We start from the raw sequence: 70181 nt of genomic DNA on the forward strand, positions 1-70181 counted from the left end.
AGAAACCGGTCATCATTGTCTTTCGCTCTTTTCAGTTCCACGTTGTTCCTTTTAGTTCTGTTTGTTTAAGATTTTATTTATGTATGAGAGGGAGAGAGAGAGAGAGAGGAGAGAGAGAGAGAGAGAGAGAAGCAGGCTCCATGCAGGGAGCCCGATGCGGGACTCGATCCCAGGACTCCAGGGTCATGCCCTAAGCCCAAGGCAGAGGCTCCACCGCTGAGCCACCCAGGCGTCCCTGGTTTTGTTCTGGGTAAATGCAGCTATTTCACTAGTTCTGGCAATTCATACTGTTGTTCGATGATCTCAGGGTGACCAGAAACTGAGATGTGTCAAAAGTCCTTTGCGTGGTTCTTCTGGAATCTGGGATAAATAAACAACAACTTAAATAAATAAATAAATAAATAAAAGTGTGTGTGTGTGTGTGTGTGTGTGTGTGTGTGTTGTTTGTTTGTATTTGCAAGAGCATCAGAACACCTGTACATGACATGGCGGTCACCGGTGGACGTGGTTAAAGACCCAGGAGAGTTGGCTAGAGGGCAGTCGAGAAGAAAAACGGATTATGATTTGTCACACACAGCATTTTAACAATGTACCAGGGCACGTTACCACTTTACGAATTTATGTCGCTTTTGGAACACCCACAGCATTCACGCAACCAATATAATCTAAGAGGGCTTATGATTCTTTTGTCTGACGCTGCTTCTCACGTGCCTTCACATAGCAGGTAAACGACCTATGTTAGTCAAGAGACTCAACTTAAGGCTAGACTTTTCTGGGATCCGCTGAAACTCCATGAACGGATGAAGGAACCAGCAAACAGCCGGGCAGCCAGCCGACCAGCCAGATACACAAACCATCCATCCATCCATCCATCCATCCATCCATCCATCCATCCAACCAACCAACCAACATCTCAGAAGCTTTCAAGGCCCGGGCCTATAAAGGATCACGGGTCATTACAAAACTGAAAACAACGTCAGTATCTGTTTCCCCAGGGTGGCCCTAGGAGATTCCACAGGAGCTTATAGAGTTGTCCCCAAAACGTAGCTCCTTTACATATTGAGAAGTTTTCACTCTCTCACGGAGGTAATTCGTGGATAAAAAGGAATATAAAAACCTGGCTGGTCTGGAGAGGGAAATAATAATATATATTTTTTCTTCTCTGTTCACAATCCCTTGCCATGATTAGACTACCAACGCAAGGAAATCTCTTCTTTTTAACAGAGACAAGAGCCGAGTCTTAATGCTATACCAGTGTACTAGTAAAGCTCACTTCTCCCAATCTCAGTCTGTCCTGACCATGCATACAATTCCTTTTCAAAAAAATCTGCTTCCGGGACGCCTGGGTGTTTCAGTGGTTGAGCCTCTGCCTTTGGCTCATGGCGTGATCCCGGGGGGCCAGGGATCCAGTCCCACAGCGGGCTCCCTGCGTGGATCCCACTTCTCTCTCCTCCTCCGTGTCTCTGCATCTCTGTCTCTGTCTCTGTGTCTCTCTCTGTGAGTCTCTCATGAATACATAAATAAAAACTTTCAAGAAATTCCCTAGTTGTTTCCTTCAGAAACCCCTTCTACAATGGTCTTCTTTTGTTCAGATTCAGCCTTAAGTGTTCTTTGTCTAAAGAAGCAGGCTCTGGGATGCCTGGTGGCTGGTCGTCGTCTTTGAGCATCTGGCTTTGCTCTGTGACTCCCGGGATCGGGTCCCATACCATATCGGGCTCCTTGCATGGAGCCTTCTTTTCCCTCTCTCTGCCTCCCTCCCTCCCTCCCTCCCTCCCTCCTTCTGAATAAGTAAATAAAATCTTTAAAAAGAAAAAAATAGCCAGGCTCATTTCAGGACAGAATTATTTTCTTTTCCCTCACCAAAACATGTATTCTCACGCCTTGTACGTTTCCTACACGTCTCCTACTTGTCACACACGGAGTTGTTTTCCTTATCGTTCTCCAGTAGTCTCCATTCCATTGGCAGGCTTTTGCAAAATTGTACTATATTGACTTCCTTTCAGAGAGAGAGCACTGTGTGAAGGGGGAAGGGGGAGGAGGAGGGGGGGGAGGGAGAGAGTGCGAGACCGAGCATCTTTCCTTTTTTAAACTATTTTGTTTCTTTATTCCTGTGTGAGAGAGAGAGACAGAGACAGAGACATGGGCAGAAGCAGGTCCCCGCAAGGAGACAGATGCAGGAAAGGATCCCGGACCCGCATGATCCGGCCCTGAGATGAAGGCAGAGGCTTTAACCGCTGATAAACCAGGGGTCCCGAAGAACGAACGAACGAACGAACGAACGAACAGAACTTCATCCCAGATCGTGGGAACTTGTGAAATATTGGCACTCGTCCTTATCTCTCCGAGCTGTCCTGTTCCCGATTTTTACCCGCGCTGGCCTTTGAACTCCTAAGCTACAGTTCGTTTACAAAGGGATGTTAGCAATATAGCATCCGGAGGTGGAGGAAACCTCTCCCTCGTAGAACCCATAGGGACACGCAGACACAGACGAGATGCCAACAAAGTGTATAGCCTTGGTCTCACTCCTGTCTGTGGAGAGGTCACGGAAGACCCGATGTTCCGATCTCCCCGCTGGCTGGGTGACAACAACTCCAGTGGCCAGCGAGCGTGACCGCGTCCGGACCCCATCCATCCTTTGCTTTCCATTTCGAAAGAGGAGAGGCCGGTTTCCTGCAAAGATACCCAGAGCCGCAGCAACAACCCAACCCGAAGAAGACCAGAGCGTCTGTCTCCCCGAGCGAGCCGAGCACTGGTTCCTCACCAACAGTCGGGACATTACTGATGGAACCAGAGGGATTCCTAGCTTAGGTTCTGGTCCCTGGGCTGGCCTCATTGCCAGCTTTCTCTAATCGTGGAGAGCATAGCATTCACGCATGAGCAAAGCACCCCATTCACCCGTTCGGGCCATCTGAGCCTCAGGCTCCCCTTCCACGTGTCCCAGGTCAGTGAGCACTTGCAAGTAAGTATAGGCCCCCTAAGCAGCCCAGGGGTAGCCTGCCGGAGTTTCCTGTGGCTAGCGGGGTGTGTGTGTGTGTGTGTGTGTGTGTGTGTGTGTGTGTGTTGGGGGGGGGTGGGTCGTGTGCTCAACCTTCCCTGCAGGGTTCTCTAGGGTCTGGTGCGGTTCGCCCCGCTTTTCTGCGTGCGCGTGCACGTGCGTGTGCCTGCTCCATCAGGAGCTGGGGCGTCCTCGGGAGGAGGAGGCCGCCGTAGAGAGTGGACAGTTTATTCTCTGATCTTGGTACGGGCAAGGCTGTAGGGCTTGAACTCTATGGGAACCAGGAAGGTTTCCTTCCGTTTTCTCATCGTCAGTTTTGGCAGGTTGCCTTTTAGCGATCGATCGATCCGGTTGAAACAAAGCAAAACAAAACAACTTTTTTTTTTCCATTTTGTAAAGATTCTGTTTATTTTCTCCTGAGACACACTGAGTGAGAGAGTCGGACACACAGGCAGAGGGAGAAGCTGGCTCCATGCTGGGAGTCGGACGTAGGACTCTGATGTCGGGACTCCAGGATCAGGCCCGGGCTGAAGGCGGCGCTCAACCGCCGAGCCACCTGGGCTGCCCACCTTTTTCTTTTCTTTTTTTTTTCTTTTTTTTTTTTTTCTTTTTTCAAAAGATTTTCGGTGTATGCGATGTTTACACCCAGGTTAGGGCTCATCCTCGCAACAGAGAAATATAGAGTCCCACACTCCACCGACAGTGCCAGCCAGCAGCCACGCACCCCTTCATCGATTTCATTTGTTCGTTGATTTGCTTGCTTGCTTGCTTGCTTGCTTCCTGGCTTGCTTATGTATACATTCATTCAGCCGGTCAGTCGGTCAGTCGATCAGTTCAGTCAGTCAGTCAGTCAGTCCTTTTAATGAATCATTCATTCTTTCCTGTTTTAGAGATGTTCTTTATTTATCCATGAGAGACACACAGAGACAGGCATTGACAGATGCAGAGAGAAGCAGGCTCCCCGCGGGGAGCCCCAAGTGGGAGTCGGGGCCCCAGGACCCCAGGATGATGACCTGACCCCAAGGCAGATGCTGAACACGGAGCTACCCAGGCGTCCCCGTTGCTTGACTTTTTAGGGGAGGCAGACAGGCAACGCGCATTCAGTGGCACGGAGACAGAGCCCAACTAGTGCTGAGTTTTCTGTGAGCCCTCTGGCCCTGGGTCAGTGTGAAAGCCAATGGATCAGGGCCCAGAAACGTTCAAGGCTGAGAATTTCCTTCCTCCTTAATCATTTCACAGACGCTTAATTGAAAGTGGTATCTATCGTATGGCAAATGTCTTTCTCTGTTTGGGTTCTAGCAAGACCCAGAGAGTCGAAGCCCCCAACCTCCCGGACTGAAAGTTGCAAGTTGGATGCAGAGATAGGCCGGCAGGCAGGCAGAGCCGGAAAGGCGGGCGCCACCCACCGGTGAGTCCAGGTGTGAGGAATGTGGGATCCCAGGGCAGCCGTAATGGTCAGAAGACCATGGACAAGATCGGCTATAGATGCCAGAGTTTCCAGAGCAATGATTTCATCAGAGGCATGTGAATGCCAAAGGCTTCCAGGGAGCATGTTTGTAGACGCCTCGGCCTGTAGGTCCTTTCAAATGGACAGTGCTCCCATCCGGTCGGTCACGTTAGCATATCTTCTCCAGCTCCCGTGAGCAGTGTGGTCATGCAATTCTACTTTGGGCCTAACGGGGGATGGGACCGTGCCACAGAAAGGGAGACAGCATCGAGTCCTTGAGCCTAAGGCATGTCTAAGACAGTGACTCTCTAAAGTACACGGAGGAGAAGGAGGCCAGCTGGAGGTTTGTCGTGTGGGTTGCGTATCTGTGGCAATGGGGTGGGTGTGGGTGGCTGTTGTTTGTTTTCTGGACGAGGTGAAAGAACCTTTGAGTGCAAGTATTTGCAGAAGTGGTCCGGTGGGATGGGAAGGTGTGGGTCAGTCCATTCACCGAGAAAACTGAGAAAACCGGAGACTCGGCCTTTTTAAGAACTAGGCAACGGGAGGAGTATAGCTTGGCTCATCGCAGCAACTGGCAACTCAGCAGAAACAACAGAACATTCCCAGAATGAATGGAGTTTGCAGGAGCCAACGTGAGCATGCCCCACCACCCTCCGTGGGGGTGTCCGTGTAAACACACACACACACACACACCCGCCTTCCATTCCCAAATCCACCAGAGGACTCAGGGTTGGTAGGGGGCGGGGATGGAGGGTGGCGGGTGGCAGAAGGGAGGTTCAGGGCCATCCATTCCAATGGCCCTCATTCAATCATTTCATTCAAATGCACATGGTCGTCTGTTAAAGTCCGAGCCTGGAACTTCTCTCCTTTGAATGGCTTTCTGCACCTCCCCCAACCCTCAGGCTGTGGCTCCCAAACTGTGGGGGAGGGGACAGAAGAAAAGAGAAGGAAGAGGAGGGGAGGGGAGGGGGAAAGAGAAGGGCAAAGAGGATGTATGAAGAACTCACATTGTTTGGGGTCCAAAAGCGACCCCTCCTGGTTTCCTGACCCAGGAAACCCCAATAAACCCTTTGGGAATCAATCCTGGATGTGGAGGATGCCATCTCACTCTAATGCCTTCCAGGGGTGGGGGTGCGTCTGCGAGGGCGTGGCATGGCGGGGTCTGGTGAATCTGATGGGGAGTTAAACACAGGACCGCGGTGTCTTAGGGTCCAGAGGCCAAACACAGGCATGGAGTGATAAGGGCGAAGGACTAAGGGAGGCCTGGCCAGGGACACTTCTGACTCATCCACCCTGGGTGAGGGCCCAACAAGCACACTCTTTCCTCTAAAGCGACGGCCCAACAGTTTCCTGGTTCCCCATCGACCTGTCCTCCCTCTCGCACCCACTTCCCAAGGGAAATCCTCAGTCTCATTCGAAGTAGTCACCGGCTGTGTCACAAGCCACCTTCGGTCTACTAAAAGGAATAAGGAAGATGGACAAACATGACACAGCCCCACAGATGGTACCTCCGCATGGAGGGGTTGGGGGGTGGGGCCCTCCCCGGACAAAACGTGACTCTGAGCTTGAAAACACGAAAGGGCAGAAGCTCCCCCCCCCCCCCGCCCCCGCAGGCCCGCTCAATCAGAAGAGCACTCAACTTTTGATTGCAGTCAGGGTTGTGAGTTCGAGCCCTACGTTGGGTCTAGAGATGATGCACAACGAAGGAACGAACTCTCAATAACTTAAGTATGTATGGGGCGCCTGGGTGGCTCAGCGGTTGAGCGTCCAGGGATCCCCGGGTGGCTCAGGGGTTTAGCATCTGCCTTCAGCCCAGGGCCTGATCCTGGAGACAACAGGATCGAGTCCCACGTCAGGCTCCCTGCATAGAGTCTGCTTCTCCCTCTGCCTGTGTCTCTGTCTCTGTGTCTCTCATGAATAAATAAATAAAATATTAAAAAAAGAAAAGAAACGACTACAACATTCCATTGTAGGTGACGTCTCTTTTTCTTTTTACCACAACTGGGAAAACAAAACAAACAAAAACAAACAACAAAAACAAAAAGAACCCCCACCCACCCCCCACTCTGTCCTTGGCTCAGAGCAAGGGAATTCCTGGGTCAGGTCGAAAGAAGGGGAGGGGGTGATATCCTGTCGTCCGCAGTGTGGAAAACCAGGGTTCAGCCACCTGGAATTGTTTCTTCTCACCAGGTAGACAGACGTGGTCACTCACCGTCGTCATCCCTGCAAAAGCAAGGCAAGAGGGAAGAACCTCAGCATTTCCAAGCACCTGGTAGGGGCACCTGGGAGGCTCGCTGGGGTTAAGCAGCTGAGTCTCGGTTTCGTCCGCCAGGAGGTGGCGCCCTTGACTCGCCCAGTGAGGCCGTGGCGGCCTCTGGAAGGAAGGTATCAGGCTCAGGGTTTCCGAGGGGTCGGCTGGCTCCGGAGAAGTGGATCTGAGTGTCTCCAGGCTGCCTGATCCTATCTGAGTCTTAGGATGCGATTCCAGGGGCCCCTGGCGCGCTCGGTCAGTAGAGAGCACGACTCTTGACCTCCAGGTCGTGAGTGCGAGCCCTACGTTGGGAGTAGAGATCCCTTTGACAAATGGACCCCGGGGGCCCCGGCGGGGGGGGGGGTGAGGAGAGGGAGGAGGGGAGGCCGGCGTGGGGACCCGGGGAGGTCGAAAGAAAGGAAAGCAGACGCCATTCTACTCAGGGAAGGCCTCGGTGATACAGCGGATCCTTCCAACGGTGTCTGGTTACAAGGAGAACGGATTCCCACCGACCCACCTTCTGAAGAGGAGTTAACAATCGCCAAAGAAAGGGAAGATGCCTCACGGAGAGTTTCTGAACTCTGCTCCGGGTTTCGGGGAACTCGTTCCGTTCCACGTTGTTCCTTTCTGTTCGGTTTCCATGCAGCTTTTTCATTAGTTCTGGCAACTCCTACTGTCTGTAGTTGGACCATCTCAGGGTGACCAGACACCGGGATTCGTCCGGAGTCCTCTCCACGAATCTCCTGAACGGCGGACCGGATTGTTGCAAGACCTTCCGAACAACACCTGCACGGGACGGGGAGGTCACCCACGGAGGGCCGTGCCTAAAGAGCCGGTGAGAATTCACTATAATGCAGTCGAGAGGAAAATCCGACCAGTTTCTGTCACACACACACACACTCACACTCACACACAACGCACGCACGCACGCAGAGCACTTACACAGCTCGAATGTGGAGTGATGGCTCTACCAGGACACGTTACACGTTTAGGAATTTCATTTCGCGTTTGGAACACCGGCAGCCTTCACTCACGCAACATAATCTAAGAGGGCTTAGGATTCTTTGTCTGACAGCGCTGCTCACGTGCCTGCCCATAACAAGTCAACGACCTATAGTAGTAGTCAAGAGACTCCGTTTAGGGTTTGGCATTCTGGGATGCGCTGAGAATCCGCGAACGGATGAAGGAACCGGTAGACAGACAGACAGCCAGGCAGCCAACCAGCCAACCAAAAACATCTCAGAAGTTCTCAAGGCACATGCTACAAAGGATCACGGATCATAACAAAACGGAAATCTTCAGTGTCTCTTTCGCCAAGGTGGCCCCTAGGAGATTCTACAGGTGCTTTTGGAGTTTTCCCCAAAAGGAAGCTCCTTTCGCGTGGACAAGTTTTCACTCTTACGTAGGGGAAGACCGGATAAAAACGAATCCAAAAAATAAAATAAATAAGTAAATAACAAAAAAAGTTAAACAACAACAACAGCCAAAAAAAAAAAAAAGGATTCTAAAAACCTTGCTCTTCTGGGCAGGTAAAGGGAGAAACACACACACACACACACACACAGACACACACACACACACACAAACCCCAAAACCAAACCAAAAAAACCCAACCCAACCAAACCCACCCAACCAACTAAAAAAGCACCTTGTCTTTGTCTTTTCTTCTCTGTTCACACTCTTATCAAGAGTAGACTACCAATGCAAGAGAATCTCGTCATTTTAGCAGAGAGGAGAGCCAAATCTCAGTTGTACAGCAGTGTACTAGGAAAACCCACTTCTCCCAATCTCAGTCCGTCCTGACCACACTTACAATTAGTTTTCAAAGAGTCTGCTTCTGGGCCGCCTTGGGTGGCTGGCTCAGAGGTGGAAGGTCTGCCTTTGTCTGAGGGCCTGATCCCAGGGGTCCTGGGACCCAGACCCACATCGGGGTCCCCACGTGGAGCCTACTTCTTCCCCTGCCTGTGTCTCTGCCTCTCTGTATCTCAAAAGAAAGAAGGAAAGAAGGAAAAAGAAAAGAAGGAAAGAAGGAAAAAGAAAGAAGGAAAGAACCTTAAAAAAAAAAAAACGGCAAACTTGCGGTAACGGCCGGGTGGCCCGGCGGTCAAGCTCCGCCTTCAGCCCAGGGCGTGGTCCTGGAGACGCGGGCTCAGAGTCCCACTTCAGGCGCCCTGGATGGAGCCTGCTTCTCCGTCTCTCCGTCTCTGTCTGTCTGATAAATCAATCGATCAATCGATCAATCAATAGTAAGCAAATGAGCAAATACATACATACATACATACACACAAACATACAAAGAAACAAACCTTCCAAAAAAAAGGGAGAAAAAAGAAAAAGGCAAACTGGTGGCGACCCATGGGTGTCACGGCGGTCGAGCGCCTCCCTTCGGTCCAGGACATGATCCCCGAGTACCGCATCGGGTTTCCCATCCGGTGCGTCTTTCCCCCGGTGCCTAGGTTTCTGCTTCTGTGCGTCTGTCACGAATCGATCCATAAAGGGGGGGAGGGGGGAGGATCAAGGGGGAGACGGGGGAATCGCTGGGTATCAGGCACCGGTCGCGACGGCACCAATCACTCAAGCACCCCACATAGGGAATTAACGCGGGCGCGAGGGAACGGCTCGCTGGTCGACCCGCGGAGGGCCGGAGACACGGGCGCGCCGTGTGGCTGGCGGAGCGGGCGGGGCGGGAGACCGGTAGGATGGTCGCACCGGGAGGGCGAGAGGGAGGCGGGAGGCGCGGCCTCGGGGAGTCCCCGAGGCGAGGCGAGCGAGGCGGCGCCAACGGGGTGCTGCTGGTCGAGCCGGGTGGGCGGCTGCCGTGGGACCGCGGTACCGCTGGTCGACCGGATCCACCAGGAGGGAGGGAAGGAGGCGCCCCCTCCCCCCGCACGTCGCTCCGCCCGCGCCCCGGTCCCGCCCCTCCCCACACCCCGGCCCAGCCCCGCCCCGCCCCGCGCCCCGCGCCCCGCACCCCGGCCCCGCCCCGCGCCCCGTACCCCGGCCCCGCCCCGCCCCTGCCCGCCGCTCAGGTGCAGCACGCACCCGCCGAGCCTCAGTCCCAGCCACCGAGCCCTCTCGCCACGGCACCAGCGTGCACAGGCCATGGCCACGGCGACGCCGACGGCCGCGCCGCGGGGCTGCGGCTGATGCTGCTGCTGCTGCTACTGCCGCTGCTCGGCCAAGGTGAGTCCTGCGGGCGGCCGGGGCGAACTGGCGGCGGGCGGCGGCGGGCGCTGGGAGGCGCCTTCCTCCGGGCGCGGGGGGCACCCGCCGGGCTGAGCGCGGAGCGAGGTGGGGCGGCGCTCCCGCCCCGAGGCCCCGCCGGAACGGGCCGGGCTCCGTGCCCAGGGCGTGAGCCGCAGCCGCGCCTGGGAGCCAAGCGGACGGACGCCGTGGCCGCTCCCCCAGCTGGGGAGCCGCGTCAGAGCCGCGAAAGCCCACGACTCGGCGTGGCCAGCTCCGTGTCTGCACGCTGCTCCGCCCTGGCGTCGTTCCCGCTGCACGTCGGTGCCTTGCTCCTGCGGCTCGGATGCCCCGGCCTTCGGGGGTGCGGGGGAGGCCCGCTCTTGTAGAGGAGGTCGCTTTGCCCCGGGTGCGCTTTTGCCGCCCTAGTCTTTGAAAAACCCAAAAGCCCGTGGCGTCTGGGAGGCTGCCCGCGGGGGCCCGCTCTGCCTGGCCCAGCGCAGCCCGCAGGGCCCGAGTTCCAACAGCAGCTTTACAGTCGCGCGCCAGGGCCACGGAGGGGGAGGCCGTCGGGGCCGGGGCCGGGGGCCGGCTCTTGGCCGCCCTGTGCCGAGCGCCCGGGGCCACCCTAGAGTGGGGCAGGACCCTGCGCTGCCCGCGGCCAGCTCGGCGCTGGAGGCTGGGATGTGGCCTTGCGAAGGCTGCTCACCGCCGCCAGCCCACACTCGGGCGGAATGAAGCTTGCGGCAGTAGAGTCTCCAAGCCCCTTAAGCCCCTTGGCCAGGCCTCTAGTTTCCCTCGAGCCAGCCTTGACTGCATCTCCTCCTTCGGTGCCGAGGTGCGAGCAGGGAAGGCCGCCCTCCCCCACTGCTTACAAAGGGCTTTCTCTCCCTGTGGCCCCCAGGGACAGGGGAAGTGGTGGTCCCCTGCCTCTTGCCCCTGCTCTTGCAGACTCTGGGCTCACAGACCTGCCGCAGGGCTTCGTTTGTGTAACTGGATACTGAGTTTCCCTGGCAGATCCTGAAGCCAGAATCTGTGTTCCCAGCGCATCATGGGGAGGACAGGGGAGAAGCCATTCCCTTGCCTTGAGAAGGAAAGAGGGGGAGAGGGTCTGTTTCCTGTGTTAGAAGTCTGGGGTCACTGGGCTGCTGGGGGAAAACCGCTAGGAGGCTGCAGTCAGAGCAGAAGTAAGCACAAATAGAATGTTCTAAAGGTGTCTTGTGACTCTTAGTTGTAACTTTGTAATTATAGCTGTGTGGTCGGTGTGAGCAGGAGGCCAGAGCTGGCTAGGCAACCCGTGCCAGCTTCTGCACCCTGCAGAGGATTTCCCTGTGCTCTTCCACAGCCATGAGCTGAGCTGGGGTGCCGGGAGGCTTTAAGGACTAGACTGTGGGGCCCAGGCTGCCAGGATCTGCCTGTGGCACTTGGCAGGAAGACAGGTGGCTGTCTCACACCCCTGGCCCACAGAATTTGGTGGCCAAAGACAGGCTCCCTGATCCAGGGAACAGAAGCGTCCCACCCTGCCCACCCTTCCCTTGGAATGACCAAGAAACCCCCATTGGCCGATGCTGAGACTGGAGAAGTGGCCCTGCAGCACCCAGGAGGAGACAGCTGGGGCCCTTGGAGAGGAATATGGGCACCCTTCCCTTGAAGCCACCGTGGAGCTGATGAGGCTGGCTCTCACTGAGCTGAACCAGACCGCCACCGGCGGCCCCCTGCTGCTGCTCCAGGACCCACCCAGGCTGAGAGCCGCGTGGCCTCGGGCGCCCTCGTGTGGACACAGCATCCCAGTGGCCCGGCCTTTCACCCAAGAGATGCTCTGAGACTTTAGGGGAGACCTTCCCCTTTGGCTGACAACTCCCCAAGGCAGGAAGCTCTCTTTTGTGCTGTGGACTGACAGGAGGGGTGTAGGGAGGCAACCCAGATGAAGAGGCAGGGGCCTGGAAGAAGGGGCCCTGCTGCTTCAGAGCCAGCCAGAAAGGTGGGAACAGGGTCACTCACGGCAAGGCCACGGGACGTGAACAGATACCCGCAGCTTGTTCCCTCTGTGTGTGCACGTTGTCATAGTGCGTGAGCACATGTGCCTTTAGAAAGACGTACCGACACAGACTCCTCTCCTACATCATGCTGTCCACGTGTGGGTGGGTTTGTGTGCACATGTGCATACACATGTACACACAGGGTTTCTCTCTCTCTCAGGGTCTCTCTCGTACACACACAGGGTCTCTGTATCTCTCCCTGTCTCTGTCTCTCTGTGTCTCTGTCTCTCTCTGTCTCACACACAAGACACAGTCCTGCTCTTGCTCAAGGATCTGTGATCATGCTGCCTGTGGACACACACACACTCCCACAGTGAGTGAGGCCTGACCACCCTCATACTCCACCTTCACCCAGGGAACCCAGCCCCTTTTCCTGCCATGTACACATACTGGGTTCCCACATATATACATAGGGACCCCTGCCCTTCACCCCCTCATACACTCAAGGACAGAGCCCATCAGCCCCAGCAATCCTAGAACCAGAGCTGGGGAACCTCCATCTAAGACTTGTTCCTAGAAGAGTTTCTGGCATTTTGCTGCTGACACAGAAACAGCCGCCCTTGGGATGTGGATGAGCAGTTTGAGTCCGAGCTCTGGGGCTCTCCCAGGCTGACACCTCACCCAGCACCATTTCCCTGACTCCTGCATTTTCCCAGCAGGCTTCACATCTCTCATCTTCCTGGCCTGGCTTCTTGGGTTCCCTTTTGCTCAGCACCTATGGTTTCAAGGAAGGACCCGCCCTCTCTCCCTACAGGCCTCTAGGACTTTCACTCCCTGGCAGCAAAGAAGGGAAGACTTGCCATGGCTGGGTGCGCTCCCTCTCCCGGATGCCAGGCCCAGCCCTCTGCAGTGTGGCCTGGGTGGGCCACTTATGCCTGAACCAGCAGGTGTCAGAGCAGCCCCTGCTGGGAAGGCTGCCACCTACTTCTCACTTTCCTTGGCCAGGGACCAGAAGACAAGTCCCGGTTTACCAGCTCACCTGGGCTCTTCCCTCTTTCTCCTCCACCCTAGCCTGTGTTCCTACTAAGCCACTCTGACTTCTGGGTGCTGCTGGCGTCCCACGCTGCTGCCCTGGGCCCCCAACATCTCCTAGCCTAACCAGGGACACGGTGGGCTCCTAAGTAAGGGCAGGGCCTGCAAACGGAGAACAAATGGGGAAGTTTATTGAGCCCATTGCTAAATTGCCTTTATTCTGCAGAATTGCTTTAGGGATGGCTAAGTAAATCACTGTTTCCTTGGTGGTGTGAAGAAAATGGGATGCATTCACCTAATGGGGAGCTAATGGCCTTTTAGCCAGGGGAAGAGAAAACTGATTAAAAATGATGGTAACTGTTAAAATGGAGCCCGAGGGTGCCAAGGTGACCGGAGGGCCCGGAAGCTGCCACAGCCCCCTGAGGCCTTACCCCTCTCTGTGACCTGAGAGAGGACTCCTCTGTCCTCTGGTCTTAACTGGATAAGGCTGATGTCAGCAGCAGCCACCCCAAGGGAGCTCACAGCCTGCTGGTGCTCAGCTGAGCACTGCATGTCTGCTAGCTCCCTGTAACCTCCCGGAACCCTGAGGGACATGGCCTTGGTTTCCCATTTCACAGGTGAGGAAACTGTGCCCTACATACAGCTGGTGGAGAAGACTTAGTGATTCTCCGCCCCAGGCCTCTGGCTTTCAGCAGTGCCTTCTCTCTGGGCCAGTGGTGGTGGGGCCCAGGGATGGGGCTGAGAGGGATCCTGGGAAGGGAAGGTAGCCCTGAGCCTGCTCACCCACCTGCTCAGGGCTCCACCAGTCTGGCACGGCGATGGGAATGAAGTGTGGCGCTGCGCTTGAAACAGGAGCTCTTCAGGGTCATGGCTGATTTCTTAGGTCAGACCACTGCTTTAGCTGATGTTTGGGAGTCTTACGGGTTTAGAGACAGCCCCCAGGCATGGCCCTGGCATAGCCAGCCCCAGGAGAGGGACGTGTGTGCTCTTGTGTGACAGGAGGAGATCTCTGTGAGGGTGTACCCTCTGCCTGGGGACCCAGCACCTGACAGAAGCTACTATGCAGTGGGGTGCTGAGCTTCACAGGGCATGGGTGCAGCTGTGTCTCCTTATCCAGGACACAGACCTCCTCCCCAGGGCTCCGGGGCAGACTGGGAGAAGAAAGCGCCCAATCAGTCACCCCGGAAAGAAAGCAGAGTTAGAGAGGCACCCCCGGCCCCCTAATACTGCTTCCTTCCGTCCTGTGGAAGTGGCTGCATTTCTCCTGTGGAATCCCCTCCCTCTTCCTGTGGGAGTAAGGGAGGACACCTCCTGATGTGAGGGTAATGCAGGGGCGCCTAACCTTGGCAGCACTCAGCTCAGGTCCCCATGTCCTCTTCCTTCGCCCCATGTCCTCCCCTTCCTATGTCTGCCTCCTCCTCATGTCTTTCTCCTCCTCCCATGTCCTCTTCTTCCTCCCCACGTCCTCCTCTCCGTGTTCTCCTCCTCTTGCCTGTGTTTTCCTGTTCCCCATGCCCTCTTCTTCCCAGTGTCCTCCTCCTCCTCATACCCTCCTCTCCATGGCCTCCTTTCCATGTCCTCCTCCTCCTCCCTGTGTCCTCTTCCTCCTTCTGCCTGTGCTTTCCTATTCCCCATGTCCTTCTCCCCCTCCCCGTGTCCTCCTCCTCCTCATTTCTGCAATTGTTTCTCTGAATGAGTGATTTAATAATAACAATAACAGTAATAGTGATCCACAAACACTCCCAGAGGGACCAACTGCTGCCTAGAGAGCTTCTCCAGGGCAGGGGATGCCTTCGGGGAGACAACATAAGGGCCTTTGACCTCAGAGCTGTCACTGTTGGCAGGGGGTGGGGGGTAGGCAGTAAAGGAAGCACTAAGCCATCACTTCTCTCGAATACATGTGTGTGATTTCAGAGGAGGTGCTCAGCAGGAAGCAGGCTAAGGGGCAGGGTAGGAAAGGGCCGTGGGCAGCCAGGCAGGCAGGTGACTATCCTGATTGTGGACTGCAATGTGGTAATGACAGCAGGGGGTCATCCAGTCCCCCTGCGCATCTCCCTTCCATGCAGGGGGACTGGATGACCGCCTGAGGAGGTGCAGAAAGTGGGCCTCTGCTGGCCTGGGGAGGGTGCTCCTGGGAGGCTTGAAGAGGTGGGAATGCCCAGGAGGCCTCCTAGAGCCCACCTGGCTTTCCCTTCACCACCCCAGAGTGGCAGTCCAGGCCTGGTGTTGGGGGTTTAACGGAGGCTGTGACTTTGGAGGCAGGGCTCTACCTCACCTCGGAAGACCTTAGCAGATTTTTTCTTTGAGCCAAAGGTCCAAGACACTTGGGAGCCCGTGTAGACTGGGCCTTCTTGTCCTCCCTCCCCATCCGTCTTTCTACTGTCCACCTTTCCTAAACTCTGGGAGCAGACCTGGGCTTCCGTCCATCTCAGGCTTCAAAGCTGTGTGGTTGTAGGAGCCTCTAGGACCTCCCTTCGTCCCAGAGACTGGAGCTGTGAAGCCAGTGGGCTCCTGCACCATCTTCTCCGAGACTCTGGGCAAGGATCAGGTGGGAAAAGGGGAGGCAGCAATGTAGTGTTGTTCCCTCAGCCCCCTGCCCCGGGAGCTGATCTGCCTAGAAAACGCGGTCATGGGGTAGATGACGCCAACAGGACCTTGAGATTGGCAGTTCAGGTACCACCTGGGCCCCCAAGGAGAGCAGGTGGCCAGTCCTGAGCAAACACCTCTGTTTGCTTTTGCCTTGTGAGTGGCTCCACAGAGTACAGCAGCCGGGGTACCAACCACCGCAGAAAGGTCACCTGTGCACCTGTGGGCTGGCTGGTTCTGGTTGTCCATAACAATATCGAAGCCCAGAGTGGCCAAGGCTGGGGTTCTGTGACAGGCAGGGCCCAGTTCCAGGCCTAGCTCAGGGAAGATGCCTGTGCCCCTGGAGGCGCAGGTCCTGGGGCCCCAGTCCCCGTCCCAGGTTCAGGCACTGGCAGTTGTACCTCATTGCCATCTTGGACCTTTGCTCCTCTGCGACAGGGATGCTGATGGGTTCCTCAGGGTCCAGGGCTCTAAGCAGTGCTTAGAAGGCAGGATGGCCCAGCGGGAGGATGCAGGGAGTTGAAGTTCTGAGCCCTGCTCCGAGCAACCGGCCAGACCTGATCACTGATTGGAGAAAGGGCTCTGCTGCTAAAATAAATCAGAAGGCCCCCAGCAAGATACTGCCCATCAAGGCTGGTTCTGGTGCCACCCCCACCCCACCCCCCCATAGATGTCTATATACCAGAAAATTCCAATGATTCTCACTCTTCTAGAAAGGGGAAAAGAAAAAAAATGCAACTTCCTAAAATTTAATTAACAGCCTTGACAATGCTGGGGAAAATGTGCATTCTATGTGCCAGGACCCAAAGGTGGGGTGTGTGGGGGGAGTTAAACTGGAGGTGTACAGAGTGATGGCACGCATCTAGAGAGTCTAGTGACAGTTTTCTTTAAATTTCTCTTGCCAGTGAAACAAGCAAAGACAGAAGCAGTGAAATGCTGAAAGGCAGGCCTGGGGCTTGTCCTGGGTGTGTGCAGGTGGTTTTCTCCTTGCCTGCTCCCCATGCTGCCCCTCCGATACTGGTTGTGGGGCATCTACTGCTCTCTGTCCTTTCTGGGGAGGAGAGAGGGTGGAGTCAGGGGGCAGGGCTCTGTTCCAGAAGCCACTTAGCCCTGGAGTAGCTGGCAGCAGAGTTAATGTGCATTTAGCACGGGGGGGGGTGCTTTGCCACTGGAGGGTTTGAGCTTTGTCATGTCGGCAACCCGCAGGGTGGTCTTCACAGGACATTCATCCAGCAGGACCACAGACATGACTCCACAGAACCTTGAAGGGTCTTGAGTGAGAAGCCATTGAAATACTCTTTGCTTCTCAGCTTCCCACCCACTCGAATCTTTGAGGGCAGGTGAGATTGTACTTGGTAACAGAGACCCCCCCCCAGTCTTAGTGACTCTCCTGCTTGCGGTGCGGTGCCCCTCTAGCTGCTGCATGGCCAGCCATGTGCTCAGGGAGGGGCACTCTGCCCATGTTCTGTGGCTTGGAGTCCCATCACATGGCCCTTCTCTCCTCAAGAGAGGCCCAGGGTACAAAGGAGAGCCTGGGGAGTGGGAATGCACACCCTGGGGCTCCTGCATGCACTCTCGGGGGCCCCCTTCTCTAGACTCGCACCCCTGAGCCCCACCACCTCCATGTCAGCTCCGCTGGTCAGCACAGCCAGCGCCTGTGTTGGGCCCGGGGACTAGGATGGGATGGGAGGCAGATGATTGCACTTTGCTTTTTTTGGTGGGGTAAGATTCCCATAACACGCATCAACCATTGTAAGTGAACAATTCAGTGGCATTTATTAGTATATTCACAGTGTTGTCTAGATGTCACTTTTATGTAGTTCCACGACATTTTCATCACCACGAAGGAAACTCCGAAGCCACTAGGCATTGCCTCCTCGGCCCCCGTCCCCTGCCGGCCCATGGTAACCACCGCTCCGTGTCCTGTCTCTGTGGGCTTCTCTGCTTTGGATATTTCATGTAAATGGACCTTTGTATCTCTGGCATCTTTCTCTTAGCATCATATTTTCAAAGTACTTACACACTGTGGCATGTGTATAATCAGTATTTTATTTCCTCGTAAGGGCAACATTCCCTTGGATGTAAATACCACATTTATTGATCCATTCACCTACTGTTGGATATTTGGATCGTTTCCACCTTTTAGCATGGTGAACAATGCTGCTGTGAACATGCGTGTACAAATATCTGTTTGCGTCCCTGGTTTCAGTTCTTCTTAGGTATGTACTTAAGAGTGAAACTGCTGGCCCGTATGGTAATTCTGTTTTATTTTTTGAGGAATTGCCAAATTGTTTTCTACAGCAGCTGCACCATCTTACATTCTCACCAGCAGTGTGTCAGAGTTCTGATTTTTGTCACGTCCTCAACAACACTTGTTATTTTCTGGATTTTTGTTTTGTTTTGTTTTAATTATAGCCAGCATACTGGCTACAGTGTATCTCATTGTACTTTTGATTTCCATTTTTCTAATGACTAGTGATGTTGAACATCTTTCACGTGCTCATTGGCCATTTGCATCTTCTTTGAAGAAATACTATTCAGGCCATTTGCCCGTGTTTTAATTGGGTGAGGGTTCTTTAGGTTATGGGGTTTACCTTGCTTCATCAAACCTCCACCGGGTATTCCTCAGAAGCCCTTTTGTGTCATTAGCATTTCACTGTGTCACTAGCCTTTCTGTCACTGAGAGGCCTAGATCCCTTTTGAGGACCTAGGTTCACCTGATGTTTGGGGCGGGGGAGGGGGGTTGCTGCTGAGTCACCATAACCCCACTGGGACCCTGAGGACATTCTCAGAAGACCTGGACCCTGAGACACATTAAGCTCGAATGCCCCAGAAACAATGGCATCACAATTTGTGTGTAAGATGCCCCAGCCCAGGGATCACCCTGTGAAAGACCAGAGAAAGGAGGGGTGCCGGGAATCAGCAACCCACCCAGCCCACCTGACAAGGCAGGACTCAGCAGGGGAACTCAGGGCTGCCCTGTCTTGCTACACCTCAATCTTGACTCTAAAAATAACCAGGCAGATCCGGTGTAAGTTGATTATCGTAATTGTAGCTGTGTGATATCATGCTGCTGGTCTCTAGAAGCCATTTTCCTGGGACAGCAGTGTGTTCTGGGGCATTTGCTCCCCCTTGCACCCACAAGCTACAGGAGTGTTTGGCAGTGGCACGGAGCTGGGCAGACCTTGGCTGAGGAGTAACTGGAAGGCTTAGTGGGCTCCAGGCAGATGCACCTCCAGAGTGGGAGAGGAAGAGTGGAGGAGGGAGAACAGAGAACTGCTTCTGTCTGCAGGTGCTCTGTACCTGGCCTGTCCCAACCACGCTTCCAAGGAGGGGTTCCTGTCCTGGTTCACAGCTGGGAACGGACCTGGAAAGGCTGCATGCCAAGCTGGACACACAGAGAGGCCTAGTGAAGGGGTATGGGCTTGGGCCCAGCTCTGCCCTTGTCTTTCTGCTTCCGTGTGTTACACTAAAATCTCTCTCTTGGATCTAGGCTCATGTCTTTTTGCCTTATCATTGGTGGTCTAGGAAGACAATTGTGATTCTAATCCTATTCTATCACATGGCCCAGCCCCCTCCCCCTGCACAGAGACCACCTAGGTCAAAGCCCACCCCAGTTTCCATCATGCCCACCACCATCCTGCCACTTGTCCCTGGTCAGGAAGTTCATTCTATAAATTCTATCACATAAACTCATATGGGAATCATAATGAAAAGGAGCCTCAGCATCAGATGCAACCTTGTCCTTGTATAGACAGGGAAACCATATAGATGGGGAAAGCCCTAGGTGGGCAGTGGACCCTTAAGACCTGCTGACTTCTCTGGCCCCAGGTCCGTGCTATGTTGGAATCTGCCCCTCTCAGAGGCTTCCCCAGCTCTCTTCCTTACACCCTCCCAGCAGAGCAGACTCTTGGGCCTTCTTTGAGGCCTCCCACATCCCCAGAGAGAACCCAGCTTCTGCTCCAGGGATCGCGGTGGCCCTGCCGGGGCGGTGGGGGTGGGGGGGTGGGGTCTCACCTGCTGTTGACTCTGACTGCACCTGTCCTGGCTTACAGTGGGGAATACGGAGAGGAGGGAGGAGCAGGTCCAAAGCTGCAGGGAGGGAGTAAGGGGGAGCTCCCGGTGGAAGTACTGTGACATCCCTAACCTGCCGCACGTAGGAAGGAGTGTGTACTGGGGGCAAGAGGCCAGGCCTGTTCCTTGAATCCCTGAGAAAAGGGCCTTCCTTGGAGAGGGCCCTTTCTAGTTCTCTCAGACTTGACAAGGAAGCACATCCAGACCATAAGGTGGCCTTCCAGCCCCCATCGAGTGATAGCAGTCTCAGTAGGCCCTGCTCTGACCAACACGCTATTGCTGGCTTGTGCAGATGCTTTGGTCCCAGTCAGCCTGTATAGGTACTACCTTCCCAGGGGCTGCCCCGACCACCCCCCAGGAGGTAGGAGTCATGGGTCGCCATACATATGCAGAAGCTAGACTTTGCTGATTCCACCTTTTCAAGTATTTGGTGAAAATAGCACCCAGTGGGATGGAGGGAAGGATTCCTCGAGGCTCAGTTCTGTATCCAGCAGGACACGTCAGGCCCCTAGCATCGTTGGGCAGCTGCCAGGTGCCCCCTCTGAGGCCACAACCATTACTGTGTCTGTCCTCGTCAGACAGATAATGCCTGAGCAGACTCCCCATCACACTTACCTGAGCTTCACCCCATTTCATTGAAATGTTAACATATTTACACCAGGTAACTTCTAGGGCACCTGCTTTTTAGAAGAGGCTAAGGGAGGTATGGATGGTTATGTATGATGGCATTTTCTAGCTGGTCTGGAAGCAGGTGGGTTGGTGTCCCAGGTCCTAGTGCCCTGGCTTCTCTGCACGTGTGTGCGCACATACAGCCGTCACTGAGCAGAAGGGCTTGGCGGCCACGCATACCACCCAAGGCAGGACCCTTAGCTTAAGTCTTGGCTTACCGTCTGAATGGCCTTGGGCATAGTACTTAGTCTCTCTCTGCCTCAGTTTCCCCCTCTGCAAGACAAGCATCATAATCATCCCTACTTCTGGCAGTTGTGTTAATTAAATGGAACAATGCACGGGAAGTACTTTAGAACAGAGTCTCTCGCCAAAAGTGTACTGTAGAATTCTTGCTAGTTAATGTTGCACAAAGAGTGCTAGGGGGAAGACAAAAATGAGCAGGACCATCTCTGTTCAGGAACTCAAGGTAGGTGGGGTGACACATTTGTTTAGATCTAAGTCACTGTGCCCTTCTGGGAGCATGAGGGACAGTTCCCCAAGCAGAGGCACCAGAGTCAAAGCTGGTGATGTCCTGGCCAGTCACCCCCAGGCCAGGGCCAGCACACCCGGAGTCAGCTGGGGCCTAGGGCAGGAGAGTCCTGGAGCCAAGGGGGCCTGGTGACCCACACACAGTCATCAGCAGGCCACTTGGGGTGGCCAGTCTTTTTCCATCCAGGCCTCGCCCCGGGTAAGAAATTAATTGCAACCTAATTGGCAGTTTCCTTTGCATAGAAGCCGGAAGGAACTGCCAGTGAGGCTGGTGATTAACTCAGCAGCAGCTGGAAAATCACATTTGGGCAGGAGCGTCCATCATCTCAGTGAGGCTACTGCAGCTGGCCTGGACTGGTGTGGAAGTGTGGGCGGTGGTTGCGGGTGCATGCGGAGTACAGCCTGGGGCCCAGGCCCCTCAGAGCAGAAAGCAGGGGCCTGTGTGCAAAGAGTGCATCTGGACTACTGGCTCCCATGCTACCCGGGCTGTAGACCTCAGTCATTGGCCTCATTCCCCCAAACTTCAACCATGCCCAGACCCCTTCCCCACTTTTGGCAGAGGTCTACGTAGGCGATACAAGCAGTTTCAGGAGACCTGGGCCCTGACTGCACTTCCACCCGAGTGTGAGAGGTGAACCTCAGCTTCTCTTTCCCGTCGTTGAACGGGGGGAGTGACGTTCCTGGCCAAGGACAAGAGCTCTGGCGAGGTGTGCAAGGAAGAGCTTTTCACAAAGGTAGTGGGGTGTGCCTGTGTGTGCAGAGTGGCATCTCTGAGGCAAGGGCTGGCTTCCAGGTCTCTCTTCCTCCATCCAGCTGCTCACCCAGGCTACCAGCCACCTTTTACAGTCAGGGCCCAACAGGACAGGTGTCCGAGGATATAGTTCACCCCACATAGGGCTCCCTGCCCTTCCCTGCCATGAACCACACAGTGAGGACTGAGGCAGGAGGGAGGGATGTGGTGGGCCTTGAGAGCTGTGTGTGCCCCTGGCCAGACAGGCAGGAGCCCTGGGGTCTGTGCCAGAGAGAACCTTTGGGAACAGAGCCCCAGAGCTCATCATGGGAAATTCAGGCACCCAGGATGTGCCGGGATGCCCACCTGCTCCTCCTTGTGTGATGGCCTATCCAGTTTGCCCTTGCTGTGTGCCCAGCCCACACCAGGATGGCCACCCAACCTTGTGGCCATGGTGGCACAGGCTGCCCACTGCATGCTGCTGGCAGCATTTTGGGAGTGAGTGGAAGACTGGAACTGAAGCTGCACTGCTGTAATGGTGACTGATGTCCTTGTTGGGACATTAAAATAATTAAGTAATTAAGATGATTACTTTTATGTGTATTTTACCACAATTAATTGTAAAAACTGGGATTCCCTTGTATGCTTCCCAAACCTGTTATTTATAAAATTGATTTGCAAATTTGATCTGTACATTATAATCCTTTGTAAAAGCAGAACCTCCTACTGAGACAAAGCATAGTGATTGCAGAGTGAGCCCACATGCGTGTGTGTGTGTGTGTGTGTGTGTGTGTAAGTGAGCACACACATTCTGTCCACCATCTCCAGTTGGCAGTGTTCCTCAGTCACCAGTAAGTCATTTCCTGAGCAGGCATCAGAGGTTTTGTTGTCAGCCTGGTGGCTGTTTGCTCAGCACCCACCACTGGCCCCACCAAGATGGCTAGTGCACTGGAGGGCACCACATGTCCCTTATGAGTCTTGTGAGCATAGGAGGAGCATCCAGGTGGCTCTTCCAGCTCATCCTGCTGCTGACTCTGCACCTGTGGCTCCCAGTGCCCATCAGACCCAGCCAGGGTATCTTAGCTACACCCTCTCCCTCTTCCCAAATTTGTACCATTTCCCAAAAGCCTCAGATTCCTCTCCCTTTGTGAAACCATGTATATATTGGTTTGCTCCTTCATTATTGCCTTCACTGGTTCACTCATTTGTCTGTTCTTTCAGCTCATACATAGTGAATTGGCTGATATTCCTAGAAGGCGGGTGCTCGAGAGAGTGGGGAGGACAGTTGGGGCCTCATCCCTGGTAAGAAGCTCTGTTTTATTCTACAAGCTATGGGCACTTAATACAGGGCTTCAAGCAGAGAGTAACATGATCCGACTGACCCTGGTTACTCTGTACATGTGGCCTTGGGTTAAGAGTGGGCTCAGGAAGGCCCCTTGAGCAGTGTGGCATCATCCACTTGAGGGAGGTGTGGGAGCATGGCAACTTGCACTGGGGATGGCAGAGGGCAGTCTGTGGGCTGGTGGGAGGGGTGGGAGACGGGAGAGCACATTGTCTGTGTTTGGGAAGCAGTGGTCCTGACACTGTCTGTCTGGAGCTGTGGAGAGGATGAAAGGTCAACATGTATGCATGGAGGATTAGCCTTGTCCTGTGTTGCCTCCCAGAGCCATCCAGCCAGGTTGTGCTCACCCTACACTCCACCTTTGAGAGGCAGCAGCAGCCTGCAGGGGGCCAGCATCTTCAGAAGGTTGTGGGGGGAAGAGAGTCATTCTTTCTGTCCGTGGGGCAGTGAATATCACCTTCCCTAACACCCCTAACACCCCTGCCCCAGCCCTCACTTTGAGCTCCTGCTGGATGCTCTGACTTGTGGAACCTTCATGGAATGTTGGATGGCAAGGAAGCCTAGCTGGCTGCTGCTCATGATCCAGTCCCCTGTTGTGGAGCAGCAGTGCTGTGCGTGGCTCTGATTCCCCTTCTGAACCTGCCTTCCAGGACTCGGCCGTGCTGGAATGCTGCCATGGGTTGGGAGCCCCTATAATATCAGATTTCTGTGGGGGAGACTGGATGGCCCCGCTGAGGAGCACAAGCCAGGAGTCACCCTGCCAGGCAGCACAGAGCAGGCTCTGGCACACTCCTGGTGGGAGGTGGCTGCCAAGCCCCATCTGGGACTCCTCTACCACTGTCCCCTCCCTGTGGGTGGCTCCTCACACACAGGGAGCATTTCTGTCTTTGTCTGAGCCATGACTTGATGAGTCAGTAGGGTCCCCTTTAGGGCTCCACTCTGTGAGGTGTGTGAATGCCTCTCGTGGGACATGCAAGCCTCTGGAAGGGATCCTACCTGTGCAGGGACCCTCCAAGGACCTATCAGCCATGGCCCATCACTCAGCTCAGCCTTGTGCTCGTGTCTTCAGCTGCCCTTCAGCAGGAGCAGCAAGAAGCCAGCAGCCATTACAGCTCTCTGAGCTGCCCTCCTGTCCCTGTTACCTGGCAGCCACTGAATCCCAAGGAGGTCAGCCCTGAGTGCATCTGAGAACCTGTGTCCTCCTGGCCAGTGGGGATGTGGGGAGATTCAGGTGGCATTCAAGCTAGCTCCTGCCCATAGTGTCTGCTGGTGAGACCCCAGGGTGGGGGAAGCATGGTCTCAGCACTCCCTCCCCAGTGTGACTTCATGGCGCTCCATAAGTTGCCTCCCCCTTGAATGGCAGCCAATGTGACACTTTGGAGTAGATCCTTCCCCCAAGAAACCTTAGCTCAGAGCACAGGGCAGGCTCCTCGGAGGGCCTCTCTGAACTGCACCCATAGGGACCAAGTAATTCTAGGTCCCACTCCAAGAAGACCTCTCCTAGAGAAGGTCTGAAAGGCCACTCTATGAATGTTGTCGTGCCTCCACCCCACTTCTCTCCATCTCTGTGGTTAGTGTGGGGTTCATGCCCTTGGCTCTGGCCAGAGCATCTATCTCCCTTCTCTCCCTTTCTCCCTCTCTTCTCTCTCTCCTTCTCTTCCCCGCTTCCTTCTCCCTCTCTCCCTCTCGCTCCTTCCCAGTCCAGGCCTGTCTGGCAGGGAGCAGGTGGGGCCAAATGCACGCTTCCCCCCAAGTTGGTACTCGCAGCCTTGGCTGCCTTTTGAAGTCATCCTGGAAAACATTCTACAGTGCAGGCAGCCTTCCTGTTTGCTTATTGTTTTATCATGTCTGGGGACCTGGAAAGGGATTACTTGGTGTCTTCACCTGATTCCACTTGGCACTTGATTCCCCATACCCAAATGTGTCCTTGGGGCCCCAAGTGGTGCTGGGAGTGTCCTCTGTTGGTGCAAACTGGCCTGGCTGCTAACCCCAACAGCTATGAGAAGAGTGGGGTCTAGGTAGAAACAAGTTTATTGAAAAGATAAATTGGCTACACGAGAGCAAATCCACAGGTAGTTCTAATGTTTGCATTGTGTATTGGGTACTTTCTATGCATTATAGAGTATTTGCAGGGTTTTAGTGGTTTTCAAGCATTGTTCGTCTATTTATCCTAATTGGAAATTCTATTTTTAAAAACTTTTTAATATGAGAAATGTTGATCTTACACAAAGTCAGCAGAGTAGTGAGGTCCTACATGAGCTTACCCAGCAAGGCCATGTTCAACATCCTCTCCCTTGAGGCAACCATGGCTCTCTCTACCCACAGTCCCTTGGTGATCGGGTTTTTAGGGAAAATGTACCTAAGTTGAAATGCACAACCCTTAGCTGTACATTGTCAGCTAAGACCCACACTGCTATCAGGACGTGGGACCTACATTCCCCAGAATGTTCCTTTCTGCCCTTTCCAGCCCTTTGCCTCCTCCCACCCCTAAAAGGTAGCCAGTCTACTTTCTGTTACCTAAAATTAGTTAGAATCATGCCATGTGTGTTCTTTTGTGCCTGGCTTCTTCTCTTTGGCATGATGTCTTACATATCTTTCCAGGTTGTTGTGTGTATCAGTAGTTCACCTTTTTTTATTGCTGCATAGGATTCCGTGGTGTGAAAACTACACTTTGCATATCCACTGACCTGCTGAAGGGCATCTGGGCTGTTGCCAGTTCTTGACTGTGTGAATAACCCTGCCGTTTGTGAATAGGTCATTTAATGGACATATGTTTTCATTTCTCTTGGATAAATTCAGTGGGATTTCTGGGTCAAACGGTAGGAGTGTTTAACTTTAGATAAAGATTTGTTTCTCTTATAAAGCGCCCGGGTCCAGGGACACCTAGGTGGCCCAGTTGATCAAGTGTCTGGCTCTTGGTTTTGGCTCAGGTTATGATCTCATAGGTGATGAGATCAAGCCCGACTACAGGCTCCAAGCACAGTGGGGAAAACTGCTTGAAGATTCTCTCTCTCTGCCCCTCCCCCAATATGCATACACTTGCATGTGCACGCTGTCTCTCTAAAATTATTAAATCTTATAAATGAATGAATGAATAAGGTGTCCTGGTTCATTTTAGGTGATTGTTGCCTGCCCTGCTTGTCTGGCATCCTCGTGTACACTTGAAAACCTTGGGTTCAGGTGATTTGGTGAGAAACCAGGGTAAACTCCCAGCTTTTATCAAACTTGGATAATTGAGAATGATTTTATAGTGGTTTTATACTGCCTCCTTCTCCCTTTATCTGTTTTCAGCAATCCACTTTCAGCTTGTGTTTAGCTACACAGATAGTTGTTTGTGTGTTGATGTTAGGATTATAGGTGAGAAAGTCCTACGAAGATCAGAATTTTATTTATTTCTGTATTTCTGTATGAAAGCCTTTAATTCTATAAATTCTGGAGGCTGAGATCTCTTTCCTATAATTTCAGAATGAGGAGACTCCTAACTTACACACAGTTTTGCTTATAAACTATTACTTATGCTAGATTGGAATTTTAGTTAGTAAAATTTTTGGTCCATAGAGAACCTTTTATCAAAGTGTGAACTAAAGCTGCTAGAGAGTGCTGGTCTGCCTGGGAGGTCTGCTCTGGATATTGTCATCACCACTCCCTCCCTCACATGCTTCCCTGCTTTCTGCAGCTCCACTGGGACTCTACTTCTCCAGGGATGCTTATTGGGAGAAGCTGTATGTGGGCCAGCCATCTGGCATGCCCCTGCTCTATGTCCATGCCCTGCGGGACATCCCCGAGGAGGTGCCTAGCTTCCGCCTAGGCCAGCACCTTTACGGCATCGCCTACCGTGCAAGGCTGCATGAGAACGACTGGATCCGCATCGAGGAGGACACAGGCCTTCTCTACCTTAACCAGAGCCTGGATCACAGCACCTGGGAGAAGCTCAGCATCCGCAGTAAGGAAGCTGCCTGACCCCACCCTGTCTTCTTCTCTCACAGCCCACATCACACCCACACTGAGGCTCGGGAAGGTGGCTCCTGTATGATCCCTGCTGTGTAAGAATGAAGGGTGAGGTGCAAACATAGGGGAGTGGCCACTATCCTGGGGCTGAGAGAGAGGACCCAGGAAAGAGTCCTTATCACTCTGGCAGAGATCCAGACCTTGTTGGAGAAAGAGCCTCCATGATGGAGTTTGCTGGAAATTCCCCCCTCCAGGTGCTGGGAAAGTCTGTCCTCTGTCTATGGGTGTGTCTCTGCAGTGGTGCCGATGAGGAAAGCCCTTGGGGAGGGTTGGGGAGGGTGAAGACCCCCCCCCCCCATGCAGTACTGTGCGGCATGCAAAGTAGAAACCAGCCTGGCAAAGCTCTCCACCTGCTATTAGACCCAGGACTCAGGGCACCCCTCTGAGGGGGCAATGATGCAGTAGAGGCTGGTGGGGAGAAATAGGAGGAATAGTAGACCCCAGTGCTCAGAGCACCTGAGGGAGTGGTATTTGAGCTGAGACCTGAATGACAAGAGAGGCAGGCCTGTGAGGCACCCAAGGCAGAGGGAGCAGAACCATGGGACCATGAGCAGAGACAGGCACCAGGTCTAGGGCAGCTCAGGGCAGGCAGGAGGTGGCCAGGCAGCGTAGAGAGCCCAGTGGAGCCCTGTGGACAAGGGTGAGGACTGGACTTTCCACCAGCCCTGGAGCTCCTGCCCCCTCCCCTGCTGGTATGGTGATGCCCCACCAGGCCTGACTTCTCTGTCTACAGATGGCGGCTTCCCTGTGCTCACCATCTACGTCCAGGTCTTCCTGTCATCTGCATCCCTGCGTGAGGGCGAGTGCCAGTGGCCAGGCTGTGCCCGTGTGTACTTCTCCTTCATTAACACCTCCTTCCCAGCTTGTGGTTCCCTCAAACCCCGGGAGCTCTGCTTCCCTGAGACTGGTGTCTCCTTCCGCATTCGAGAGAACAGGCCTCCCGGCACCTTCCACCAATTCCGTCTGCTGCCCGTGCAGTTCCTCTGCCCCAACATCAGCGTGTCCTACAAGCTCCTAGAAGGTGAGTGCTGACCTCGCAGAGTGACCCTTGGTGCTGCTGTGTGCCAGGTATGGCACCGCCAGCTCTTGACAGCCATCTGGTATACTCTTCACCACCACACCATCCTTTCATTTAATATCCCAGAAATATTTCTTGTGTGCCTGTCATGAACCAAGTACCGTTCTAAGGGCTAAAGATGTGACAGTGAACAAAATAAGTCACAATCTTGCCTGCCTAGAGCCTCCATTACCCCTGGGAAGTGGAGGCCATGCTCATGCCAAGGCAATGGAGGCGATCTCTGGAACATGCTAGTTGGGAAGTAAAGTTCCAGGAATGTGGAGTGGTGGAGACTGTGGTCTTCTGTGCCCTGGCTGGGGAAGGGAGCACTGGAGCCAAGGTGGGAGGGCACCAGGCAAGTTGCGCTAGCCCCTTTGATCGCTGTGGCGGGGCCACTGTGTGGCTGGACTGGGGAGAGTAGAGGCACATGAAGATACAGAAGTTCCTGAGGATTTCCCCTTGAGGGACTGGGGAGTCATGGAAGGCTTATAGGGGGTGGCACTGACAAGACCTGCCTTACCCCTAAAGGATTATTCCAGCTGCTATGCTAGGAATGATTCCGTATGGGCAGGGGAGGGTGGAAGCAGGGTCACTACCTGAGAAATCCCTAAGCAACAGAATGAAGACTGGAAGAAGGGTGGAAGCCACAGAGCAGCGAGAAGCAGGTGGCTTCTGGGCATGTTTTGAAGGAAGATCCAGCATGATTCCTTGATGAGTTGGATGTGGGTGTTAAGGGAAAGAGGGGAGTCAGTGTGGTTCCAGGATTCCACCTGAGCAGCTGCAAGGGCAGCCAACTTGGCCACAAGATGGCCCTGGGGAGGCTGGCCAAGGTGAGAGCAGGCAGTAGATCCCGAGGGAGTTGAGAGAAGCCACATGAACAGATCCATGACAGGAGGCACCATCGAAATATCCAAAGCAAGGAGGTGGGACACAGAAGTCACACTGCTAGCCCGGGGGACGTGGATTCACAGCAGGTTTAATTGCATACACATGGCAATGATGTTAAAGCAGATCTCAGTAAGGTAAGGAAAGGAGCCATCCACTCCCCCAGCCTCCTTCCATTTGCCCTGCAGCTGGGCTAAATGTCTTTGTGCAAGGTTGTCAGCCACACATCAGGTTTAGCAGGCTGCCCTTCCTCATGAAGATTACATAATTAAATTTTGTTGAGCATGTGTTTTGTAACCATAAACAACAGAGAGAAACATATGATAAGCATTTCCCAGGTGTAATTCACATATAATATGTGGCTCTGATGTGAGGGACCGAGGGATGCTTGCTCTCCCATGCAGTGGAGCTGACATAACCCTGCATGCTTGGCTGTGAGGGTGGTCAGTGTGGACCTTCAAGCCTTCAGCATTTCCCCCTTTTTCCTGAAGGATGAGTTATTCCTGAAGGATGAATTTCAGGACAGGCTTGGATTGAAGAGTGTGCTATCACGACTGGTCCTCCCCTCACCAGGTTGTGGGAAGATACACGAATCACTGACCATATGGCAGTGCCTAGTGAGGAGCAGGCATGTTAGCCTTCATCTATCGTGTCTTCTGGTGAGGAAACTGGGGCACAGAGAGGCGGAACAACCAGTCTGGGATCACACGGCCAGGAGGTGTAAAGCAGGGGTACAAAGAAGGCAATTGGAAGCATTTGTGTGTTAACTTCCAGTCACACACTAAAAGTCCACCGTGTTTGTTTTCAGATGGTGGAATAGTGGCTTTATTTCTCATGTTCTCTAAAATGAGCACGTACTAGTTCCGTAATTTAAAAATCGCCTGTTTTTTTTTCAAAAGCCAGCCAGTGCTAGGAGCTGTATCTCTGGGCCTACAGCCTGGTTGAGCTGGTGTTCCCCTCCCCCATCAGTATGGAGGTGGGGAAACTGGCAGGCACAGGAAAAGCTCATTAGAGCACAGTCATCACTGCATACAGGTGCTTGGAGCTCTGTGCCCCTCCCCCAATCTGGAGCCGGGGAGGAGGAGCTCAGGGCAGGGCTGGCATGGTCCCCAGCTTGGACCCGCAGAGCCCCCCTCCCCTGCAGCCACTCCTGGCGGGCCCAGAAAAAGACAGCTAGCTCACCCTGATTCCTGGAGGGAAGTCATGTTGGGGTTCCTGGTCTGCTTGGTGTGTAGGTGAGAATCTGCCCTTCCGTTGCGCCCCGGACAGCCTGGAGGTGAGCACGCGCTGGGCCCTGGACCGTGAGCTGCGGGAGAAGTATGAGCTGGTGGCCGCGTGCACCGTGCGCGTCGCTGCGCGTAAAGAGGAGGTGGTGATGGTGCCCTTCCCCGTGACCGTGTATGACGAGGACGACTCGGCGCCCACCTCCCTCGGGGGCTTCGACACTGCCAGCGCCGTGGTGGAGTTCAAGAGGAAGGAGGTGCCTGTCTGCCTCGCCTGTGCTTGTGTCTTGTCTGTCGTCCATCTGTTGGGCCTCTGCCACTCCGCCCACCATCTATTCTGGGTCTGTTCAGGGTCCGTCCGTCTAGCCATCCAGCCACGTGGCTGACCATCCTTCCAGATATGTGTCTTTCATTTGCCGGCCCAGGGCTTTCTTGGGGCTTTCTGCCTGTCTCGGGGGTAGCAGAGGAGAGGGGAGGCCAGCCCCGCTGGCCTATGACAGTGTCTGGGGACCCTGGATGCCTAGCATGTGCCTGACCAGGCTGTCAAGGCCAAGCGCTTGCATCAGGTACCGGGGCGCACCTGTGCCGCTGCCGGTAGGCACAGCGGTGCTACCCCGCGGCGGGGAGAGGACAGTTGCCCAGGAGGGCGCTCCCTTCCCCCGCTGTCAGCCCTCACTGGAGGTCTGAGAGAGACTCCTGAGCGGTTCTGGCTGGGATCTCCCTGCACGGCTCCGCCCACCGCGGCCTGCCCGGGCGCTGGTCCACACTGGTGGAGCGTGACTGCCACCTGCTGGGCCTTGGGCGTCCTGCAGCCGGCCGGCGAGGGGCACAATGGGAGCTGGGTGTTACCTGCCTCTCCACGCACCCCGCACCCCGGGTGCTGGTTTGGCGGATGGGCTGGCGGGAGGAAAGCACAGCTCATTGGTAAAGACCCCATAAGCTTGAAAGGGCTTGCCTTGGGGTAACAACAGAGTCTAGTTAGCAGCGAAAGCAAATATGCCCTGTGACTGCTCTGAACTTTTCTTGTGATCCCCTCCAGCCTGGTATATGGAAGGTACTTGGAAGAGAACATTCTGGTGTACACCGGGGCTTGACTCTGCTTCTGCCAACTATCTCAGTGTGACAGAGAGCTAACCCCACCCTGGGTGGCCTGGCCTACTGTTCTCCTAAGGGACCTGGTAAAGCCTGTCAGCAGAGCACCTGGACATCTGCTTTAAAAGTCTCTTCCTACCGGAAGTCTGTAGATGCCTATCACACCTGTTGCACAGGTGAGACACAGTGGCCTAGGGATGGTGACTGGGCCAGACTTGCAAGGGACCCCATGGGAACTCTAACACAGGTCAGTCTGTTGTTAGAGTTGGCTCTGACTACATAGCTTGGCCCACCGGTAGGGCATGTGCCCTTCTGAAGTCTCAGGCTCCAGGGTCTCAGAGGGGTCCCTCTCACCAGCTCTGACTGGCATCCTGTTGTCTGCAGGGCACTGTGGTGGCCACAATACATGTCTTTGACGCGGACGTGGTACCAGCATCTGGGGAGCTCCTGAGGCGATACACAAGTACACTACTCTCTGGGGATGCCTGGGCCCTCCGGACATTTCGTGTGGAACACTCACCCAGCGAGACCTTGGTCCAGGCCAATGGCAGCTTTGTGCGGGCAACTGTGCATGACTACAGTAAGAGGGGCCAGGCATGGCCTGGCTGGGCCCCCTAGGGAACTGGCAGTCCACTCTTCCAACAGCACCCTACACACACAGACACCTGTCCTGGCCTCTGAGCCCCAGGCTACAGATCCTTCCACCCTACCCAGCCCTTCATTGTCTTTACTGGGCTCACCTTGGCCACACTGGTGGGTTTTTACAGGCTTTCTTCTCTCCTTGAGCTGCCTCCTGGCAGATGGACTTCCCAGTCCAGGAAGTGCTGACTGTGCCAGGGCTCACTGCCCACTACAAACAGACATCATTGCCTGGGGCCTTCCTCTGGCCTCTGCTTTGTGGGCCCCCAAGGTGCCTAAGTGCTTGGGGATTATTTCTCCCTTGTCCCCATAGTTCTCTATTAGTAGGTTAGTATATAATGGCAGCTCTGTGTGCTTGAGTCAGAGGATTCCACAAAGATTGTCCTATCTGGCTTCTGGAATGTACCACAGAACTAAGCTCCAGGGATGCATGGTGCTCACCTGCAGGTTGGGGCACCTTCATCAGCTGCCTTGCCTCCTCCACCCTGTTGCCCTTATTTTTCTAGAATCACCTTCCAAATACCCAACTTGCACTTGAATCCTTGTTTTGAGATCTGCTTCTGAGGGATCCCAGAACCGCTGGTACCATTACCCCTTTGTGCCTGGACCTATCCTGTTTGTTTCTCATCCTCTCCACCCCCATTGAGCCTTTGAAAGTCTCCTTGCCTGTACAAGGGAAGATGTTATCCCTGCCCAGGCTCACTCATTGTATACAGCATGTGTACGAAAACCTCCCCTATCGTTCTGTCTCTGCAAAACTAGGACCATAGCCGTGGCATATAGCAGGTACAGAAACGTGCAGGCTCCAGGCTCTGGAGGAATGGAGGCCAGTATAGTCTTCCCAGGGCCTCAGTGGTGGTAGATCTTTATCTTGTGTATGCCTATACCCCACACATACATACTCCATGTACACATGTAGACCCTATACACAACGCACACAGACACCCCACCACACATGTACCTACATACCACACATAGGTACAGGTTACCTCCCAGCTATGAAGGGTTCTCTTGGCTTCCAGCTCAGCACAGGGCCAACATTTAAACAGTGGTTCTAACTTAACACCACCTGCCAAGTCTGTTATCCACACAGCATAAGTGTGAAAGTCTGTGTTTGCACACATGGGTGTGCATGCTAGGCATGTGGCTGGGAGGAGGCCCGCAGTGGCATGGAGCAGTGGTCCTAGGCCTGCAGCAATTAGGGAGTCATCAGTGTGCTCCCACCCACAGGGCTGGTTCTCAACCGGAGACTCCCCATCTCGGAGAGCCGCTCCCTGCAGCTGACCGTTCTGGTCAATGACTTGGACTTCCAGGGTCCCGGGGAGGACATCCTCTTGCTCCACTTCAACGTGACGGTGCTGCCTGTCAGCCTGCACTTACCCAGCGCCTACACCTTCACTGTGAGCAGACGGGCCCGCCGCTTTGCCCAGGTGAGCCTGCAGCCCGATGCCTGGCCTGGGAAGAGGCCTGCAGGGGCAGAGGACCCCCGATGGGAGGGCACTCTGTTTAACAGATTGCAAGCAGGGCTGGGGTTGAGAGACCCTCCTTCCCTGGAGTGAGTACACAGAGTGGCCCAGGGGGAGCCATGGGCACAGGTCTGGGGAAGCTGGACCATGGCGGAGTTGGTAGAGTCCTGGGCAGGGGTGGTGGGCACCAGGGGTCTCCTTTTTGCCCTCTTCCATTCTTATCTTTAAAACGCGTTTTGTCCTAACATAAGAGCAATGCCAGCTAGATCTACATATGGTAGACTTAAATCTTCCTGGTAAATTATTTTTAAATTTTTTTTTATTATTTATTTATGATAGTCACAGAGAGAGAGAGAGAGGCAGAGACACAGGCAGAGGGAGAAGCAGGCCCCATGCACCGGGAGCCCGACGTGGGATTCGATCCCGGGTCTCCAGGATCGCGCCCTGGGCCAAAGGCAGGCGCCCAACCGCTGCGCCACCCAGGGATCCCTTCCTGGTAAATTATTAACCAGAAAGTGGTTTGTAAAAATACGGGCCTCATGTGGCTCCTTACGTTCAAAACCAAATTTTCATTAATGGAATTTGCCCATCTGTAAATGCAGGCAGTAAGCAGTGGCGCCCTCTGCGGGGAAAGGCTGGGAACACTTCCACTTTACCTGCTGCAAGTGCCTTTACTAGAGCCTGTCTTGTGTTTGTCGTTGGAAAACAATGAGAAGTGGAAAAAACATAAAGTAATAAGTATCCATTAAAGAAGACAAGGGACGGAGAGGACTGATCCCTTCTCACCCTGTCAGCTAGTGCTTATCATTTTGATACAGTTCTTTCTAGAATATTTCTCTTAAGGACTTTTGTCATTATACTTGGAATTGCAGCATGCATAGGACTTTCTGCTCCTTCCTGATGGAGTGGCTTCAGACACATCCCCTTCAGAAGGTCCTGCTTAGGGCTATTTCCAGTTGTTCCTGTCTCTGTGGTTGGTTCCCGTGCCCCCTCCAGCCCTGACAGACACCCAGGTCCAAAACACAAAGGACCCCACCCTTGGACATGTCCCAGCTCCCTGACCTGCCATCCAAGGTCTTTTATGGAGGCAGAGGTCAAGAATGGTGAGAGGTGGCAAGGCAGAGGGGCCCGAAGGGTCTCCGAGGAGCTACTGAATGGGAACAAGCACTGCAGAAGACGTGTACTCCAACACCCTCAAAAATCATAGGGACCTGAGTCCCAATCTAGCCTCACCCTCACTGTGATCTTTCACCCCCTCTCCAGGCTTTATGATTGTAAATTGAGGATAGTGGCCTGGGCAATTTGGAGGACCACATGGGGGAGTGGAAGCCAGCACACTTTATATGGGGATGTGCTGGGACAGCCACCATCCACGAGGTGGTTTTGCTGTGGAGTCAGGCCTGGGTATAGAGGAGCATGGCTCTGCCCTGGGCCTGAGCAAGGCTGAGCAGGGACCTGCTAAGTGGCCGCAAGCAGAGCCTCACCCTGCCCCACCCCTGCCCTCTGCCCCCCAGCCTTAACTAGTCAGAGTCTGGGTTTAAGCCTCTGAAACTCTCATTCTAACTCAAGTGGCCAAAGGATAGAAAGGAGAGTTTCAGCTGCCCAGCTCCAGGACCCAGCAATGGTACTACCAGCCTAGCATCCCCAAGAGAAGCATCTTGTCTTTCCCAGGGCTTCCAGCCACAGTCCCAGGAAGGCCCCCTGGAGTGTAGGACAGGCAACTATGGTACATGAATCATGTGGCCCCCAGTGCAGTGCTCTCACTGCCCCGGCAGGTAGCCTGGGCAGGGGGTGGAGCACCCTAGCCACTTGGAGTAAGGGTGGCAGTTGGTGGTCCCCAGAACAAATGTGGCCTGGCCAGAAGAGGTGAGGGGAGGGACCCACTCGGCCTTCATGTCAAAACAAGTGAGTGAATAAAGAATGAGCTGGAGGGATCCCTGGGTGGCGCAGCGGGTTGGCGTCTGCCTTTGGCCCAGGGCGCGATCCTGGAGACCCTGGATCGAATCCCACATCAGGCTCCCGGTGCATGGAGCCTGCTTCTCCCTCTGCCTATGTCTCTGCCTCTCTCTCTCTCTCTGTGTGTGTGACTATCATAAATAAATAAAAATTAAAAAATTTAAAAGAATATATTAAAAAAAAAGAATGAGCTGGAGAAGGGGCATCTCTTGAGGCAGTCTCTAAACCGAACCTCAGTCCCTGTGTCCTTTCACCTCTGGCTCCCAGGAGCAGGGGTGGGCGGTGGTGTGATGGACGGAACCAGGGCCAGGCAAGTAGATGGGTCTGCCAGTTCCAGGGGCATGGAATACAGGGACTTGTCATTTCTGGACCTGGTAGGGGACTGTTCAGGTTTCAGGCTGCCAAGAAGCCCCTCCGGCCACCAGCACAGGCCAGTGCACCACCCAACTGAGGCATTCCCTGTGCCCCATGCCTAGATTGGGAAGGTCTGTGTGGAAAACTGCCAGGAGTTCAGTGGCATCCACGTGCAGTACAAGCTGCAGCTCTCCAGCGCCAACTGCAGCATCCTGGGGGTGGTCACGTCAGCCAAGGACACCACAGGGATCCTGTATGTGAATGACACGGAAGCCCTGCAGCGGCTCGATTGTTCTCAACTCCAGTACACAGTGGTGGCTGCCGACCGGCCAACCGGCAGGCAGACCCAGGCCCTGCTGGTCGTCACTGTGGAGGGGACATGTGAGTACCAGGGCCCCATGGAGGGTCAGGACAGGCAGGGTGTGGTAGAACTACGGACTTTTCACACACAGAAGGGGCCAGGCCTGCCCCCCTTCGCCTATTGGTAACGTCCCTGAGACTGCCTGAGTATCCTTCCCTATAAAGTGAGAATAACAGTGCACCCTGCATAGCCAGGCTGGGAGGATAAAACAGTGTAGCCCAGAGTGACTGCATAGTAGATGGTCACTACTCCCCATCACCACTGCCCATGCATTCTGTCCATGCACTTGCTTCAGGGCTGCCTTATAAAGCACAAGACCCTGGTTAAATTTAACCTTCAGGTAAGGAACAAGCAATTTTTTGTTGTACGTCCTACGTAACCTTTGCAGAGTCTCTTAGAAGGCAGACTTCTAAGGGTGTCCATGCGGTGTTAGAGACACAGTTACACAAAGTGAGTATTCGGTGTTTATCTGAAATTCAGGTTTAACTGGCGTGTGTGTTTTTGGCTGAGTCTAGCCACTAGCCACTGCACATCCTCCCTCCATACTTACCCCACCTTGCCATGACTGCGGTCCCAGCCCTCTTCTTCAAGGGGCCCCATCACTGCCCTGTGTCCTAGTGCTAAGGCACTCCTGCCCTTCTGGGCTCACCCATGAGAAAGGCTCTACCGAGGCTTCTCTCTGCCCCTGGATGCTGGCTGGACACTGGGTCCAGGCCAGCCCCCTCTGACCAGTTTCTGCCACCTGCAGATGTGGCTGAGGAGCCAGGCTGCCCCCTGTCCTGTGCAGTCAGCAAGAGACGGCCTGAGTGTGAAGAGTGCGGCGGCCTGGGCTCTCTGACGGGCAGGTGCGAGTGGAGACAGGGAGATGGCAAAGGTAGGCCCCACACAGAGCCAGGCCTATGGCCAGGCAGTTGAGAGGGGTAATGGTGGCTGAGTGGAAATGGGGTCCATGTGGGCCTGCTGGCCGCTATGATGGCCCTCCCTTCTGCACCTCTGTTGTCCAGAGCCCTGTCCCACTTGTAGTTCCTGATGCAAGGAGAGGGTGGGCATGAGTGCAGAGTATGAGCAGCACAAGGACATTCAGGCTCTTCATCATTGTGGGACCGCAGGGCCCTTTGGGTTTGGGAAGGTCTGAGCCAAAGTTGGGATGTGCAGGAGACAGAGAGGCTCTAGCTGGAAGGCCCCAGGCCAGGCCATGTGGCCCCAGGCAGTAAGACTGGTACATAGACAGCAGCCAGGTCCACACTGTGCCCTCCACAAGGATCCCACTTATGGAATCTCTGCTCCGGCCTCAGTTTGCTCCTCTGGAGGGGTCAGAGTTGGCCAGGGAGGCCCTGGGATGCCGCCTTCTGGCTCTGGCAGTCTGACCAAGGCGGGTACTCCCAAATGGTAGTGACTGGCCTGCCGTGTGTATTATAGGGATCACCAGAAACTTCTCCACCTGCTCCCCCAATGTCAAGACCTGCCCTGATGGCCACTGCGATGCTGTAGAGCGCAGGAATGTCAACATCTGCCCCCAGGACTGCCTCCGTAAGCAACCACTGGGCCCACCAAGTTCAAGGGCCTGGCATGGGTAGGGGTAGCCAGCCAGTGGGAGAGGCTTGGACTCCCACCCCTCCTTCAGCCAGACCAGCCTCATCCTGAGTCTCATATACCAAGACTTTCTGACATTTCCTTGGAATAAAGGGCTCTGCTCCATCAAAACTCTGGAGACTGGTGCCCTGACCCACACTCTCCAGTGTCTCTCTGGCCAGCTGACTTGGGTACAGCTCCTAACCCCTGATTCTCCTGTCTCCCTGCTGCCCCTTCTGTGCTTTTGTAAAGTAACCTCAGCAAGGACCCTGGGCAGCCTGTGGGTTCCTGCTCCCATCTGCTGGTGCCAGGGACCTGGACTGGGGGCAGACTGTGCTGATTCCTGCCCAGGTTTCCCAGATTTCAGAGTTCACTGCCCTCCCCAAGTCTGAGCATGTTGACATCATGTGGGGAGGGACCTCTCATGTTTCCGCCTGGGTGGTCCTGGTTTGTCCAGTCACACCAGGAGGCTTAGTGGGCTGCATCTGTCACCAGGGGGTGGCAGCATCATCGGTGGGCATGAGCCAGGGGACCGCTGGGGGATAAAAGCTGGCTTCGGAATCTGCAACTGTTTTCCTGAAGAGAAGAAGTGCTTCTGCGAGCCTGAAGACAGCCAGGGTGAGTGGGTAGTGGGGGCACTGCTGCCGGGCAGGGCTCCCCACACCTCCCTGAGCCCCAGTGAGCCAGGGAGGAAATTGCAGGAAAGCAGGTGAAACCCAAGAGACCCTCTTCCTTTCCTCTGGGCCTCGATTCCCCAATCTGTGTAGACAGATCTAGGTCAGGGCCTCTACAGAGTGACTTCTGGCCCAAAGTTCTGTGACTAAAGTTGGGCTGGAAAGTTCTTCCACGAAAGAAAGAAAAAAGAAAGAAAGAAAGAAAGAAAGAAAGAAAGAAAGAAAGAAAGAAAGAAAGAAGAAAGAAGAAGAAAGAAAGAAGAAAGAAAGAAAGAAAGAAAGAAAGAAAGAAAGAGAGAGAGAAAGAAAGAAAGAAAGAAAGAAAGAAAGAAAGAAAGAAAGAAAGAAAGTTCTTCCACCAAATAATTCGGCATCTGCTCAGATTGTCCTTGCCCAGGGCCTTGTCTGGGCCCCAGCACCATAGATCAGAACCCCCGCCCCTGCCAGCCCCAGCCTGCAGATGTTCCTTCCATGCTAGCAGGTACAGTGGGCAGCATGGGCCTGGGCACCCGGGGAGCTTTCATGACTGAGCCCAAGGATTTTTTCTCCTAGTTGAGTTGTTGCTGCATGGTGCTAGGTCCAGAGCCACTTTCCTTCCCTCTCCCAGTTTCATAAAGAAAATACTGCCTCCCACCAGTGCTCCAGGGCCAGCTGGCTTTGGTGCAGTGTTCCACGGCCGGTGCAGTCGTTGCATATGCTGCCTCTGCTGTGTGACCTCAGGCAGGCTGCTTAAACTCCCTGGACCTCTTGGCCCTTCTGTAGGAGGGTGACAGCAGTCTCTGTAGGGCAAACATAACGCACAGTCCCCGCCAAATAGTCAGTGCCGTGTGAGTGTCTGCATGTCTCTCACATCCTGACGCCAGCAGCACTTGCCAGCTGCTCAGTTTGCCACAGCAGCCTTCCAGCTGTGGATCCTGGGGCACCCTTCCGGAGCGCTGCCCCTCACAGCCACCCCTGCCCACAGACCCACCGTGTGATAGGTTCTGCCGCATGGCGATTGCAGTGGCTGTGCTCTTCTCCTTCATCGTCTCCATGCTGCTCTCCACCTTCTGCATCCACCGCTACCACAAGAATGCCCACAAGCCGCCCATCGCCTCCACCAAAATGACCTTCCACCGGCCCGCCCAGGCCTTCCCAGTCAGCTGCTCCTCATCAGGCACCCGCCCGCCCTCACTGGACTCCAGGGAGAACCAGGTCTCTGTGAATGCCTTCAAGATCCCGGTGAGGCTCTGAGCAGGTCCTCGCCATTAGAGTCCACCCTCCTGGAGGCCCTGCAGGTGGCTGCCTTCCGGCCTGGGGAAGCTGGGAGGTGTGGGGAGGGGTGCACAGGGCACCCTGATGCTGAGTGTCCTGTAGCCCACAGGCAGCTAATGCATCCACCCACCAGGAGGATGCTGTGAGCAACCCCCCCAGTCTTCGCGGAGCTGCCTTCTAGGGAGGGCAGCAGGCGGAGGGCTGCAAAGGCACAGGGGCAGTTTAGCAGAGTGGAGAATAAGTGCTAATTTAGTTGGACTGAGATTTGGGATGGTGGGCCTGCCATACCTGATAGGGCATGGTCCTGCGGATGCCCCAAGAACTGGGCGGAGATCCTGAGGAAGCCTGTGGGCTTTATTCTCAGAGGATAGGACCCTGGGGCTTAGGGGTTCAGCAGAGGAAGCCTATATTCTGCCTTCATTTCTGCAGGCTGCTCTGTGGAAACATCTATGGGGTGGGTGCAAAAGTGGGAGCCCTATGATGAGGCGCTCTCCTCATCCAGGCAAAAGATGGTGGCGGGCAGGGGCTGGACCAGGGTGGCAGCAGTGGGGAGGGGAGTTCATCTGTGGAGTGAAAAAAGAGGTGCTATGGGGCCTCTGGTCCAGCTGTGGAGGAGGCAGGCCCCAGGATTCTGTAACCAGCTGCCTGATAGAGAGTGCCAGCCAGAGCCAGCAGGCTCCCATCCCCTTCTCCATGGGAGGGCCTGGGCCCATAGTTACTGGGTACTCCATAGAACCTCCTCCTTGCTAGGCCTGCCATCAACCTGCCCTGCTTCTTCTGTATCCCTGCTGGCAACTGCTGAGGAGCTGGAAGCCAGGTTCTTTTTTAAAATCTTTAAAGATGTTATTTTTTGGGATCCCTGGGTGGCGCAGCGGTTTCGCGCCTGCCTTTGGCCCAGGGTGCGATCCTGGAAACCCGGGATCGAATCCCACATCGGGCTCCCGGTGCATGGAGCCTGCTTCTCCCTCTGCCTAGGTCTCTGCCTCTCTCCCTCTCTCTGTGCCTATCATAAATAAATAAAAATTAAAAAATAATTAAAAAAATAAAATAAAGATGTTATTTTTTCATGAGAGACACGGAGAGAGGCAGAGACCTAGGCAGATGGAGAAGCAGGTTCCCTGCAGGGAGCCTGATGCAGGACTCGATCCCAGGACCCCAGGATCACACCCTGAGCCAAAGGCAGAGCTCAACAGTTGAGCCACCCAAGTGCTCCAGGAAACCAGGTTCTTAAGAGGGGCTGAGAAGATGTGCATGTGAATAGAAGCTCCACCCCCAAGGCCTGGCAGGGAACATTGCATCTTGACTAGAGCCTCCAAGCAGAAAATTCAGGAACCCACTGGCCTTTGGCAGTATCCAACCAGGGCTAGGAGGTGGCTAAGGTTTGTTGGAGGTGCCACCCAAGGGTGCTCACCCCTTAGTGTGGGCCTGGGCCATGGGAGCCATTCCCACTGGTGGCAGACACTGCAGCCTCTCTCCTAGCTTTCCTAGTTCCCGTCGCTACACAGATGGGATGTGATCCCTGTCCTGTAAAGCATCTCTGCCACCACAGCCAGCCTCTGGGATGAGCCACTTGATTCCTTTATAAACCCAGGCAGTGTACAGTGAGGTACACAGGAAGGGCAGTGCTGGCAGGTGCTTGTACAAGTGAACATACACCACCCTCCGCCTACGCCAGCTTGGGCCCTCAGCATGGAGAAGCCAGAGCCTAGTCTGCAGCCCAGGGCCTACTGACCAGCTCTGAGGACACATTACTCAACTGCTTGATCTTAGTTGTCTCTTATATAAAGCAGAGAGAATTTTTAATGTCCCTAAAGAAAATCAAATCAGTGCTATCCACACATGCTTAGTGCAGTTTCCACATGCAGCGAATGCCTATCCAGTGCAATGGGGAGGAAGGACACGAGGGTAACAATGATGATGTTGTCGACTCCACCCTGACTGTGGGTTCTTGCAGAACCCGAGACAACACCAGGATGCCCAGGAGCTGGCCAGCAGGAGCCCTAGATACAGTGCTGAAAGGAGGTCACCTCTGCCCACAGGGCAAACACAGCTATACTTGGGTATTGGAAAACATGGCTCTGCCTGGCAGGGCCGGAGGACCCAATGGTGTCATCTGTGGGGGTCAGGCGAGTCTGGCAGGGTGCATCATAGCAGCACCCCCAGGCCACACCCACCTCCAGCTGCAGGGAGAGTTGGGGCAATAGATGCCCAGTGCCGGCACATGAAGGGAGGTTTCAGCCTCCCTGGTCAGAGTTCAAAGATTTGGAGCCAGGCTGGGGTCTGGGAAGATGTCCCAGAGTAGTCTTTTCTTTTCTTTTTTTTTTGTAAGATTTTATTTATTTATTTGACAGATTGTGCATGCACACAAACAAGTAAGCAGAGTGGCAGGGAGACGGAGAGGCAGGGTCCCTGCTGAGCAGTCTCTGATGCAGGGCTGGATCCCAGGACCCTGGGATCATAACCTGAGCCAAAGGCTCAACTGACTGATGCCCAACTGACTGAGCCACCCAGGCACCCCCCCCACAGTAGTCTTGAGTGGGATTTTAGTAGGAAGGCAGGATGGGTAGAGGGGAGCATGGTAGCAGGTGGATGCAGGTTCAAGGAAATGGCGAGTCCCATGAGAGGAATAGCCTCTTCCACATGTCAGGATGGAGGCTTCCAACCCCCCTAGTGATATCTTTTCTGGGGCACCACACAGAAAAGGACGCTTCCATCCATAGTTAGGGGTCCTGTTCTGGGAGGCAGCATAAGCTGCTAATGCCAACAGGGTCCTAGGAATCTCTGGAGAGGACAGATTGGGCCGTAGTCTGTAGGACATCAGTGGCTTGTGGACAGTACCAGGAAGCTTGGGCTCAACTCCCAGGAAAGACGCCACACTCCTATGTGAACACCCCCTACATCCTTAGTAAGCCCTAAACTCCTTGTTTGAGAAATGAGGACATGGGCCCGAGATGGCCAAGGGCATGTTCAGTAGACTGGGGACAAGCAAGGATCCAGGCATCCAGAGTCCAGGCCATTCTGTGGCAACGTTTATCTTTCCGTAAGGTACAGGTCCTGCCCAACTGTGGGGTCCCACTCTCAGTGCAGGTAGATGACCATTGCCCACTAGTCCAGGTGGCAGTTTGCACACGAGAGCTTGTCCATTGGAGACTAATTTATGAGTTTGTCTTCTTCTTTTCCTCTTACCCTCACCAACTTTCTCCCTTCTCCTCTTCTTCCCTTTCCTCCAACCCCACATAGGAGGATCCTAAGTGGGAATTCCCTCGGAAGAACTTAGTTCTTGGAAAAACTCTGGGAGAAGGTGAATTTGGAAAAGTGGTTAAGGCAACAGCTTTCCAGCTAAAAGGCAAAGCAGGATACACGACCGTTGCCGTGAAGATGCTGAAAGGTACCTGTCCAGGCAGTATGCACAGGTGGCTCTGGAGCCACCCTGACAACCATGGTGTGGCAGCCAGCCTAGGGCCCTCTAAAGAGCACCCCCCCCATTGCTATTCTTGAGTGGCTGCATTCTGGAGATGCCCCCATGCACCATCACAGATAACAAGGGCCAGGGTAGTCCCTGGAGAAACAGGGCAAGAGAACTTTTCATCACTGGGAAGGTTCTAGAATGGTGCTGTTTCTGCACCAATGTTGGGTATAGATCTGAGTTTTTTAAAAATTAAAAGGCCTTTTGGTTTTGAACTGACAGCTCTTCCATCCCGGTCTGCCCCATTCATCCCTTTCAACCAGGTGCCCCTGTGGTCCTGGTGAAGAAGCCACCTGTAAGGCTTGGCCCCTGTCTCTTGGGGCCCTACCTGGCCCAATTCCCAGTGGCCCCCAGTGTGCCCTGCCTCTGAGACCGGTCGTGCCACAAGTCTGACTCTAAATGGGTACACACTCACCCATATACACACACACTCACTGGTGTTTCTGAGCAGAGACTGGGTGGATGGCCCTCTTCCAGGCCAGGAGTCTGGCTCACATGGACCAAGGGCCCAGTGGCCTTGCAGCGGGTACAAGTCGGCAGGTGCACATGAGAATTCTAGTGCAGCACTCAGGGCTACACTGTGCAAGGTGCTTGAATCCTTACCTAGGCCTCAGACTGTGTCTTTCTGTGCTCCCCCCTGAAACCCCACACACTAAGGGGCACACTGAGACCAGCCCCAGGCCACCATGTATGGGGCCCAGCACCCTCTCTCCCAGCTGTCCTCTCATTTCCAGACAAGTGTGTGGCCAGAGGTGGCGATGTGGTACAGCTCGGCAGTGAGCTGTGGGGCAGCTGCCCCAGGAGGCCTGCTTAGCCAAGGCTTCTGACCCCACATCCCTCCCCTTAGGCTTCAGCTCCTCATGGGAGCCCAAGCACAGCTCTGCTCACCCTCAGGATGCACGTGTGCACATGGCAGAGGCCACCTCTGTGAAGTCCCATAATCTCCAACTGTATCCAGGGCCTCACCTCCTGTTGAGTGCTTGGTCAGCAGCTGTTATAGGACATGAAACAGTCCTCTTACCTTCCCAGAAGGATTTATGAGGACAATGTCTGTGTACCACTGTCCTTGAAAGATGACAATTGCAAGGAAATATTACCACTTACACACACAGCCGGTCCTGGGAAGGTTTCCATAGAAAGACCTGGCTGATGTGGAAGTTTGCTCCTCAGGGTTATTATTCGCTGGGCAGCTGGGCATTTGAGGCTACTGTTGACCATCCTAAGGCCAAGAGCCCCAGGCAGCAGGGTCCTTGAGGACCTGGTCTAAAACCAAGTAGGCTAAAACCAAGTAGGCAAGGAGATAACCAGGGTCTGTGCAGACCTATGACGTGGATCGGGTGACCCAGGGGTGGTCACAAGAAGGGGCTTCCAGAAGGGATTTGTTGGCAACTCGCTGTGTTTATGTGCATTTCAGAGAATGCTTCCCCAAGCGAGCTGCGGGATCTGCTATCAGAATTAAATCTCCTGAAGCAGGTCAACCACCCGCATGTCATCAAGCTGTACGGAGCCTGCAGCCAGGATGGTAAGGCCGGCCAAGGGACAGGCAGCTGCCCAGGGGAGGCTAAGGGTTCTGGGCTGCTTCATTCTTCCTCCTTCTCCTCCCTTGTCCTCGGTTGCTCCGGCCCCCACCAAAGTTGTGTGCATCCTCCTGTATGTTGGTGAGAGGACCAGGAGGGGCTGCTGCAGGACTGCTCGCATGATGCCTCTACTCCGAGGCCTAGGTGCTCCCTAAGCTGCTGCAGCTGCTCAGAGGTCTCTGGTGACATCCTGCTTTGTCAACACCATGTTCCAAGTGGAGCCCCAGAGCAGGGAGCTCTAGAAACAGATGGTGTATCCTGGGCACCTACTGGGGACTAGGCATACCATGACCCCCAAGTAACCCCAGCCCCAGCCCTGCATGATGGAGGCATCATCACCATTTCTCACCTAAGGACACAGGAGATTGGCCTGGTCTGTGCCACTTAAGGACTTCTCCGTGTGTGTGTGCTCCTGTGCACAGATGTGTGTGTTGCAGGTACGAGAGGGCATTGTGCACCAGGGAGAGGGCAGAAAAGATGCTGGTTGGCACCAGCAGGACTTGAGGCTGGGCCTGGGACAAGACGGCAGCCAAAGCCCTGTTGAGAACAGGGAACACGTGCCATGTGAGGCTTCAGATCCTCTGTCAGCCATCCCTAGCCTGTGCTGCAGCGAGGCAAAGGGTGTAGAAAGACATGACATCCTAGCAGCAGGAGTGTGCCTTTCAGGGGAGTGCTGAGCACAGTGGCATCCCAGAAGGTTGCGCTCAGCAGCCCAGGGAGCCCACCGTGGCATGGGCAGCGTGAGGAGAGCAAGCCACACGAGTGAGCAGACACTGACACATGGACTCATGCTGCTTTGGCACCCAGGCCACTGGCATGGCTGTGTCCTTCTGCCCACTTATTGGTAGGATGCAGAGCCTGCCTGGGGACCCTGCAGCCTCCTCCCATGCTCCTAGAGCTGGCCGGACTTCTCACAGCCCCCTTTCTCTGCCCCCAGGGCCACTCTTCCTCATTGTGGAGCATGCCAAGTATGGCTCACTGCGGGGCTTCCTCCGAGAAAGCCGCAAGGCGGGTCCAGGCTCCGTGGGCAGTGGAGGCAGCCGAAGCTCCAGCTACCTGGACAACCCCGAGGAGCGGGCGCTGACCACGGGCAACCTCATCTCCTTCGCCTGGCAGATCTCTCGGGGGATGCGGTACCTGGCAGAGATGAAGGTGTGTGCTATGCCAGCCCCGGCTCCCCACTGCCAGCGATGGGGACCCGGGCTTGAGGGGTCCCTGCCTGTTGTCTTCCCTGCAGCTTGTCCATCGGGACTTGGCCGCCAGAAACGTCCTGGTGGCTGAGGGGCGGAAGATGAAGATTTCAGATTTTGGCCTCTCCCGAGATGTTTATGAGGAAGATTCCTACGTGAAGAGGAGCGAGGTACCAGGTCCTTGTGGGGCAAGGGAGGGCCCAGGGCTCCCCTAGCAGGGTGGAGGGCAGGGGGCAGGGTTCCTGCAGTGGGTAGGGGCAGAGCCCCTAGAACACCGAGGAGGAGAGAGCAGAGTTTTAGAGTATGAACTTCTATCCTCATCTTCAAACCCTTCCCTGATTCCTGGGTTCCCAGAGAGCCAGTTCAGGACCTCCCCTCTCCCCCAGGTCTCTTTCTTCTCTTCCTAAGGGCCATACCGACGCATTCAGAGGGCCTGCTAGGGAGTGGGGCCCCTGGGCTTCTCTTGCTTTTAACCACCAACACTGTGGAAAGTCACCTAGTGCTGCAGAAATGACAGTTCCTCCATAGTTGTTCCTCTCGCTTCCACAAGATGAAAGGTCCCTTGTTTCCTCTCTGTAACTTCAGCTCTTCACTCAAAGGAGACTGAAGTCAACATACCTGAGTGTGGCAGTCATTCTGGGCAGGGAGGAATGAACTGCTTTACAGGTAGTGGTTCCCCTGGGATGGCGGCCTGGGAACCTCTGGCTGGGTGAGTTTGGAAGGTTCACGGGGAGGCCCTGAGATGGAGTCCAGAGACAGAGGATAGGTTCTCAGACAGCTTTTTCCGAACCTCTGAAATAGGTGGTTGGGGACTCTTCTGAGGAAGTCTGCTTCGCTGTCTTGTCCAGCTCCCTGTGGCATTCCTCCTAACGCTTGTGATTCCACTGCCCTCTCAGACCTTCCCTTGCAGCCTTCTTGTGAAAGATGAGACAGGGCCACTCACAGGGCTGTTCGAGAGTCACAGCTGCCTGGCCTTCAGAATGAAACTGCACAAAAATAAAAAAAGAGAAAAAATTTAAAAAGTGGCTGCATACATTTCAGATCTGCTCTAATGGGTCAGGAGAAGCCCTGTGTTGCCACAGGCTGTGAGGATGAGGTTTAGTTTCTTCTGGGGTTTCCGTTATGACAGCACATCTCAGAACTACTAAAGGGGATGTGGAGAAGCCTCCTTTCTGCCCCGTGCAGAGCTGTGGACAGAGGCTTTCTATTGATGCACTGGTCCTCCAAGAATGGCCTGTGTCATGGAGCAGAGAAGTACCGGCATCCAAGCACAAGGGCCCCTAGAGAGTGCAGGCAGCAGGTAGTGTTGTTATGAACACATGCTCCCAGAAAATCACCCTTCATTAAGGATGTAAATCCTAAAAAATGCTTCAAGGAAAAAGAAATTATAGGAAAAGTTGCATTAAAATCCAACACATGCATTTTTGGCTGACTTGTGTCCTAATCCTTAACCTACTGAAAAGCTATTTGTCAAGTTGCATGGGAAGCCTTGTTAGGTCTGACCCCAGCACCTCTCCAGTGGGGGCACTGTGTCAGAGGATGCTCACAGGGCTTTGGGATAAAATGATGGGGAAAGAAGCAGCCCCAAAGCATGGAAACAGATTTCTTCCCTTGGGGTGTCTCAGAAAAGCCTTTAGCGTATTGGTTTGCATCAAAAGTCCCCAAGATGGAAGTGCTGGAAGTTGGTATCCCAAACTCATTCACCCTCAGAAATCGGGAGATATTGCTGCATGGTGTTGTTTGCCCACACATTGGGCTTCACCACCCTGGGCACCCAGAACCCTCTGGACCTGCCTGTAGGGAAGGGACCTGGCTGGTGTGAGCCAGTCAGCCAGTTTCTTCTCAGCAGGGATGTAGTGCATGACAAGCACGCCCTGTGTACCTGTGGGCAGGCCAGCTGACTCCCTCCAGTGTCTCAGCCATGCCAGATTAGAGTTCCAGACCCTCTGGAACTTGCTGTCAATTCTGTACCTGGGAGCACTCTGCATGTCGTTACACAGCATCCTTCCAGAGCCGGGAGTGCCTGGGACATGACCTCACCCTCCTCCACACCCCCAACCCCTGGTTCCCAGGGTGTTGTCAGAGCGATGTTAATGCCTTTCCTCATTCCCTTTATAGGGTCGGATTCCAGTCAAGTGGATGGCAGTTGAGTCTCTTTTCGATCATATCTATACCACCCAAAGTGATGTGTAAGTGTGGGTGTTGCTTTTCTGGGGTCAAGGTTACATGTATAATATGCCACAATGACTATCACGATGACTATCTGGGCAGCGTGGCTGGGACACCAGTGCCTGTTGGCTCATACCAACCATCTGCAATGACTGCTGCCCCTCCCTGCAAGCTGAGGGAGCTTCGTATATTCATTCAGCAAATGGCAGGGACCTGTGCAGTGGTTCTGAGAGTCGCAGTGGAGTGCATGAGAGCCATGAGCAGGTAACTGCAAATTCTGCTCACTGCTCCCCTTCCCAGCCCCTCCCTCTCCTCTTTGGGCATCTTCATGCCACCCAGGCCCAGCCAAGCAGTTCCCCGGCTGTGGACCTGAGTGTGGGCTGGGCTCAGGCAAGTTCCCCTGGGAGCAGAATGGTCCCCACCCACAAGGAGCATGGCCTTGAGTGAGTCCCAAACTGCTCAAAAAGTGAGAACTAAAAGTTGGCCTTCCAGGTCCAATCATAAGACCAGATAGCTTTCAAAAGCACAACAGACCTGTTACTCAGTATGCTGCCATCAACAGACGTGCATGTCTTGAATAATGTGAGCTGAGGAAAGGCAGCTCCTGAACAGTTCAAACCAGCGATGTTGAGAGTATGTGAAATGTTGGAAAATGCAGAGAACAGGGTAATGAAGACACTGGAAGTCACTTGGATCCCACTGCCTCTAAGTAGCTCCTGGCCTACATGGGCTTTCTAGTGTTCTCCTTATGTGCAGGCGTATGCTGTTGTTGCTCTAAGTGGGCTCATGTGACAATGCTATTTTGTAATGTGGTTCGCACTTCACAGTTAAATATTTTTCTATGTCAGGGCCTTTTTTCTTCTAAGATTTCATGAAAATTTCCAAGCCCACAGGAAAGGTGAAGGAATTGGTGCAAGCAGCCCTGGGTCCCATGGCCTAGATCCCCGTGACCTAGGTCCCTGCCTTGCACCTTGCTGCACTTGCTCAGCTGCTTTGTGCTGTCTCCGATGCTTCGGTGCATCTCCACAGGGCCAGCCAAGTACCCCTCGTGCGTGTGGCGTCTGAGCTTGGGCAGTGGCCCTGTCGGGCTGCAGCACTGCAGGGGTGAGAGCTGGGCAGGCAGACAGCTTACCCCACCTCCATTCTACATCCATCCATGAAGTCAGGCCCCAGATGGCTCTTTGCACTGAGGGCTGGTGGGGTGAACAGCTGCTGGGAGGATGGACATATCGTCTGCTGAGGGGAGGACACCGCTGGCCCAGGACAGCCGCTCACTGGTTGTCTCACTCCCCTTAGGTGGTCCTTCGGTGTCCTGCTGTGGGAGATTGTGACTCTGGGGGGCAACCCCTACCCTGGGATTCCTCCAGAGCGGCTCTTCAACCTTCTGAAGAGAGGCTACCGGATGGAGAGGCCTGACAACTGCAGCGAGGAGATGTGAGCAGGCTTTGCTTTAGCCCAGCCTCCCTCAGACACAGACAATATACTCATTCCCTCCCTGCTCCTGAGCAGCCCTGGACGCGAGCCCAGGGTGAAGCAGGTGGTAGATAGTAACAGGGCAGAGCATGCCAGAGGTCAGAGAACCACCACTAGGCACCACAACAGATGCTGGGGACCCTGATTCCATTGGGGACTGAGTGTGCTTCCTGAGGGTGTGGGGGAGATTTGGATGAGCGGCAATTGGGAAGGATGAAAGGGTGCTTCAGACCCAGGGAGCAGATGAAACCCAAGGCCTGTCCCTGCAGAATACTTGAGGAGGAGCAGGTAATTCAGAATGAGCCGACAGGTGCATGTTGGGGAGTCCCCACATGGAAGCACAGAGGTCAGGAGGTAGCAGACATAAGGACCCTGCACCACAGCCCAGGAGCCCCAGAGTCTTCACATATGGTGGTTCCAGCAGACAATTCTCAGAGGACAGGCTGAGAACACATGAGAAAGCGACCATCATAGGCAGAAACACACTGGTCCATTCATTCCACAAAATCTGTTGTGTGCTGGCTACCCTGGCTCAGGGCTAAATGAGGGAGTGCAGGTGCCATCTCTCTGGGTGGCCTGGTCTGGCAGGCAGCTGGCCCAGCGCACACCCACATAGCAGCCCTGGGGCCCCTGCAGCCATGCCATAGACCCAGAGAAATGAGGAAGTGAGGCAGGTACAAGACAGGTGATTGGAAGATATTTTGCTTGTTTATTTCTACAACCACTTAATATTTCATAAGTGTTTGAAGGACTGGCATTGCTCCCTCAGCCACCATAGTAGGCTTGGCATCCTATTAGCTGTTTTCTAATATGTCTGAAAAGGAATTGAAAACAAATCTCTCTCAAGGGAAAGGAGACTCAGAAGATGCCGGACCACAACACCAGGCACCCTGAGTGGGCCTAGTGACCCCGTAGATGCAACTCAGAGAAGGATGTCATGATGCAGAAATGGCTTTGAGTTTGAAAACAGAGCCTTCTGGGCTGAAGGCACTGTGCTGAGTGTGGTGGCTGTGATCGGGCAATCCTTGCAGGGTCATAACTGCCTATCTGTGCTTCCCTCCAGGTACGGTCTAATGCTGCAGTGTTGGAAGCAGGAACCAGACAAGAGGCCAGTGTTTGCTGACATCGGCAAAGACTTAGAGAAGATGATGGTTAAGAACAGAGTGAGTACCTGGAGCCAGTTCCTTGTGTTGGCCACCTGCACGCTGAACACAGCAGTGGGGGACTGCAGCCTCACCTCAGTTCTATGGAGGTCCCAGTGCAGGGGCAGAGCAAGGCCATGCAAAGGGAGACAGTCATGCTGCCTCCTGAGGGCAGCCAGCAACCAAACCCTTACTCCTTGAGCCAGGCCCCCTCTCAAATCATAAAGAAACCAAGGTTCTTCCCTTTATACTTAGAACTCTCCGCAGACAGATGTGGGAGGCAAATAATCCAAAGTCAAAATAATTTTTAGTAACGGAACATGAAAGAGTGGAGTTGAAGTAGGGGTTGGAAGTGGCTAGGGAGTAGTTGGGACCATGGCAAAAACAGAGGGGCACGTCTGAAGGGCCCCTCAGCATAGCCACATGTAATCTGTAGGAATATGAGAGCCAGAGTGTCAGGTCCTCTAAATTTTAAAGGATATTTGTGTTAAGATTCCCAGTCTCTAATGTTAATAACTAGTTTAGATTTCCAAAAGCTCAGTCTGCTCCAAGGAAAGCATATCTGGGAATCCAGATTTAGCCCGTGTGCTCCAGGTTACCACTCTGTAGGTAAATAAGAAAGCCAACAACTTTCAACTTATACTTACTGAGCAACTGCTATGTAACATATTCTGTCTCAGATGCTGGGGATACAAGCAAACAAGACAGGCACAAGTCTTGCTTTCAGGGTTTCATCTTTGCATTGACACATTTACTAAAAGTTGGCATTGCTTCATACACAATAACAAAGACGCATAGTGTAAGGTGCTTGTAATAAAACCTAACATCAGTGTACCACTGTTTGTGCCGAGCCTCCAAATCCTGTGAATATAGGGTTGCCTTAAATAAAAGTAATAGGTGATGCCAAGAGAGCCAGCCTTCCTAGAACAGAGCTGAGAAAACAGCCAGGAAAATGGTAGAACCATTCTTTACACATTTAACCAGGGCAGCAGCAGTGGCAGGCCCTGGGAAATCCTGCATTGAAGCTGAAGTGTATAGCAGTATCCTATGCAAAACCTGCATCAATGACTTCAGATTTCTGAGCCCTGATGTACTGTTCTAGAAGATAGGGGTCCTCAGAGGAAAGCTGAAAAGTGTCCAGCAAGTTGGAGACGCTTTTTGACACTCCCACATGAGTAATGCTAGAGTGAGCTGTCCCAGAGCCTTGGGTTTGGTAAACAGGCTAGGTCCCTGGTGCTGGGTGTGGTATACCACCATGCTGCAGAGACAGGACTTGAACAATGAAGGAGCACATTTCTCCCCCCAAAAAGGTGAATTTCTAGGGGAAGCGACAAGGGCTGTGGAACAGCACCAGTGAAGCAGAGGCTGGGGGAGGGGCTGTCTGGTGAAGGTTTCAAGTCTCCGGGAGAGGCCAGTAGGCCAGCATGGGGTAGGACTCAGCCAGGGCTTCTGCCTTTGGGTGGGGAGGGGCAAGGGGCAAGTCCAGTTGTGGCCTACACCAGGGTGAACAGCCATCTGTCTCTTCTAGGAATACTTGGACCTGGCGGCGTCCACCCCATCTCACTCCCTGCTTTACGACGATGGCCTCTCGGAGGAGGAGACACTTCTGGTGGACTGTAATAATGCTCCCCTCCCTCGAACCCTTCCCTCCACGTGGATTGAAAACAAACTCTATGGTAGAATTTCACATACACTTACTAGATTCTAGCAACGTTGTGCCTCTCTGCACTATCCTTACTCTCTGTAATGCTTTTTTTTTCTGTAATGCTTTTTAATAGTGTTTCTGGTCTGAATGAAACCAAAGCTCTCTCTGAACCTCTTTATTTGTAAATGTCTGACTTTCCATCCGTTTATGTTCAGGCATTTTTTGAAACTGTTTTTTTAAAAGGATGTGAAAATAAGTATAATTACCACACTGCCCAGCAACTTACTATTATAGAGAAGAAAGAGAGCTGGGCAGAACTCTCAGGGGATATTGAGAAAATGATAAATCATTTCTGGGCTGGGTATGTATCAAGTCATAGTACTTCTAATTTAACTACTGGATAAGTTTACCCAATCTGAAGAGGCATTTAATTTAGACAGGAGGAGCCAGGACCACTCTGCCTGCACTGAAGGCACAGCCTGTGGTCACTCCCAGACCCCAGCTGGGTGGTCAGGTGGCTCCCAGAGGCCACTTGGTACTAGGGAGTGTGGGCTGGCCTGGCCTGGCCCCACCCACATGCCCCCCCATCAGGGAGGACACATACAAGCTGCTGTTTTCACATCCTTTGCATTACACACTGTCATGACAGTTGTCGTTTATGAAGTCAGTGCTAAAAGCTGGAGCAAATGCTTTTGAAAGAAGGTAGTCTGTGGTGCTGTGGTCTTGCAATGGACAGTAAATACGGTTCTTGCCAAAACTCCTTCTTTTGTCTTTGATTAAACACTTAAAAAATTTTCTGTTTCTTAACTTGATCATTGATTGTTTTAAAATCTTGGAGTTTCAAGCATTTTTCAGCTGAGATTGTTCCTTTTGCATGCCTCCTGAATCACTGATTTCCTTGCTGGCTTTGGGTCTAGCGCTACATGCCATTTGTCCTGTCGACGCTATGGGGCTCGCCCGCGTGTACCCTTGATTTGGAAGATTCTCTCCTCCATGGTGGGCTTGGATGGAAGACAAGTAGGCTTCTTATGTTAGAGAACTTTTTTTTAAAAGCTTCCCACTTCAGTATGCCCTTTAATTCAGCAATGCTTTATGCTATCTTAGAAAAAGACTTAAACGGGTCAACAAATACTTAGATTTGGAAGTTTGAAGCTCATAAAAGTCAAAATTGGTAGTTCTTGTTAAGTTCTGGTTACCAAGAGAGCACATGATCTTTCCCCCAAAATATAACAGTGTTTTGGAAACCTGAAGCAGGAAACCATTCATGTAATTGGCACAGAAACCAGAAAGTTTGGTTTGAACCTCAAAGGGAGTTTTGCCAAGGCCTTACTGTCTGCACATGAAGTTTTGGTTCTTCAGTGCAGAACAAATTATCTGTTTTCATTTTTAGGCATGTCAGACCCGAACTGGCCTGAAGAGAGTCCTGTACCACTCACGAGAGCTGATGGCACTAACTCTGTGTGTCCAAGATATGCAAATGATAGTGTATATGCTAACTGGATGGTTTCACCCTCAGCGGCACAATTAATGGACGCATTTGATAGTTAACATTTCTTTGTGAAAGGTAATGGACTCACAAGGGGAAGAAACATGCCGAGAATGGAAAGTCTGCCGGCCCCTCCTTTGTGCACCTCACACTGGCTGGTGATTTTCCCTCCTGGCACACGTAGCCACTGGACCAGAGTTGTGAGTCCAGCCTCTAGTTATTCCTTCCTCTTCGGCCCTCAGTAGTACCCTGTGTTGGTCCGTGCTCATCGGTGACCACCACACATTCTGTGCTCACACATGTGGGTCCTTCAATCACTACCTGAGCTGTTTTATTTTTCTGGTTGCCACCAAACAAGGCAACAAGATTTAAACACGAAGCACACACACCAAAGGGCAACAGGAAAAATAAAATCTGGCCCAAACAACATGTTCTTGTTCAGAACAAGAGCCCAGCAAGGCCTTGTAGGGGTGTCAAAACCCACTACAGCCAGGGCTGGAGGGGATGAGGAGACCTCGGGATGGGCCTCAACTCAGCGTTTGAGTTCTTGAGAACGTTTTTGGTTTTATTTTTTTAATCATGGCGCCTTTTCTTAGGAAGACGTTTGATTTTTATCATGATTTAAATGATTTTTAAATTTAGCACAATGGAGAGATTTGATGCCATATTTACTATATAGGTGGGTGGTGTGAGGGGAATGGGCTCACAGACGCTTCTGTCCCCATCACTGAGTGATCACTGCGCCCTGACAAGAACGGTATGAAGAAAAGGGGCGTTTGAGTGGAATGGCTCCAGTCCAAGGATTGCTGACAGCCAAGACTTGGCTGCTGTGAATCCCACTGCTGCCAGCCTTCATGCACCACATGTCCAGCGCCAGAAAGCAGTGGCTCGTCTCATACATTAGGAGTAGTGGGTGGGGTTAGTGCTCAGCTTAAAAAGGACAGTTCAGCTAGTTATGTTAGAAGTAACATTGACAATGACCAAGGACTGCTACCCTCTGATTACAGTTCTGATGTGGAAAAGACAATGTTTTGGCTCTCATAGAGCTTGTGTGAAAAGGTACGTGTATCCACTCTTTCTGTCTTTGTAAGTTAATGCTGCTATAGCGAGACATTCTTGTTTATTAGATTCTGACCATGACTCATAAGCTTCTTGACATTCTTCACTGCTTGTTTGTGGTCACAGACACTCTGTACTCCTCCCATCTGTGGGGGTGGCTTTCGGGAAGTTCCCAGCTGCTCTTCTGACTGTAACCTCTAGGGAGAGGGTCAGTTCCCAACACGCTGCCTGGCCTTCAGACTTAAAGCACTGTAAAGGACTGACAGTGTCTCATCCAAACGCTGTATCTCATAGGCGTTTCACAAAAGCAGTAAAATTAGGGAATTTTTGTAGCTTGGATGAGTATGTAGCAGAGCCTCATAGTATGTGTGTGTATGCGTGTGCACACAAACCCGCAGAGGGAGAGCTGGAAAAACACGCTGTAACGTGGCTTTAGTTTAGGCCACTTTTCAGACACACTGTGATAAGTTCTTTTACAAATAATCTAGTTGTGGTAAACTTTTGGTTTTCAGATGTGGTTAATGACAGTCTTATTAAATGCAGAAAAAAGGATAAACTCTTCAAATTGTTAAAAAATACCTACTCAACAGGTGCGAGTTGCCACAGTGGGTTTGTTCTTGGCAGGGTGAAAGCTCCAGGTCTTAACCCTTGACCAGTTATCTAATGTCTATTCCTGAGTTTTAAAAGCACTCATACTTACTGGTCCTATCAGACTATTTTCATATGCATATACACTGAAGTTACCAAGTATTAAGTATTACTGAGCATTAAGTAGCAATCTGTCAGTTATTAAAATTTGTAAAATCTATTTATGAAAGGTTACTAAACCATACCATTGTTAATTTGCTTTTGTAACAAGGTGACTAAGGAAATAATTTCAATTATGTGAATAAAATCATCTATCATAAAATGTGTAAACTTCTTTTCTCTTTTTAACTTCCCAGTTGGAAACATCAGGTTTCTGATTTTGAAGTTTCAACGTGTAAGGATTGAAATACCACAAGGAGATCTGTCATGGTAACCCCTGGGGAAGTGACAGTGCTCAAAGAACTAGGAGGTGCTTGGTCATTGACTTATCTTGAACAATATGTAGGTGACTAGGCACATTATGGGAACTGTTAAAGTGCCGCTAGTTCCACCATTCTTTCCTTTGTGTTTCTTTCCCTGAAATAGAGCAACAGCCACATCGAGTTCAGGTGTTTGCGGTTCTCTAGCAAATTGGCTTATTTCTTAAAGCTGCCATTAGACAGATGTGCAAGAAGGGATGCAAAATGCATAGCCATAACTGAAAGTCTGGTACAGTCAGTGATAAACTTTTGCCCTGAACTACCATAAGTTTAAAAGACCAAGTCTTTCTGCTGGGTTATGCATGCATTCTCTGAACTCCTCCTCAAATGCCTGGCAGGGAGCAGATAGGTCAGTTGGCAAACACAAGTTGTTACCAATATAAATCTGATTTCTGAGTGTGTCGTGCACTAGATGCCAAAAGCCTATGTCATTTCCCACATTTGGTGTACACACGTGCACACACACACACACACACACACACACACACACCTGGACGGACTGCCCCTGGCCCTCGAAGCTCTGGCTTCCGGCCCTCAGCACCCATGTCCACTCTTGACGTCCCCCTTCAATCTGAATCACAGGGGCTGGAAGTAAACGTAATCTCTAGGGTGAGCGATTTGTTACAGTCTTTTCCTCTGACCGTTTAGAAACCCATGCTGAGAAAAGCTGATACTAAAATACTAAAAGCCCCCTTTTTCAAGAGCATTGAACTTCCATTAGGAGTGTTTGTATGTTTGGTTTATTTGTCTTAAAAAGCACATTCCTCCACCAATTTCCACAAACGATGCTTTTCTACCATAAGGGCAGCTTATTTTAAGAGTGGAAATTTAGTTGAATATAATGCCTGAGAATGGGGCTTGGACAAATACTTTATATGTAATAGAAAATTCAAAGGAAAAGCATAATCTTCCCCAGTATAAATAAAGCATCATTTCCCCAGTGAATGGTTTCCTCTCCTCCCTTGGGCATATTCATGTATAGGATATTTAGCAGGTGGCATTTAGGGTGGTTCTAGATGATGCCTGAGAAATCCATAACTCTGTGGCTCTGGAAAGACATGGTGGTCTGAAGGGCACGCGTAGTGGTGGAGGAGCTTCCTCATCCCTTCAGCATGAAGATATTCACAGAGCTTATTCTCTGCTCTTGTCCTTGTGCAGAAAACACCCCTCCACTGAGTCTGCCTGTTCTGTTCTCTCATCTCTTCTCCACAGGCAGCAACCTTGATGGCCTTGTTAGAACTCTAGGGATTCACAGGAACTGTTCTTAGCTGACATCACAAAAAATCAGAACCTCTATGTAGAGAATTTTTCAATTTGGAGCACCTATCCATTCTGCAGCCAAGGCTGGATGGGGGCGGGGGGGGGCAGTGTAACAGCAGCAAGAGTGAGCATCACACCCAGAGTCAAAGACACTGGCACGCACTATCAATGCCCAAAAGAAATCACGGTTAATCTTTGCAAGTCAGGTTTTGATGGCTATGTCAAGTAATGAGATAATTTTGCAGATGTTTTGGGGGATGTGCTAAATCACAGGACCTGGCCAACCGACATCTCTCAATGTGAGCCTGGCCCAGAGTTGTAACGGGGAAGCCATCTACAGGAACTTGGTGACTGCAGAAACATCAGTGTCACAAGGAACTGGGCCAGGCAGCATGGAAGGAGTCACAACCCAAGACCACTCCAACCCAACCACCATGACTTCAGGAGTTCTGTTCCACACCGGGAGGCACCATAGCCCTGCATCCATTCAGAGGACACAGCAATTCAAGTTCAAAGTTAGCATGAGCAGGCAAGGTAAGTACATTCCAAAACTAAAAAACAAAACAAAACACAAAAGTAACTTTTTGAGAAGGAAATCATTTGGATATTTCATAAACATAATATTTACCATGAAAATGATCAATTTCATGAATAAAAATGTGAAGTTCATTTTAAGTGTCCCCGTTTCTTTTAATCTTGGTCAGTTTTGTAAACAGTACCAGAATAAACCATATGTTTTTTGGCTGCTCTTGTCTCTCACCTCCATGCCAGTCCTTTTCTGCACATGTCATTTCCCCTGTGGAGGAAAGTCATTCCTATGGTTTGGGAAGGGTCTAGACTGGAAGAAGGAAGAACGCGAGGCTGCCTCTTACTCCCTGAGGCAAGGGACTTTGCCCAGAGGACTGTAGGGAGCCCACATGGTGCCTGTGTCACAGCCCCTGTCCTCAGATGCTTCTTTCACCAAGGGCCTATGACATGCTTCACATGTGCCTCCTGGGAGCTTTATTTTTATTTATTTTTTTAAAGATTTATTTACTTATTTTAGACACACACACACACAGAGAGGCAGAGACACAGGCAGAGGGAGAAGCAGGCTCCATGCCAGGAGCCTGATGTGGGACTCGATCCCGGGACTCCAGGATCACGCCCTGGGCCAAAGGCAGGTGCCAAACCTCTGAGCCACCCAGGGATCCCCATCCTGGGAGCTTTAAAGAGAAAATTTCCCTGGAGGGTCTGTGGCCACAGGGCCTGGCAGGTCAGGTGCATGCCAAGGGTTTGGGGAAAGAAAAGATTATCAGATTTTTAAGAAAAGGAGTGATACAGAGGATAGAAGGATTCTGGTCTTTCATGAGATAGTCATTGAAGTAAAAGAAGTATTGTGTGGGGGACTTGGGTGACTCAGTGGTTGAGCATCCACCTTTGGCTCAGGTCATGATCCCGGGGTTCTGGGATCAAGTCCCACATCAGGCTCCCTTTGGGGAGCCTGCTTCTCCCTCTGCCTCTCTCTCTCTGTGTGTCTCTCATGAATAAATAAATAAAATCTTTAAAAAAAAAAAAGCATTGTGGTAGAAAATTGTATTTTTTTCAGAGGACCCCAATTATCTATAAAATTAAATTTCATGGAAATAAGTAAAGACCATCCAAATGGAACAAGCAGAGGTTATTTAATTCTGAACTCGCTATAGTAAGAGAGTTCAACCACCATCAGTTGGTTTTGACAGAAACTCGAAGGCAGGCAGAGGAGGGAAAAGCTTTACAGTAAAAAAGGGGGTGAGGGAGAGAGGCTTCAGGCACGTTGTGCTTGGAAGTTGATAGCAGGGGGAAGCGGAAGGTAGGCTACCTAGAAGTCGGGCATCTTATGAGATTTGCTTTGGGAACATATTTGGCTCTCTCTGATTGGTTCTGATTTGGAAATAGCAAAAGTGGGGAACGTGGCAGTCATAGACCAAGCCCTGACCATTCTGGGCCAGTTCCTACAGAGGTGTGGGTCAGGGCTTCTCAGTTTACATGTGGTCTGGTCATTGTATGTCTGCATATTCAGTCTCTCAGTCTTCCTTTCTGATCATTTTCTTGCTTGTGAGAAGTTGGTGAATTTCGGGAAGTCTAGAAATCCAGATCTTCACCACTTTGAGATTGATTGTTCAGTCCTCTACATGGCCAACTGTATCATGAAGTCTTCTCAGCCTTTCTGTTGTATCACCATGAGGATCATCTGATGAGGAAAGTAGCTGTGCAGAAGCATTTCAGACCCTGGATAGAATGCAGTGGACCAGTATTACTACCCCTATGACATAAACAAGAATGAGAACAATTAATAACCCGTCAGATGCTTTGAACCCAGAATCCTAACCCAGGCCAAGAATAAATTCCATACAGGTCCTGAGGGTCAGTTTTACAGAGCAAGTAGCTTTTACTCGTAAGGCACTGTAGAGCCTGCCCCACCTTCCCTGTGTCACTGATCCAAGGACAGTATTAGGATTGGCACACACCATGACTTACCCACATGAAATTTAGAACAATGCAGCTGTCCCTTTACAGCTTCTCCAGTGTCAATTTTTTTTTTTTATTTATGGCAGTCACAGAGAGAGAGAGAGAGAGAGAGAGAGAGGCAGGGACACAGGCAGAGGGAGAAGCAGGCTCCATGCACCGGGAGCCTGACGTGGGATTCGATCCCGGGTCTCCAGGATCGCGCCCCCCCCCCCCCCGGGCCAAAGACAGGCGCCAAACCACTGCGCCACCCAGGGATTCCCCTCCAGTGTCAATTTAAAGTAGTAATCAATTTGTGCTCCATGAATAGTTTCAGGGAGAAAATTTAGCTGTTTGGCATCATGATCTGCAGAGCGTTTCCTTTAGCTTCAAAATTGTCTCTTTTTGCATGGTTCTCAACCTTCATAGTAGTCACCTTTGTAGTAAATAGAATGCATCTAATAGTTGCTTAACTTGTCCATTTTTGTGGGGGTTCTAGCATCCCAAAGTTGTGTGGCACCCCAAAAACATATTTCCTGTCTATATTATATGTTTACCCTCTAGTCTTTGGCTAGTTAACAAGCTGTAGTAAATTCAACACCTTCTGCCATTTTGACTGATTTTACCTCAGGAGAGGACTAAATTCTAAAGGAGACCTTCAATTAATGATAGTACATGCTGCTTGATATCTTCCAGCTTCAAGAATGATCCATCAGCAAACAGGATTAGTTCAGGGTTCTCAATATGAGACTATAATACATGTGAGTAAGGTACAGAGAGTTCCCAAATTATCTGAGGTAAAATGATCACTAGGCTCCCCTTCTTCTGCTAAGAGAAGCAGAATGCCTGGATTCAGGGTATTGTAGCAGTAAGTAGTACCTGAGAGGGAGAGAGTAATAGAATTTCATAAGATGTTAAGCAGCTGGCTGAGAAGTGCTGTTTCCAGTCAATAGTAATCTCTCTACTTCAGGAAGGATCATGAGGTCAAGCGAGGAGCCTGGAACTAGCTCGGCAGAAGCATCCACAAATTTTGCAGCAGAACACCTGCCCTAACACTAGGGGCATATAGCATGTCAAGGGAAGGCTAGGTAGTAAGTGATGGGTTTTGGATGGTTCCCGTGAAACTCCAAGGTCTTGTCCAGATTGCTCATGCACAAATAGACAGAAGGGCCTTCTGTTGTTTCAGATGTCTAGGGAAAGAGGCCACTGATGAGCCACCTTCAGGTTCCAGAAAGCCTGTTCATTTTGAGGCTCCCAGAGGAGAGAATCTCTTACTAAGAACTTAGTTCATAAAGAGGTATAAAAATCACAGAAAAAATTTAGCACCAATGGGTGCTGAAAAATCTAGTGGAACCTTTAAATCCTGGGATGCCTGGATACCTCAGCAGTTGAGCATCTGCCTTTGGCTCAGGGCATGATCCCAGGGTCCAGAATTGAGTCCCACATTGGGTTCCCTGCGAGGAGCCTGCTTCACCCTCTGCCTATGTTTCTGCTTCTCTCTCTCTCTCTCTCTCTCTCTCTCTCTCTCTCCCTCTGTGTGTCTTTCATGAATAAATAAAATCCTTAAAAATAAATAAATAAACCTTTAAATCCTCTCAGATGTGATTTTGTGAAGGAGCTACCATAGATTTGAGTAGGTTTTAGTCTATCAGAAGAGAATGTTTTCCCCTTCTAGTTGAACCACATCCTAAATAATAGACTGTATTTTGGCAAAATGGCAATTTGTCTTTTGAAATATTATGACCTTCTTCTAAGGCTGAGAATAAGTAAATGGAATCCTTTTTTCTCTGAGTAGAGTAGGAGATCATCTACATATGGTGTCCTAACAATCACAAGGGAAATTTAGATAACTTAAATTAGATCATTAATTTTTTTTCATTTTTCCTTTTCATTTAATTAAAATTAGATCATTTAGATCTTGATTAACAACTTGAGAAAAATAGTAGGATACTTCAGTGAACCCTTGGGGCGTGACCATCCTGAAGGACAGTTATCTTCCCCAGGTGAAGGTAAGAAAGGTACTGTCGTCATTCAAACACATACTCAAAAGACAAATAGTATGTGAGTCCATTCACATGAGTTACATAGAGCAAATTCATAGAGGCAGAAAGTAGAATGTTGGTTGCCAGGGGCTGGGAGAAGGTAAAGTGGGGAGTTAGTATTTATGGGGGAAGAGTTTCAGTGTGGGATGAGGAAAAAGTTCTGGAGCTGGATAGTGGAGATGGCTATGTAGAACAATGTAAATGTACTTCATGCCACTGAACTGTATACTTAATGGTTAAAATTGTAGGGTTTATGTTGTGGAAATTTGCTATTAATATGTACAAAAAGTTATTGACTGTCCTGTTCTAGAAGCACATTGAAAAAAGCTGAGCAAAGATTCACTACAGCCAGTGTCTTCAGCAAGTGGCTCACAGGATGGTATATGCGCCAGAGAATGGGGAATAACAGTTTTGTGAATGGCCCTGAGGCCATTCTTTACTGCCAGGATGGGCATATTACAAGGGTAGGGTACAAGAAGATCTTTGGATATAAGACTTCAACTATAGATTTAATCCCTTCCTTTGCTTTTGGTTTCAAGGGATATTGGAGAAGTTTGGGTAATGGTTTGGTAAGTTCTCTCTAAACTTTAATAGATTCTACTCCAATTATTCTTATTCCACTACAGTAGAATCTTTAGCCCAGAAAGTGTCAGGTATATTTGATACACACCCCCAGGTAAGAAAATTATCTGGGGGTGTGTATTAAATATAATGGAGAATCCAGAGCAGAATCAGCTTGCTTCTGAGTAAAGGGATCCTATGGAATCTCACAAATAGTCCCAAGTACTCTGGTGTGCATTTAGTATTGCAAAGTAAGTTTCTCCCTGTTACCTTTGAAGAGACAATGTCACAGAGCAGGAAGGAATGTTTTGCAATCAACGGCTCAAGGCTCATAGTTATGGTCTGGGAAATAGAGAAAATTGTGGGTTATTTAAAATGCTCACCATCTGCCATATGTTTACTCCTAGGAAAAGACTGAACAAAAGTGGCAGGGCTTAATGCAGAAAGAGTAGCACCTGAATCTATCAGAAATTGGTGAGGTTGCCATCTATAGTGGGTAGAATTGTGCCCCCAAAAGATAAGTTCAAGTCCATACTTCCAGAGCCTGTGAAATTGACCTTATCCGAAAATAGGGTCTTTATGGATGCAATCATGTTAAGATGAGGTCATGCTGCATTAAGGTGGCCCCTAATCCGATGATTCGTACCCTTACAAGAAGAGGGAAATTTGGACACAAGGAAGTCATGGGGGAAATACCATGTATAGATGGACACTGGCGTGGAGAGAAGACCAAACTCAGGTCTGTGAACCAGCTTGAGCAACAGGGTTCTAGGGCTGTGCCAGTGTTCTATCCTATGATTCTCCATATGATAAACAACACTTAGAAAGTACACAAAACATAAAAGACAGCAAAAGGGGATGAAAGGAATGGACTGATTCCATCAAAGATGCCTAACAAATGGAAATCGATAACAAAACCAGGTTCCCAAACTAAGAAATAGCCAAGGAACTCCATGCAAAGCGAGCAGTGGTCAGACCCAATGCCAATTTACCATATCCTTACAGACTTGATAAACCAAGAACAGCAATTCATAGGGGGCCTCTGTGAATACCATGCCTGATTGAAGCCTCTGGTCTGAGGCAATAAGCAGGGAAGGGCATATCTTGGTGGCGCCACTGGGAAAACGGTGGAAACAAAGATGGTTGGAATGAGAATAGGCAAAGCCTACTCAGAGCTTGCTATAGCAAGGAAGTCAGCCCCTATCACTTTCATTTGGCAGGAGCTCAAAAACAGGCTTAGGGAGTGGGAAAGTTTTACAGGCAAAAAAAAAAGAAGCGTCAGAGATTGTTGGGGGGAAAAAACTACATTCTTCTAGTATTAATATACCACAACAGTACGTTAGTATTTTTCTCAATGGAACTATTTATTTTATGTATATCACCATTACTTGCCACAGAACTTGAATTACTCATTATCTCTCAAAATATAAATTATATACAGTTCAGTTAGTATTTTATTTAGCAATTCAAAAAATAATAAAAAGCTAACAATTTAAATCCATTGATGGCAGAATCTCAATTTATTTTAAAAACAACAATTCTAATGGGGGATTCAAATAACAGTTTACAAGAAGTGACAGATGACCCTAACCCTGCTGCTTTGATTTCATGTCAGGTCCTGTCCTGGGAGAGCCTCTGCAGTTTCTTCTCTGAGTTTCTGTTTCTTTCACTGTAAACTGAGGACCATAACCTACTCCACAGGGATGTCAAGAGGATTAGAGGGGTTAGAACAGAGGGAGCACTGAGAGAAGCATTTGCTGCTGAGTGCACACCCTGCTTGTGCCAGATGTGGCTACATGGCATGATCAGTAAGGAAAGTGTAGGGCAAAGGAAGAAAAACAAGTGCTATAAATAAAGAAGAAAACCCAGCACTTATAAGGCTAGTGGAGGTAGACAAAGGATAGAATATTTAACATGGATGGGAGTGGTTCTACTGTGCATTGCAGCACAACAGGAAGTGAGGCTGTTTTGCATCTGGTTAGTGGAAGTAGAGGCTTATCTTGCTATTACTTTGGCCTCCACTAGAGGAAAGTTAGAGCTGTAGAATGAATACTAGTATTTATTGATTCACGCATCTGTGGGTATGCAGAGAGCACCTATAATGGGTCAGGTCCTGGGCCCGGTTTAGGGGTGCCTGAGAGAAAAAGGAGAGGCCATGTTCCTGCCCTGGGAGAGTAGATAGTCTCATCCAATTTAAAGTGTCTAAGGACAGCAGAAAGAGAGGACAGCCTGAGCATTTGCTGGTTGGATATGAGAGTAGAGGACAGATCCAGATACTCCTTTTTCTGTAGACTTCCTAAGGGCCATCATCAGGAATGTCAAATACAGGCTGATTACAACATCTTAACTGAGGATATGTAGTGGACTTAGACTTGGATTGAGAGCTTCAAAGCTGCCAGCCTGGGAATGTAATCCTCTGACAGTTCAGTGGCCTGCCATTTATAATTACTTGCAGTAACACTTTAAGTATTTAAAGAACTTCTGTCTTAACCTCTTTTTTTAAAAAAAGATTTATTTATTTATTCAGAGAGAGCGAAAGAGAGGCAGAGACACAGGCAGAGAGAGAAGCAGGCTCCATGCAGGGAGCCCGACATGGGACTCAATCCCGGGTCTCCAGGATCACACCCCAGGCTGCAGGCAGCGCTAAACCGCTGCGCCACCAGGGCTGCCCAAAGAACTTCTGTCTTAACCTCTTAAATCCACCAATGTTGTGCTCTGTACCCCAAGAGAGAATACTTCACCTTTCCATTCACACTCCCAAGTTGGATCCTCAGACTTACAGGACAAACAACCATGGCAGGCTTAAACACAAGATAACTTGGGACGTGCAGGTGGCTCAGCGGTTTAGTGCCACCTTCAGCCCAGGGCGTGATCCTGGGGTCCTGGGATTGAGTGGATCTTGCTTCTCCCTCTGCCTGTTTCTGCCTCTCTCTTTCTCTCTCTTTCTCTCTCTCTCTCTCTCTGTGTGTGTGTGTGTCTTTCATGAACAAATAAATATCTTTTAAAAAAACTCTAGATAACTAATTTATACTACATAGACTCACACAAGACTGATTGCCATACTAGAGCATAACTAGGCATCCAGACAGAAAGCTTAATTATGTCAGACAGTAAACTTAATCATTCCTGCCATCTGCTCAAGGGGCTAGTCAAGTGGCAGAGATTCTGGGTAAGCGAGAGATCCTTGTGTGTTCTTATTTTAATCAATTCAATTCACATTTATTGAACACTTCCTTTTTAAAATTTATTTATTTATGACAGTCACAGGGGGGGGGGGCAGAGACACAGGCAGAGGGAGAAGCAGGCTCCACGCTCCGGGAGCCCGACGTGGGATTCGATCGCGGGTCTCCAGGATCGCGCCCTGGGCCAAAGGCAGGCGCCAAACCGCTGCGCCACCCAGGGATCCCTATTGAACACTTCCTATGTGTAAAGTACTGGTAGAGGAAAAAGACATGGTCCTTACCCTCAGAAGGTCACAGACCCATGGAATCTATGACTAGATGAATTATTCAGTCTTGGGCCAGATTTGGGGAAGGAGTGTTAACACTATAAATGTTTATTTACATTTGCGCAGAAATGACATGAAAGAGGAATGACAACTTGAAATTAGGAAGAGGCTGGAAGGCAGCCCTGGTGGCTCAGTGGTTTAGCGCTGCCTTCCGCCCGGGGCATGATCCTGGAGACTGGGGATCGAGTCCCATGTTGGGCTCCCTGCATGGAGCCTGCTTCTCCCTCTGCCTGTGTCTCTGCGTCTCTCATGAATAAATAAATAAATCTTAAAAAAAAAAAAAAGGAAGAGGCTGGACATTCAGCAAGCCTATCTTAGAAGAAGGCTATCCAGACTCTTACCTGTGGGATTTCCCACAAGACATATCTGAGAAGACTATCTGTATTAAAGACATCCCAATAACCATCATCCAGTGAAGACAGCTGTGATTAGGAGCAAATCCTCCTTTCTAGGAATGCTGCTTCTACAGGATGCATCCCATAGTCACCTCCATTTTCTGCTCTAAGTAATGTACTCAATGGTGACAGTAACCTTCAATTGCCTGCCACCTGCCAGGTAGAGTGCCAAACCCTTCAGACACAGAATTGCTTTTAACCTTCACAACAACCTCAGGGAAGCGTCTGCTATTGTTATTGTCCCTACAACACAGCTTGAGGAAAAAGGCTAAGAGAGGCTGTGTGGTAACCTGCGCTAAGGAAAGCAGAGCCTGATGGGAGGCCAGACCCCAGAGCTGCTCTTAGAACCTTCGTGTCCTGCCCAGACCCAGGCAGAGGCTGGTGCTGCCTGACATCCCCTCCCCTGCTCAGACCATCACTCCCTAGGGCAGGACAAAGTGCCTTGGGGATGCCCAGAAATAAGCAGTTGAGAGTTGAGTAGAGGGGATGCTAGGGAGGGCTTTCTCCCCCCCCCACTAAAATCAGACAATATCAGATCTCAAGCCATCTTGCACAATGTCTACCTCAAATCCCTCGGTTCACATACAAGGAAACCCTGCTCCAAAGAAATGGAATGGCTAAAGGTCCAGCGGCAGCTCAGGACTTCCTTGCTGCGGTCTCACGCGCAGCCCAGCACCCTCGAGGATGCCCGAACACCTCTGGCGACCTATCAATCCTTAGCTCAGCGTCCACCAAGGCATTCACCAACCCTTCAAGCTCCCAGGACAGGGGTCCCGGGCAGGACAGAGCTGTCCTCCTCAGCCGAGTCCCTCCCACTCTCAGAGTCCGCCGCCCGCCGCGGGCTGGTACTCGGGTCTCCGCAGACTCTACCTGCTCCGGCGGAAACGGTTTTCTGCCTGGGGCAATCTCCCGGTCTCCACAAATCATTCTTCGAGCTGCACGCACACACACACGCACACGCGCACACACACGCACACGCGCACACACGCGCACACAGGCGCACACACGCGCACGCGCACACGCACGCACACGCACACACACGCACACGCACACACACGCACACGCGCACACACGCACACAGCGCACACACGCGCACGCGCACACACGCACACGCACACACACACACACACGCACACACACAATTTTAAATAGACAATTGATCAATCAGAACCGTTCGCCAGCTTCTAGGCTTCCTAAGCGCGACATTGGGCGCTGGCGGGAAAGTGGGCGGGGCCGTCGGGGTCGGCTGTGGGCGGGGCCGGGGCGTGGGCGGGGCTGAGCGGGCGCGCGCCGCGGCGGCAGCCTCATTTCCTCACGCGCGCCGGAAGTGGCGGCTGTCGGCGCGGCGGGGCGCGGAGGGCGCTGAGGCGGTGGTATCCCCTGCGCGCCGGGCGCCGCTGGTGTCTGCCTGCAGCCGGGGAGGAGGCGTAGCGGCGCGGTGGTGGCCTTGCCTCACGGGTGAGCGCGGTGAGTACGCGGCCCCACCCAGCGTCGCCTGTCCGCGGCTCTCGCGGCTCGGGCCCGCGCAGTGCGAGCGCCCGGGCGCGGGCGGAGGGCTGCGGGTCCCGGTCCGGGTCGGGTCGCTTCGCGGACGAGCTCCGGGGTCGGGACGGGGGCGGGAGGCCCCTATCGGATGGGGTCCCCTCCTGGACAAGCCCTCGGAGGACCGCTGCGGTGTCAGCGAGAGTCACAGCTTTTCGGAGCAGTTTGAGTTCTCTTTGGAGAACGATGCTGTCAGAGGACCGTGGCTTTGGGTGTGTTTTATTTTTAGCACTTTCTTTTTTCATCTGACTCACCATCCTCTCCGCTTCTGTCCGCGCAGAAACTCTCTAGTCAGCTGTTGCCTCCTTATGGCGTTAACGTAGTATTCTCTTGACAGCAGCCCCTCGCCGTGTCTGTCTGTCTCTGCCGGGCAGCAGGCGCCTTTCAGAGGTGCACATTTGTGTAGGAATCAGTGCGGCCGAGGAGGCTACAGGACAGGGAGCCTCTTGCATTTTCAGTCTTCATCTGGAAAATTGCGCTATTCCTGAACAACCTTCGGAGGAATCATTTCTAAACGCAGTAGTGATGCTTTAAGTGTGTGCGTGTGTGATGACATTATTGGCAGGATGGAGATTCGATTATAAATCTTAGGCTTTTATCTTTCAGCCTGTCCTTGAGATTTATATGCAGTGTCCGGACACGTAATCTCATTGAAGATTCTCAGGAGCTGAGTCTTCATTTCTGGTGGAATCAGTGTTGTCTTTAAATGTTGTATTAAGGGGCACCTTAGTGGCCCAGTGTTTGAGCATCTGCCTTAGGCTCAGGCGTCATCCCGGAGTCCTGGGATTGAGTCCCATGTCAGGCTCCCCGCAGGGAGCCTGCTTCTCCCTCTGCTTGTGTCTCTGCCTCTCTCTGTGTGTCTCTCATAAATAAGTAAGTAAATCTAAAAAATAAATAAATAAAAATGTTGTATTAAAACAGTACTTCCATACTTGGAGGTGGGAAACCAAGTGTTTTATGACTAACGATGTTAATCTTCATTTTGTATTATTATCCTGATGTGTCTAAAGCTGTCTTATGACTAAATGTAAAAAGGATGTTGGGTTTCCATACTTATGGCTAAATATGGTTAATTGTTCCAATATTTATTGAATATCGACATAAATATGCATAGTTTTCATTCCAGACAGTTTGGAAATTACATTTTTTTTCTTTCTCAACCTTTTTTGTTTCAGTATGAAATACAGATGAAGTCATCAGGTACATAAATCTTAATTGCACAACTGAGTGGGCTTTATTTTTTTCTGAGTGGGCTTTTATATATTTAAAAACTTGTGTAACCATAAGCTACACCAATTTACACTTAAAGAACATTTCCATCATCCCAGGAGTTTCCCTCTGCTTCTTCCGAGTTTTACTCTTGCCCACCCCCATCAGTGTTCTGATTTCTGTCATTATCTGTTAGTTTTGTTTACACTCAGCACATTGCTTGTGAGATTCACCCATGATGTTTCAAGTTCATTTTTAAAATTGCTGTTCAATATTCCATTGATATGACTGTATGACTATTCTTCTGTTGATGGATATTTGTGTTTTCAGTTTCTATTTTTACATATTTTGAAGAATGCTAGGAACATTCCTTGTAAATGTTATTGGTGAACACCTATGTGCATTTCTTCAGCTGTGGAATAACTATCATAAGGTAGGCAGAAAATGGTTTGAGCCAAGATAGAGTCTTTCTTTTTCAATATAATTTCTTTTAACTTCTGTAAAAAGGATAACTATTTTGAGTTCAAGACTTAAGTGATTCATTACTATATTATTATTTATTTATTTGGTTGCACACCTGTAACAATCTTCTGCCAGACTGTCATTATCTGTTTAACTCTTAGATAAGTCTGTTAGATAGAGCTGGTGACGATCTATCCCTGAAGCTTATTGCATAACACTTAGGTAAGAACTGTGTTACTCAAGTTGGTGGTGGTTAGGGGAAACGAAACACCACAAGGATAGGACTAAAAATGGATTGAAGAATCATGGGACTGCAAGTCAAAGAACTTACCTTGTTGCTAACGTACTATATAAGTACTGTGTGTAAATATAAAATTGTTACAAATGTGAATTTACGCAGGAGTACAGTGATTTCCAACAGATGCTGAGTTGCTGATGCATTTATAATGGGGACAAACAACAGAAATCAGTAGCATATGAGAGATGCCCCAGACTGAACAAATACATAGAAATAGACCTGAATCAATAGAGTTGATGTAAGAAACAGAAGAAAACTTTAAAATTACTATTAGTATGTTCAGATTTGGGAGGGCATCATGCCTATTGAACATATTCAGGCTGCCCTGAAAACAAACAGTTCTTGAATATTAAAACATAGAAAGTAGGGGAAAAATAGCTATGACATGAAAAATAGATCCAGAAGAGTCAGTGAAAATCTCATAGCAGTTCTAGGAAGGAATAGAAATTAGAAAAGGAGAAATAACCACAAAAATCATGAGGGTAGGCGTATCCAGGCAGAATCTTGGGCCTCTAGAAAGATGTATCAGAAGATAAAGTACTGGCAAATCTAAATCAGCCCTTCCCTCTTTGGTCTCCATTTCATCTGTGTAGTGGGAATGATCAGTAAGTATACCTTTATCAGCAGGCTTGTAGAAAGATGTGGCATGGGTTAAGGGTTTCTGGTTGTGCTAACAGTCCCTGTTTCCCATTCTCCTCCCTTCTTCTCCTCCTCGCAAATCAAAATAGATACCAGATTTTCCATTCTTACCTTATGGTAGAATGGAAACAAAATACTATGCCAAAAGAAGAAAGGAAGGAACCGAGG

The 70181-nt window shown here is 51.6% G+C and overlaps 1 protein-coding gene and 1 long non-coding RNA gene across 3 annotated transcripts; one reads left to right on the forward strand and one right to left on the reverse strand.

The window, feature by feature from the left end:
* The first annotated feature begins 26496 nt into the window (after positions 1–26496).
* On the forward strand, positions 26497–52082 carry LOC129514783 (proto-oncogene tyrosine-protein kinase receptor Ret-like). Of its 2 annotated transcripts, XM_055333488.1 has the most exons (18): positions 26497–26759; positions 27687–27845; positions 30002–30246; positions 31466–31661; positions 32951–33150; positions 35619–35877; positions 36606–36731; positions 37277–37387; positions 37925–38047; positions 39068–39324; positions 42598–42745; positions 44238–44345; positions 45338–45552; positions 45638–45760; positions 47709–47779; positions 49056–49193; positions 50296–50395; positions 51903–52082. In XM_055333488.1, exons 1-18 carry the CDS (start codon positions 26561–26563, stop codon positions 52080–52082), a joined length of 2958 nt encoding a protein of 985 aa, XP_055189463.1. In that variant the 5' UTR covers positions 26497–26560. The 2 variants fall into 2 exon arrangements, with proteins under 2 accessions (XP_055189463.1, XP_055189464.1); XM_055333489.1 differs by lacking the exon at positions 27687–27845.
* Positions 52083–58536: 6454 nt separating this feature from the next.
* LOC129514779 (uncharacterized) lies at positions 58537–66882 on the reverse strand. Its single transcript, XR_008665504.1, has 2 exons — positions 66734–66882; positions 58537–59175 (listed from the first exon to the last, which is right to left on the reverse strand). It is a non-coding gene; the product is annotated as an uncharacterized LOC129514779 (long non-coding RNA).
* Positions 66883–70181: the final 3299 nt, after the last annotated feature.

The sequence above is a fragment of the Nyctereutes procyonoides genome, unplaced genomic scaffold (genome assembly GCF_905146905.1).
Source record: "Nyctereutes procyonoides isolate TBG_1078 unplaced genomic scaffold, NYPRO_anot_genome, whole genome shotgun sequence".
Classification (NCBI taxonomy): Eukaryota; Metazoa; Chordata; class Mammalia; order Carnivora; family Canidae; genus Nyctereutes; species Nyctereutes procyonoides.

What these genes read in the sequence shown, in the direction of transcription:
- LOC129514783 (XM_055333488.1), top strand. Translation starts at nt 26,561, where the DNA reads ATGCCCCTGCTCTATGTCCATGCCCTGCGGGACATCCCCGAGGAGGTG. An exon ending in TGGAGTTCAAGAGGAAGGAG is followed by an intron (nt 30,247 to 31,465) that starts GTGCCTGTCTGC and finishes TGTTGTCTGCAG; the next exon opens with GGCACTGTGGTGGCCACAAT. An exon ending in GAGACAGGGAGATGGCAAAG is followed by an intron (nt 36,732 to 37,276) that starts GTAGGCCCCACA and finishes TGTGTATTATAG; the next exon opens with GGATCACCAGAAACTTCTCC.